Here is a 72089-nt window from a genome sequence, read left to right on the forward strand (position 1 = left end):
TCATATGTTTCACTTGCTCTTCAGGACATAGTTAGAGGATCTTTTTTTCAAAAGCTCTTGATTCCTCACGCAAGGGTCACCTTTTTTAGGTTTCCAGATGGTTTATGTCACTATCTTTGTCTCTATCAGACAAGGGACAATTTGATTTGGGTTCCGTCTGTCGGTACCTTTAGTCTCTATTATTTCCTTCAGTTGCTATATATGCATAGAAGTTTTAACAGCATTGGATTCAATTCCCTTTGCTCATTTTCAATGGAAAGATCCTTTCCAGCTTTTTATGAGTGTTGTTTCTTCAAGAACATGGTTGGAGGATCAATTAACCAAAAAGTTTGTTGATTCCTCAGACAAGAGTAACCTTTTTTAGATTTCCGGATAGATTCAGTGTCCATGTCTCTGTTTCTGTTGGATTAGAGACGTCTGAAATTGGTTTCAGCTTATAGAAACCTTCAGTCTCAATCATTCCCTTCGGTAGCCTTATGCATGGAAATGCTAGGTTCTTATGACTGCTGCATTGGACGTGTTCCCCTTTGCTCATTTTCACATGCGACCTCTTCAGCTCTGTATGCTGAACCGGTGGTGCCGGGATTATACAAAGATATCTCATTTAATATCTTTAAAACCGATTGTTCGACACCCTCTGACGTGGTACAGACCACCATCGTTTAGTTCAGGGGGCTTCTTTTTTTCTTCTTTTTTCCTTCCAACCTGGACTGTGATCTCAACAGATGCAAGTCTGACAGGTTGGGGGGCTGTATGGGGGTTTCTGACAGCACAAGGGGTTTGGGAAATCTCAGGAGGTGAGATTTCCAATCAATATTTTGGAACTCCGTGCAATTTTCAGAGCTCTTCAGTCATGGCCTCTTCTAAAGAGAGAATCGTTCATTTGTTTTCAGACAGACAATGTCACAACTGTGGCATATATCAATCATCAAGAAGGGACTCACAGTCCTCTGGCTATGAAAGAAGTATCTCGAATTCTGGTATGGGCGGAATCCAGCTCCTGTCTAATCTCTGCGGTTCATATCCCAGGTATAGACAATTGGGAAGCGGATTATCTCAGTCGCCAAGCGTTACATCCGGGCGAGTGGTCTCTTCACACAGAGGTGTTTCTTCAGATTGTTCAAATGTGGGGACTTCCAGAAATAGATCTGATGGTTTCTCATCTACACAAGAAACTTCCCAGGTATCTGTCCAGATCCAGGGATCCTCAGGCGGAAGCAGTGGATGCATTGTCACTTCCTTGGAAGTATCATCCTGCCTATATCTTTCCGCCTCTAGTTCTTCTTCCAAGAGTAATCTCCAAGATTCTGAAGGAATGCTCGTTTTTTCTGCTGGTGGCTCCAGCATGGCCTCACAGGTTTTGGTATGCGGATCTTGTCCGCATGGCTTCTTGTCATCCGTGGACTCTTCCGTTAAGACCAGACCTTCTGTCATAAGGTCCTTTTTTACCATCAGGATCTCAAATCCTTAAATTTAAAGGTATGGAGATTGAACGTTTGATTCTTAGTCAAAGAGGTTTCTCTGACTCTGTGATTAATACTATGTTACAGGCTCGTAGATCTGTATCTAGGATGATATATTATCGAGTCTGGAAGACTTACATTTCTTGGTGTCTTTCTCATCATTTTTCCTGGCATTCTTTTAGAATTCCGAGAATTTTACAGTTTCTTCAGGATGGTTTGGATAAGGTTTGTCTGCAAGTTCCTTGAAAGGACAAATCTCTGCTCTTTCTGTTCTTTTTCACGGAAGGATTGCTATTCTTCCTGATATTCATTGTTTTATACAAGCTTTGGTTCGTATAAAATCTGTTATTAAGTCAATTTTCTCCTCCTTGGAGTTTGAATTTGGTTCTGGGGGCTCTTCAAACTCCTCCGTTTGAACCTATGCATTTACTGGACATTAAATTACTTTCTTGGAAAGTTTTGTTTCTTTTGGCCATCTCTTCTGCTAGAAGAGTTTCTGAATTATCTGCTCTTTTCTTGTGAGTCTCCTTTTCTGATTTTTCATCAGGATGAGGCGGTGTTGCGAACTTCTTTTTAATTTTTTTCCTAAGGTTGTGAATTCTAACAACATTAGTAGAGAAATTGTGGTTCCTTCATTATGTCCTAATCCTAAGAATTCTAAGGAGAGATCATTGCATTCTTTGGATGTTGTTAGAGCTTTGAAATATTATGTTGAAGCTACTAAGAATTTCCGAAAGACTTCTAGTCTATTTGTTATCTTTTCCGGTTCTAGGAAAGGTCAGAAGGCCTCTGCCATTTCTTTGGCATCTTGGTTGAAATCTTTAATTCATCATGCTTATGTCGAGTCGGGTAAATCTCCGCCTCAAAGGATTACAGCTCATTCTACTAGGTCAGTTTCTACTTCCTGGGCGTTTAGGAATGAAGCTTTGATTGTTCAGATTTGCAAAGCGGCAACTTGGTCTTCTTTGCATATTTTTACTAAATTCTACCATTTTGATGTGTATTCTTCTTCTGAAGCAGTTTTTGGTAGAAAAAATACTTCAGGCAGCTGTTTCAGTTTGATTCTTCTGCTTATAATTTCAGTTTTCTTCATTATAAGATTTAAACTTTATTTTGGGTGTGGATTATTTTTCAGCGGAATTGGCTGTCTTTATTTTATCCCTCCCTCTCTAGTGACTCTTGCGTGGAAGATCCACATCTTGGGTAGTCATTATCCCATACGTCACTAGCTCATGGACTCTTGCTAATTACATGAAAGAAAACATAATTTATGTAAGAACTTACCTGATAAATTCATTTCTTTCATATTAGCAAGAGTCCATGAGGCCCACCCTTTTTTTGTGGTGGTTATGATTTTTTTGTATAAAGCACAATTATTCCAATTCCTTGTTTTTTATGCTTTCACACTTTTTTCTTATCACCCCACTTCTTGGCTATTCGTTAAACTGATTTGTGGGTGTGGTGAGGGGTGTATTTAAAGGCATTTTGAGGTTTGGGAAACTTTGCCCCTCCTGGTAGGAATGTATATCCCATACGTCACTAGCTCATGGACTCTTGCTAATATGAAAGAAATGAATTTATCAGGTAAGTTCTTACATAAATTATGTTTTTTTAGAAGACATCCCAAAGTATTGATCTAGGCCTATTTTGGTATATTTCATGCCACCATTTCACCGCCAAATGCGATAAAAAAAAAAAAATTGTTCACTTTTTCACAATTTTTTTTTCACAAACTTTAGGTTTCTGACAGAAATTATTTACAAACAACTTATGCAATTATGGCATAAATGGTTGTAAATGCTTCTCTGGGATCCCCTTTGTTCAGAAATCACAGACTTATATGGCTTTGGCGTTGCTTTTTGGTAATTTGAAGGCTGCTAAATGCCACTGCGCACCACACGTGTTTTATGCCCAGCAGTGAAGGGGTTAATTAGGGAGCATGTAGGGAGCTTGTAGAGATAATTTTAGCTTTAGTGTAGTGTAGTAGACAACCCAAAGTATAGATCTAGGCCCATTTTGGTATATTTAATGCCACCATTTCACCGCCAAATGCCATCAAATTAAAAAAAAAACTTAATTTTTTTCGCAACTTTAAGTTTCTCACTGAAATTATTTACAAACAGCATGTGCAATTATGGCACAAATGGTTGTAAATGCTTCTCTGGGATCCCCTTTGTTCAGAAATAGCAGACATATATGGCGTTGGTGATGCTTTTTGGTAATTAGAAGGCTGCTAAATGCACTGCACATCACACATGTATTATGTCTAGCAGTGAAAGGGTTAATTTGGGATCTTGTAGGGAGCTTGCAGGGTTAATTTTAGCTTTAGTTTTGAGATCAGCCTCCCACCTGACACATTAGACACCCTGATCCCTCCCAAACAGCTCTCTTCCCTCCCCCACCCCACAATTGTCCCCGCCATCTTAAGTACTGGCAGAAAGTCTGCCAGTACTAAAATAAAAGGTATCTTTTTTTTTTTATTATTATTATTTTTCTAGCATATTTACATATGCTGCTGTGTAGGATCCCCCTTAGCCCCAAACCTCTCTGATCCCCCCCAAAACAGCTCTCTAACCCTCCCCCTCTACATTATTGGGAGCCATCTTGGGTACTGGCAGCTGTCTGCCAGTACCCAGTTTACAAAAAAAAATATATTTTTTATTTTTCTCCCCAAAGACTAAACCCCCACCCCCTCCCAGATCACTTTGATTATTTATAATATAATTTTTATTTCCTCTCTCTCCCTCTAATATTTCACAAACCGTTCCATAGTGTAATGGTTCCCACCCGCTCCCTCCCTCGTGCACGCGCTCGCCCGCCTCCCCCATGCACACACGCACGTCCGTGCGTGCCCCCCAGCTTCCCCGCCCACGATCCCGCCCACCTCTGTACTCCGCAAGTCATCGATGGCTGCCCACCCGCCTCCCACGTCGGCTCCCACCCACCAACAATTGCGGCCATCGATGTCCGGTGCAGAGAGGGCCACAGAGTGGCTCTCTCTGCATTGGATGGGGAAAAATGTTATTGCAGTGATGCCTCGACATGGAGGCATCACTGCAATAACCGGAAAGCAGCTGGAAGCGATCAGGATCGCTTCCAGCTGCTTTCAACCCAAACATCGTACAGGGTACGTCGCTGGTCTTTAAAGACCAGTTTGTGCAAGACGTACCCTGTACGACGTATGTTTTTAAGGTGTTAAGTGACGTCATTCAAGATGGCGTCCCTTAGATTCCGATTAGAATCAGCCAATCGGAATTAAGGTAGAAAAAATCCTATTGGCTGTTCCAATCAGCCAATAGAATGCAAGCATCAGCCAATAGGATTTGTTCTACCTTAATTCCGATTGGCTGATAGAATTCTATCAGCCAATCGGAATCAAAGGGACGTCATCTTGGATGACGTCACTTAAAGTGATATTCATTCCGAAGAAGGAGTCGTTTGAAGAGGATGCTCCGCGCCGGACGTCTTGAAGATGGAGCCGCTCCACGTCGGAAGGATGAAGATAGAAGAGACCGTCTGGATGAAGACTTCTGCCCGTCTGTAGGATCACTTCTGCCTGTCTGTAGGACCACTTCTGCCCGTCTGGAGGACCCCTTCTGCTGGCTTCCTTGAGGACTTCTTGCCGCTTGGATGAAGACTTCTCCCGGTAAGTGAATCTTGGGGGGGTTAGTGTTAGGTTTGTTTAAGGGTATAATTGGTGGGTTTATTTTTTAGGTTAGGGCTTTGGGCAGCAATAGAGCTAAATGCCCTTTTAAGGGCAAGGCCCATCCAAATGCCCTTTTCAGGGCAATGGGGAGCTTAGTTTTTTTTTTAGTTAGGCTTTTATTTGGGGGGTTGTTTGTGTGGGTGGTGGGTTTTACTGTTGGGGGGTGTTTGTATTTTTTTTTACAGGAAAAAGAGCTGATTTCTTTGGGGCAATGCCCCACAAAAGGCCCTTTTAAGGGCTATTGGCAGTTTAGTTTAGGCTAGGTTTTTTTTTATTTTGGTGGGCTTTTTTTATTTCAATAGGGCTATTAAATTAGGTGTAATTAGTTTAAAGATCTGTAATTTGTTTTTTATTTTCTGTAATTTAGTGTTTTTTTTGTGATTTAGCTAATTTAATTTATTTAATTGTATTTAATGTAGGGAATTTATTTAATTATAGTGTAAGGTTAGGTGTTAGTGTAACTTAGGTTAGGTTTTATTTTACAAGTACATTTGTATTTATTTTAGCTAGGTAGTTATTAAATAGTTAATAACTATCTAATAACTATTCTACCTAGTTAAAATAAATACAAACCTGCTGTAAAATAAAAATAAACCCTAAGCTAGATACAATGTAACTATTAGTTATATTGTAGCTAGCTTAGGGTTTATTTTATAAGTAAGTAATTAGTTGTAAATAGGAATAATTTAGGTAATGATAGTAATTTTATGTAGATTTTTTAAATTATATTTAAGTTAGGGGGTGTTAGGGTTAGGGTTAGACTTAGATTTAGGGGTTAATAGATTTAATATAGTGGCGGCGACGTTGGGGGCGGCAGGTTAGGGGTTAATAAGTGTAGGTAGGTTGCGGCGACATTGGGGGCGGGAGATTAGGGGTTAATAAATATAATGTAGGTGTCGGCGATGTTGGGGGCAGCAGATTAGGGGTCAATAAGTATAATGTAGGTGGCGGCGGTGTCCGGAGCGGCAGATTAGGGGTAAATAAGAATAATGTAGGTGTCGGCGATGTCAGGGGCAGCAGATTAGGGGTTAATAAGTGTAAGATTAGGGGTGTTTAGACTCGAGGTTCATGTAAGGGTGTTTGGTGTAAACACAAAATGTGTTTCCACATAGGAATCAATGGGGTTGCGTTACTGAGTTTTACGCTGCTTTTTGGCAGGTGTTAGACTTTTTCTCAGCCAGCACTCCCCATTGATGTCTATGGGGAAATCGTGCACGAGTACGTATAACCAGCTCACCGCTGACTTAAGCGGTGCTGGTATTGGAGTGCAGTATGGAGCTCAATTTTGCTCTGCACTCACTTCATTCCTTTTAACGCCGGGTTTGTAAAAACCCATAATACCAGTGCTGTAGGTAAGTGAGCGGTGAGAAAAAACTGCTCGTTAGCACCGCACGGCTCATAACGAAAAACTCGTAATCTGGCCGTTAGTGTTTAATGTTCCTGAAAAAGCATTTGATTGTCTAGATTGTACTTAAAATATTGTGAATGCACTGTAACAAACATATTTTTAAAATAGAACACATTCGTTACTTTGCAGTTGCAATATCATAACGTTCATAAAAGTGAGAATTTATATCGGTAATAAAACACATAAAAATAGAAAGTCCTGGTTACTGTCTTCTATAAAACATTAAAGGGACATGAAACCCACATTTTTTCTTTCATGATTTAGAAAGAGCATGCAATTTTTAACAACTTTCTAATTTACTTATATTATCTAATTTGCTTCATTAAACACCAAAAACAAAATACACAATTTTTAAAATCACAATTATTATTAAAATACCTATTATAGCATAAAACAGTAATATATATATATATATATATATATATATATATATATATATATATATATATATATATATATATATATATATATATATATATATATATATATATATATATATATATAACTAAATAAAACAGCTCCTATAAGTTTAATAGTATTTTTTTCTTTTTGATCTTTATTAACAATGGAGATCACAGACATAAGGAATATATGGGCGTTTTGTGGAAGTTTGATGGGTGCAACTCGTATTTTAATGGGGAAACATTGCTGTGAGTTTGTTATATTCAAAGCACTGTCCTCCATCTTAGATACACCTTTTCAGCCATATCAGTCTCGCCAGCTTTTCAGTGGTGAAAATTTCCATTGTGAGAAATCTAGTGAATGTACAGTGACACTTCCTTTACATATGCATTTTTTTTAATGTGTTACTACACAGAAATAATTTTTTGGTTTAGCAAAGGCAAAGTCTATGTTGTATAAACATACTTTAAATAAAGCCCCCCCCCCCCCCCACCCGTGAGAGAGGAGATAAGTGTCGTGCTAAAACTACGATCCCTACAGGGATCAAGTCCAGCGGGAACGCATGGGAATGGAGTTCCTGCACTATTTTTGCAGGAGGATCTTAGTTCCCCCTGGAAAGAAAACATAAATGCTCCAGTTAACACTGCTGTTGCTGGTGGGAGTAGCTGGATCACAGTCTGGTTATAGGGGTAGTAAGATCTTCTAGTAATGGGCAGTAACACTCTGGAAAGGAGAGGAAGGAGGGTGTGATGAACTGAAGCTAAGCTGGCTATGCACAAGGTGGGTTAGAAACTAACGCCTAGATTTAGAGTTTTGTCGGAAAGATCCGCGGTGCTAACGCTCCTTTTTTTTCCAGCGCACCCTTAAGAAAATGCTGGTATCTAGAGTTGTCTGAATGGCTTCGTTAGCCTCAGAAAAGGGAGCGTTGAGCATAATTTAGCTCCCCTTCAACTCTCAATACCAGCGTTGCCTACGGTAGCGGTAAGTTGGAAAAACGTGCTTGTGCACGATATCCCCAAGGGATACAATGGGGCTGAGCTGGCTGAAAAAAAGCCTAACACCTGCAAAAAAGCAGCATTCAGCTCCTAACGCAGCCCCATTGTTTCCTAGGAGAAACACTCTCTAAGTCTACAGCTAACACCCTAACATGAACACCCCTAATCTTACACTTATTAACCCCTAATCTGCCGCCCACGCTAACGCTGACACCTGCATTATATTATTAACCCCTAATCTGCCGATCCGGACACCGCCGCAACCTACATTATAGCTATGAACCCCTAATCTGCTGCCCCTAACATCACCGACACCTATATTATATTTATTAACCCCTAATTTGTCCCCCCCAATGTCGCCGCCACCTATCTACACTTATTAACCCCTAATCTGCCAACCGGACCTCGCCGCCACTATAATAAATGTATTAACCCCTAAACCGCCGCACTCCTGCCTCGCAAACACTGTAATAAATTTTATTAACCCTTAATCTGCCCTCCCTAACATCGCCACCACCTACCTACAATTATTAACCCCTAATCTCCCACCCCCAACGTTGCCGCTACTATAATAAAGTTATTAACCCCTAAACCTAAGTCTAACCCTAACAACCCCATAACTTAAATATAATTTAAAGAAATCTAAATAAATTTACTATCATTAAATAAATTATTCCTATTTAAATCTAAATACTTACCTATAAAATAAACCCTAATATAGCTACAATATAACTAATAGTTACATTTGAGCTATTTTAGGATTTATATTTATTTTACAGGCAACTTTGTATTTATTTTAACTAGGTACAATAGCTATTAAATAGTTATTAACTATTTAATAGCTGTGGAGGATAAATAGGAGCGCCTAGGGCTTAGGTATAAACAGGAATCACACTATGATTAAAAATACATTCATTTATTATACCATCTCAATATAAACAAAAATATAAAATATTAAAATGAATACGACCATTGATTGGAACAAGTTATTTGGACCCTTGTTAGAGGATCTTAGCTTAATTGGATCAGTTTCTCTTCTGGTTGTAACAGATATAGAAATTAAAACAGGTGCTGTGCTTAATCGCAATAAGAAATTAAAACAATACTGTGCTTGATCACAATAATAAATAAACTTAGCTTAGTTACACAACATATAGTACATATAATTGTGACAAGATAGTTAAAATCGGTGATCAAAATGCTAATGTGGAAAACTGTGATCAAAAATATAGTACCAAACAGAAAAGGGGTAGAAAAATTCAAAGATATTCAAATAGTCAAAAAATCGAAAAAAAAAAAGGTGAAAAAATAAAAGACAAAACCGGTTTGTCAAAAAGGTGAATTATAAATATGTATATGTGCTTAAAAAGTTATGTGAAAAATTGTGTCACAATAGTAATGGTGATTCTAATCAATTCTACAATCAACCATAATACAGACTCCTATTAGGAAAAAGATTCTCATATAATATGCTATAATATTGGCCCAAACAACAAATCAAAAACAATATGGTAACAATATTCTCGTTACTAATATAGGCTAAACGGATTGCAATGATGCTAGCAAAAACTTACAGATATGTCAATAAATTATTAAAAAATACAAAATATTAAATATAAAATATACAAAATATAAAAAAAAAATACAGATTCTATAAAATGTCCAACTGATAGGTCCAATTGGAAATAATCCAAACTGTGGGAAACTGTTGGAAGGGAATAAAAACAATATCCTTAGAGGCTGTCCTGATCCAGAATCCTAGTCTTTACAACATGGACCTGAAAACAAAAACAGAAAAAATCCTCACATAAAGGGCCTATAGGATAAAGTCTAATGGTAATCAAACTTACCCCAAAAGTCAAAAGTCCTATTACTGATGAAGCCTCACAAATCTCTACACGTTTCGGCCCTGCAGCGGAGCCTTTCTCAAGATATAATGAGGCTATGATATGACTAAACTTATATACTCCATGTTTGGGGAGTTTCTAAATCAAATTGCGCCAAATTCCAAATTCCGGCGGTAAAAATTGCCGCCAAATGCTTACCGCGTCATTTCCCCGCTAAACCGGATATCCGTTTGCCTGATATTTCCGGTTGCGTAATTTCCGGTAGCTGCGGCCGACTTCCGGTTTATTGTACTTCCGGCGGACGCACTACCATTTTGGATATTGGCAAAAAATTATTGGCAAAAACTTATGTTATCTGTTAACCGGCTGGATATTATATTCTATAGAGGAAAAAAGGGGGGTTTGAAGATTGTTTCTATACTTAAATTTGAGCTAGATTTTAGGCTCATGGATACCAGGATACACAGGTTTCGGACACAATATTAATTACATCGATACACGGTATAGTGAAGGGCTTATAAAATACTATGCTTAAATGGATTACCAAATACGAATATATGTAGGTATCTGGGATCATAATAAATTAATTGAGGTAGGATAAATATAAAAACCTCAATTATAACTTAATCAGTATCAACCTCTCAATTATTCACACTAGTGGTTATTCAAGGGAGGTAAGAGAACAATTTAACAAATATTCTAGACAGTTGGATAGAACACAACCAATATCATTAGGATATGGATTATCATACTTGTGGGGTATCTAACACCATGATCGACCTTTGTATACAGATTAAAATATATATATATATATATCTGATGATAAAAACATTAGGTTCAATTCATATTTTATAGAAGACTCGGGATTTGATAGCTTCATGATGATATGTGTGGCACTTTTGACTAAAAAACATGCGGTACTGGGTTCATATAACAAACCAATTTAAAGGGAATGTCAGTTTAAGGGGATAACTTTGGGATACCAGTGCGGGGGGATGCCGTTTGTGCTATTGGAATAGATGTACTATTTCAAAACTGGCATTATGTCCTTTTGGATAGATGCAGTCTAAGTTGAATATCCACTTCGATTCTATCTTCAACATTTTACTTTCCATATTCCCACCCCTCCAATCCTTATTTAGTTTACAAATCCCCATGTATCTGAAACTTTTGTTATTTCCCCCATGTATTTCTTTAAAATGTTTGTAGAGAGGCAAGTCTATTTTACCCCATTTTATCTGTAGTAAATGTTCACGGATTCTATCCTTCAATTTTCTGGTGGTCTGTCCGACAAAGGTCGATCATGGTGTTAGATACCCCACAAGTATGATAATCCACATCCTAATGATATTGGTTGTGTTCTATCCAACTGTCTAGAATATTTGTTAAATTGTTCTCTTACCTCCCTTGAATAACCACTAGTGTGAATAATTGAGAGGTTGATACTGATTAAGTTATAATTGAGGTTTTTATATTTATCCTACCTTCATCAATTAATTTATTATGATCCCAGATACCTACATACAGGGAGTGCAGAATTATTAGGCAAATGAGTAATTTGACCACATCATCCTCTTTATGCATGTTGTCTTACTCCAAGCTGTATAGGCTCGAAAGCCTACTACCAATTAAGCATATTAGGTGATGTGCATCTCTGTAATGAGAAGGGGTCTGGTCTAATGACATCAACACCCTATATCAGGTGTGCATAATTATTAGGCAACTTCCTTTCCTTTGGCAAAATGGGTCAAAAGAAGGACTTGACAGGCTCAGAAAAGTAAAAAATAGTGAGATATCTTGCAGAGGGATGCAGCACTCTTAAAATTGCAAAGCTTCTGAAGCGTGATCATCGAACAATCAAGTGTTTCATTCAAAATAGTCAACAGGGTCGCAAGAATCGTGTGGAAAAACCAAGGCGCAAAATAACTGCCCATGAACTGATAAAAGTCAAGCGTGCAGCTGCCAAGATGCCACTTGCCACCAGTTTGGCCATATTTCAGAGCTGCAACATCACTGGAGTGCCCAAAAGCACAACGTGTGCAATACTCAGAGACATGGCCAAGGTAAGAAAGGCTGAAAGACGACCACCACTGAACAAGACACACAAGCTGAAACGTCAAGACTGGGCCAAGAAATATCTCAAGACTGATTTTTCTAAGGTTTTATGGACTGATGAAATGAGAGTGAGTCTTGATGGGCCAGATGGATGGGCCCGTGGCTGGATTGGTAAAGGGCAGAGAGCTCCAGTCTGACTCAGACGCCAGCAAGGTGGAGGTGGAGTACTGGTTTGGGCTGGTATCATCAAAGATGAGCTTGTGGGGCCTTTTCGGGTTGAGGATGGAGTCAAGCTCAACTCCCAGTCCTACTGCCAGTTTCTGGAAGACACCTTCTTCAAGCAGTGGTACAGGAAGAAGTCTGCATCCTTCAAGAAAAACATGATTTTCATGCAGGACAATGCTCCATCACACGCGTCCAAGTACTCCACAGCGTGGCTGGCAAGAAAGGCTATAAAAGAAGAAAATCTAATGACATGGCCTCCTTGTTCACCTGATCTGAACCCCATTGAGAACCTGTGGTCCATCATCAAATGTGAGATTTACAAGGAGGGAAAACAGTACACCTCTCTGAACAGTGTCTGGGAGGCTGTGGTTGCTGCTGCACACAATGTTGATGGTGAACAGATCAAAACACTGACAGAATCCATGGATGGCAGGCTTTTGAGTGTCCTTGCAAAGAAATGTGGCTATATTGGTCACTGATTTGTTTTTGTTTTGTTTTTGAATGTCAGAAATGTATATTTGTGAATGTTGAGATGTTATATTGGTTTCACTGGTAAAAATAAATAATTGAAAAGGGTATATATTTGTTTTTTGTTAAGTTGCCTAATAATTATGCACAGTAATAGTCACCTGCACACACAGATATCGCCCTAAAATAGCTATAACTAAAAACAAACTAAAAACTACTTCCAAAACTATTCAGCTTTGATATTAATTAGTTTTTTGGGTTCATTGAGAACATGGTTGTTGTTCAATAATAAAATTAATCCTCAAAAATACAACTTGCCTAATAATTCTGCACTCCCTGTATATTCGTATTTGGTAATCCATTTAAGCATAGTATTTTATAAGCCCTTCACTATACCGTGTATCGATGTAATTAATATTGTGTCCGAAACCTGTGTATCCTGGTATCCATGAGCCTAAAATCTAGCTCAAATTTAAGTATAGAAACAATCTTCAAACCCCCCTTTTTTCCTCTATAGAATATAATATCCAGCTGGTTAACAGATAACATAAGTTTTTGCCAATAATTTTTTGCCAATATCCAAAATGGTAGCGCGTCCGCCGGAAGCTACCGCCGGAAGTTACGCAACCGGAAGTATCTGGCAAACGGATATCCGGTTTAGCGGGGAAATGACGCGGTAAGCGTTTGGCAGCAATTTTTACCGCCGGAATTCGGAATTTGGCGCAGTTTGATTTAGAAACTCCCCAAACATGGGGTATATAAGTTTAGTCATATCATAGCCTCATTATATCTTGAGAAAGGCTCCGCTGCAGGGCCGAAACGCGTAGAGATTTGTGACGCTTCATCAGTACCAGGACTTTTGGCTTTTGGGGTAAGTTTGATTACCATTAGACTTTATCCTATAGGCCCTTTATGTGAGGATTTTTTCTGTTTTTGTTTTCAGGTCCATGTTGTAAAGACTAGGATTCTGGATCAGGACAGCCTCTAAGGATATTGTTTTTATTCCCTTCCAACAGTTTCCCACAGTTTGGATTATTTCCAATTGGACCTATGAGCACATATACATATTTATAATTCACCTTTTTACAAACCGGTTTTGTCTTTTATTTTTTCATTTTTTTCACCTTTTGATTTTTTTTTTTTTATTTTATTTTTTTTTTTTTTTGATTTTTTGACTATTTGAATATCTTTGAATTTTTCTACCCCTTTTCTGTTTGGTACTATATTTTTGATCACAGTTTTCCACATTAGCATTTTGATCACCGATTTTCACTATCTTGTCACAATTATATGTACTATATGTTGTGTAACTAAGCTAAGTTTATTTATTATTGTGATCAAGCACAGTATTGTTTTAATTTCTTATTGCGATTAAGCACAGCACCTGTTTTAATTTCTATATCTGTTACAACCAGAAGAGAAACTGATCCAATTAAGCTAAGATCCTCTAACAAGGGTCCAAATAACTTGTTCCAATCAATGGTCGTATTCATTTTAATATTTTATATTTTTGTTTATATTGAGATGGTATAATAAATGAATGTATTTTTAATCATAGTGTGATTCCTGTTTATACCTAAGCCCTAGGCGCTCCTATTTATCCTCCACTGCTATTACTCCTAGACCTAATAGGGGGTCTTCCAAATAGTGTAGCCGGTATTTAGTCTTAGGCGCTGTCCGCCCTCCCATCCATATCCAACTATTTAATAGCTACCTAGTTAAAATAATAAAAAAATACCTATAAAATAAATCCAAACCTAAGTTACAAATACACCTAACACTACACTATCAATAAATTATTTAAATAAATTAATTACAATTAGCTAAACTAAAATTCAATTAAATAAACTAATCTATAATACAAATAAAAAACAAACACTAAATTACAGAAAATAATAAAAAATTACAAGAAGTTTAAACTAATTGCACCTAATCAAAGCCCCCTAATAAAATAAAAAATCCCCCCAAAATAATAAAATGCCCTACCCTATTCTAAATTACAAAGTAATCAGCTCTTTTACAAGCCCTTAAAAGGGCTTTTTGCGGGGCATTGCCCCAAAGTAATCAGCTCTTTTACCTGTAAAAAAAATACAACCGCCCCAACATTACAACCCACCACCCACACACCCCTACTCTAAAACCCACCCAAACCCCCCTTAAATAAACCTAACACTAACCCGCTGAAGATCTCCCTACCTTGAGTCGTCTTCACCCAGCCGAGCCGAATTCTTCATCAAAGCGGAGCAAGAAGAGGTCCTCCATCCAGAAGAAGTCTTCATCCAAGCGGGGCAGAAGAGGTCTTCCATCCGATTGAAGTGTTCATCCAAGCGGCATCTTCTATCTTCATCCATCCGGAGCGGAGCGGCAGCATCCTGAAGACCTCCGACGCGGAACATCCATCCTGGCCGATGACTGAACGACGAATGACGGTTCCTTTAAATGACGTCATCCAAGATGGCGTCCCTCGAATTCCGATTGGCTGATAGGATTCTATCAGCCAATCGGAATTAAGGTAGGAAAATTCTGATTGGCTGATTCAATCAGTTTAGGGGTTAATAACTTTATTATAGTAGCGGCGACATTGGGGGTGGGAGATTAGGGGTTAATAATTGTAGGTAGGTGGCGGCGATGTTAGGGAGGGCAGATTAGGGGTTAATACACATTATTATAGTATTTGCGAGGCGTGAGTGAGGCGGTTTAGGGGTTAATAAATTTATTATAGTGGCGACGAGGTCCAGTCGGCAGATTAGGGGTTAATAAGTGTAGGTAGGTGGCAGCGACATTGGGGGGGCAGATTAGGGGGTAATAAATATAATATAGTTGTCGGCGATGTTAGGGGCAGCAGATTAGGGGTTCATAGGGATAATGTAGGTGGTGGCGGCGGCGGTGTCCGGAGCGGCAGTTAAAAAAATGTATTATAGGATTTGCAATGTGGGGGGGCCTCGGTTTAGGGGTTCATAGGTAGTTTATGGGTGTTAATGTACTTTATAGCACAGTAGTTAAGAGCTTTATGTTCCCACGTTAGCCCATAAAGCTCTTAACTACAGACTTTTTTTTTGCGGTTGCAGTCTTGTCGGTAGAGGCTCTACCGCTCACTTCTTCCAAAACTCGTAATACCAGCATTAGGCAAATCCCATAGAAAAGATAGGATACGCAATTGACGTAAGGGGATCTGTGGTAGCCTCGAGTCGTGGAAAGAAAGTTAGTGGTAGACCCTTTCCAGGCTGACTCTAAATACCAGCGGGCGTTAAAAAGCAGCGTTAGGACCCCTTAATGCTGCTTTTTAACCCTAACGCAGAACTCTAAATCTAGGCGAAAGTATGGTCACCCTGTATCTTGACATTAAAAAGGTGCTCCTGCTTTCTCTCTGAATTCCTTTTAGTTTAGTTCTTCCAGAGATAGCTGGGATGAAGTTTGTAAGGGAAATACATGTGTTCACACTCAGGAAAATAGTCTTTGCAATTAACAGTGTTTGTGAAAAATCTTGAAGTAGAATAAGCTTAATTACTTTATCTTACACACTAATAGTATGTGCAATCTGTTTATCTATGTTGGTGTCTGTATGTCTATCAATTTATGGTCTGCAGACCAGGTTCGCTGCAGAATGCTGACCGGTGCAAGATAATGTATGTGCTGCAGATTCAAGCTTACCAGTTTAATCCCAAAGTAAAAGGTGACCTGTTTGCTTTCAATGGCTCCTGCTTCCTCTGCCAATGTTACTTGCTTTACATTTATTTGCTATACATGTTGATTGTTAAAGAAAACGATACTCAGATACCTTGTTACCATAATTTTACTTTAAATCCCAGTATCATTGTTTTTTTTACTGCAGAGTGAGTGCACACACAAACCTTATCAAGATCATGATTCTTTACATTACAGAGCCTTACACTTCCTGAGGGCCAAGGAGCAACATCTGCAAAGGCTCTTAGCTATTTGGATTATTCAACATCATCTTCATGTGTTCTAAAAAGTTTGTGTCTGGCTTCTCAGTATTCAGTATCAGTTGAATTCTAAATTAAAAATAAAATTTTCCCCTTGCTATGTAAAAATGTAACCATGGGTGTCAATCCTAAGGCCCAAAGGCAACCATTCAGACTTTCATTAGTTTTAATTTGCTTTCATTAACCAGAGTGTATAGATTATATACATATCAATGCAGTGTGTGTGTGTGTGTGTGAAACAATATTAATTATGAGGGGGTGGCAGTCTTGGTGAGTTCCCACACTTTATTTTGTAGGACTTAACCCCTGAATCCCTATTTTCTTCTGTGGGAAACACTTTGACCCTCGTCAGAATAGAGAATAGAGAGGGTCAGCCCACTTTCTTTTAAATTATTGCTGGACCCATGGATTGTGAGACTGGAGAGGTAAAAAAAAGCAATTTCTTGAGGGTCTGACAATGCTTTGATCATCAGGGCCTTAGTGAGGTGTCCTGGGAAGGCCATGGTCATGTGATTTGCTTAGATGGTTCAAGGATGCTGTTGGATCAATCTGCATACATATTGTATCTATAGACTTTGGGGAAATAGACACTTTGGGGGCTATCTATCAAGCTCCGAAACAGCAGTTATGAAGCAGCGGTCACAAAGACCGCTGCTCTATAACCTGTCCGTCTGCTCTGAGTAGGCGGACAGACATCACCGGAAATCAACCTGATCGAGCACAATCGGGTTGATTGACACCTCCCTGCTGGCAGCCCATTGGCCGCGAGTCTGAAGGGGGCGGCATTACACCAGCAGCTCTTGTGAGCTGCTGGTGCAATGCTGAATACGGAGAGCGTATTGCTTTCCGTATTCAGCGAGGTCTGGCGGACCTGATCCGCACTGTCGGATCAGGTCCGCCAGACTTTGTTAAATAGGGGCCTTTATATCAACCTAATTATAGTTGATATTTTTCATTGCCCAGAGTGACATTTATGTGAACAAATTATTGCATTATTTTTTGTAGATCTGGTATTTTCAAATTATATTATGATGATGCGTGCTGTACAACACAGAAACAGAGAGGCGCAAGATAGAGCAGTATCGTCTGGAAAAGAGGCAGAAGGACAACAACGGACACAAATCTTGTGGAGATATACTCACAATTAAAGCGGCATCAACAATGTGCCAACAGAGCATATCGGGTCTGTTTAAGCGTCGCCCGACAGACACTCTCCACGATGTACACGACCAGGAAATCCACAATCCAAACGAACTACTCCGATATGGACGGCCAGCCAATTCAGGGGGTGTGAAGGCAAGCCAATTCCGGATAGGTTACCAGGAGGGTGTGGCAATCAGACAGTCACCAGATAGGTGGTATTGAGCAAGGTCCCATCTCAGGGCAAAAAGAGAACAGATGGGAGCCAAAGGAGGAGTCGGCAAGTAAAAAAGACTGTTTATTAGTCAGAGTTAAAAACAGCAACGCCTTTCTCAGCTATAGACTAGCCGTTTCATCAGGCTGTATAAAAAACCTAACTCCTCTAGCTCAATATACCCAGTATGGCAACCAATCAGAACACAGTATTCACACACTCCCCCCTAAAGGTGCGGTTATGAATTTAACCAATTATATTGATATATCACAAACCAGGGAAAAGGGGGCGTGTGATAAACCGGCTCGTTGGTGTCCACCTATTACAAAATGAAATATAAGCCGTACTTCTGATACTAAGACATAAAAACAAGTGAGGGCAAATATAAACTTATATAACAATACATCTCAAGATCCCTAACAATATACAATTGATATATTGAAAAATACGTTCATACATGGTCAATGCATTTATACGTACATAATAAAATATAAAAATATATATATATATATATATATATATATATATATAAAACAACATTGGATCAATATTTGGCTCACGTGCTAATGTAGAGCTAAAAATTAATTTGATGCCGACAATAATCATAATATAATTGCATAAAAACGTAATAATTAATAAAATCAAATATAAAGTCTAATACATTGTCTCATCTATCTAAACACACTTAATAATTAATAAAATCAAATATAAAATCTAATACATTGTATCATCTATCTATACCAACAAAATACCACCAAACCAACACATATACTCATATACATATAGTGTACCAGTAATAGTGTTTATTGCAGGTCTAAAGAAAAACAATATTTATAGTCTTGATATATAATATATAAAAAAATTAGTTAACAAGTATAAATAAATACAAATCTGTAAAATAAACAAAATATCTTTAAAAAGCTGCTAAATCTATATTAAGATTTAGGCCCGCAGGATGTAAACTGTTTAGTGTGTGAATCCAGTAGGTCTCTCTCTGCCTAAGTCTAGATAATCTATTGTACAGATGAGACTTGGGCACAAACTCAATAGGGATAATAGAAAAACATATACGCCTAGATTTAGAGTTTTGCGGCCAAAGGGGTGCGTTAGCTACGCGTGTTTTTTTTCTAGCGCTGCTTCTAAACAACGCTGGTATTGAAAGTTCTCTGAAGGGCTGCGTTAGGCTCCAAAAAGGGAGCGTACAGGCATATTTACCACCACTTCAACTCTCAATACCAGCGTTGCTTACGGTAGCGGCTAGCTGTAAAAACGTGCTTGTGCACGATATCCCCATAGGAAACAATGGGGCAGTTTGGGTTGAATAAAAAACCTAACACCTGCAAAAAAGCAGCGTTCAGCTCCTAACGCAGCCCCATTGTTTCCTATGGGGAAACACTCTCTAAGTCTGCACCTAACACCCTAACATATAACCCGAGTCTAATGTATCCCTAATCTGCTGCCCCTAACATCGCCGACCCCTATATTATATTTATTAACCCCTAATCTGCCCCCTCCAACGTCGCCGCTACCTACCTACACTTATTAACCCCTAATCTGCCGACCGGACCTTGCCGCCACTATAATAAATGTATTAACCCCTAAACCGCCGCACTCCTGCCTCAAAAACCCTATAATAAATAGTATTAACCCCTAATCTGCCCTCCCTAACATCGCCGACACCTAACTTCAAGTATTAACCCCTAATCTGCCGACTGGACCTCGCCGCTACTCTAATAAATGTATTAACCCCTAAAGCTAAGTCTAACCCTAACCCTAACACCCCCCTAAATTAAATATAAATTTAATCTAACAAAATAAATTAAATATTATTAACTAAAGTCTTCCTATTTAAAGCTAAATACTTACCTGTAAAATAAACCCTAATATAGCTACAATATAACGAATAATTATATTGTAGCTATTTTAGGATTTATATTTATTTTACAGGCAACTTTGTATTTATTTTAACTAGGTATAATAGCTATTAAATAGTTATTTACTATTTAATAGCTACCTAGTTAAAATAATTACAAAATTACCTGTAAAATAAATCCTAACCTAAGTTACAATTAAACTTAACACTACACTATCAATAAATAAATTAAATCAATTAACTACAATTACCTAAAATTAAATAAACTAAACTAAACTAAACTAAAAAAAACAAACACTAAATTACAAAAAATAAAAAAAATTACAAGAATTTTAAGCTAATTACACCTACTCTAAGCCCCCTAATAAAATAACAAAGCCCCCCAAAATAAAAAAAAATTCCCTACCCTAATCTAAATTAAAAAAGTTAACAGCTCTATTACCTTACCAGCCCTTAAAAGGGCTTTTTGCGGGGCATGCCCCAAGGAAATCAGCTCTTTTGCCTGTAAAAAAACACAATACCACCCCCCAACATTACAACCTACCACCCACATACCCCTACACTAACCCAAACCCCCTTAAATAAACCTAACACTACCCCCCTGAAGATCTCCCTACCTTGAGTCGTCTTCACTCAGCCGAGCACTGATGGACCAAAAGAAGACATCCGGAGTGGCAGAAGTCTTCATCCTATCCGGGCAGAAGAGGACATCCGGACCGGCAGACATCTTCATCCAAGCGGCATCTTCTATCTTTATCCATCCGACGAGGAGCGGCTCCATCTTCAAGACCTCCGGCTCGGAACATCCTTCTTCAACGACGACTAGACGACGAATGAAGGTTCCTTTAAGTGACGTCATCCAAGATGGCGTCCCTCGAATTCCGATTGGCTAATAGGATTCTATCAGGCAATCGGAATTAAGGTAGGAAAAATCTGATTGGCTGATTGAATCAGCCAATCAGATTCAAGTTCAATCGGATTGGCTGATCCAATCAGCCAATCAGATTGAGCTTGCATTCTATTGGCTGTTCCAATATAGTAAATAACTATTTAATAATAGTTATTTAATAAATAACTATTTAATAGCTATAGTACCTAGTTAAAATAAATACAAAGTTGCCTGTAAAATAAATATAAATCCTAAAATAGCTACAATATAACGAATAATTATATTGTAGCTATTTTAGGATTTATAGCTAGGTAGGTAGCGGCGACATTGGGAGGGGCAGATTAGGGGTTAATAAATATTATGTAGGTGTCTGCGATGTTAGGGGCAGCAGATTAGGGGTTCATAGGGATAATGTAGGTGGTGGTGGTGTGCGGTCGGCAGATTAGGGGTTAAAAAAATTTCTTATAGTGGCGGCGATGTGGGGGGACCTCGGTTTAGGGGTACATAGGTAGTTTATGGGTGTTAGTGTACTTTAGAGCACAGTAGTTAAGAGCTTCATAAACCGGCGTTAGCCCAGAAAGCTCTTAACTACTGACTTTTTTCTGCGGCTGGAGTCTTGTCGGTAGAGGGTCTACCGCTCACTTCAGCCAAGACTCTAAATACCGGCGTTAGGAAGATCCCATTGAAAAGATAGGCTACGCAATTGGCATAAGGGCATCTGCGGTATGGAAAAGGCGTGGCTTGGAAGTGAGCATTAGACCCTTTCCTGACTGACTCTAAATACCAGCGGGCGGTAAAAAGCAGCGTTAGGAGCCCTTAACGCTGCTTTTGACGGCTAACACAGAACTCTAAATCTAGGTGTTAGTTTCTCCATTGTGTTGTATATTGCAGTGTCTGGGGACACTATGTTTTTTGTAATTATTGGTCATATTACGCACATGCTCGGACCATCTAGTACTCAGTCTCCTGCACGTGCGACTTACATATTGCATCCCACAGACACATGATAGCAAATATACAACAAAATGGGAAGCACAAGATATGTGACCAATGATGGAAAACAATTTTCCAGTCACATTGGATTTAAATGTATTTTGTTTGTGTGCTATACGAGCACCCAACTTACATCTACTGACCCCACAGCGATAGGACCCTGAGGATAACCCAGAGTTAATCCTACATGGACTTTTGATTCTTCTATGTTTCACTATTTTACTTGAGGCCAACATAGTTTTTAGATTAGGTGCTCTTTTGAAAACTATTTTAGGTTTAGTATCTATCAAATCACCTAAAATGGGGTCCTTCTTTAATATACACCAATGTTTAGTGAAAATTTGTTTGATGAGGTTATGATTACAATTAAATTGAGTAATAAATAGTATATTGTTTTCCTTAGTGGTTTCCAATCGTTTAATTTTTTTCAAATTTAAAAAATATTCATCCCTATTATCAAATTTGACTCTCCTATAGCTACTATCAATAATATGTGGGGGATAGTTTTTACCCAAAAACCTTTCTTTTAATATCAAGCTTTGGATCTCAAAATCAGCCAAAGTACTACAATTACGCAGTATACATTTAAATTGACCGTAAGGTACATTACGTTTCCACGGGTAGTAATGGTGGCTTGTAAAGTCTAAATAACTATTGCAATCCTCTGTCTTAAAATATGTAGTACTTGTTACCTTCCCATTATCAAATTTAAGTGAAAGGTCCAAAAATACAGTGGTAACATTATCTATAGCAGTGATTTTTCACCTTTTTTTGCAGTGGCACTCGTTTTTTCATTAAAAAATCCTGTGGCACACTACCATTCCAAAATTTAAAAAAAATCACACATTGTAGCATAATACAGCATATATATATATATATATATATATATATATATATATATATATATATATAAATCCTCCGTGTGTGTCTGCACTCCCAATGCTGTGTAGTCATCAATCAGGGTGCAAAGTCAATCAAGTATACAGTCTATATCCAATAAGAAACCAATAAGAAACCTTCAAATCTTTATTATGGTAACGTTTCGGGGTTCGCAGACCTCTTCCTCAGACCAGATAACAGTGCAAGTGAACAAAGTATGCAATATATAGCACTAGCCCCACCCATCACAAACATCAAATTTGCGCCAAAAATCCATCACCATGGTAACACATAAACAAGGCCTAATGACCATACCACCAGAAAACACAATAAAAAATAAAAAATAAAACAAACTGCATATGCAAGTATCTTGCATTACCTCATAGCTGAACACTAATATATACAAATATTGAGTAGTAGATATTAAGTAGTTGCAAAAGTATAACTGTAATCAGTTACTGATCCAGTCTAAGTAGGTTAAAGTATATTTAGACAAGCAATGATGGAAAACACACTAATCAAATAATAAAAGTAAACATCATGCAAGAAGAGGAATCTATCTATCAGTTGCACTGTGCAAAACCGTATTAACCTCCCTGTATCCAGTTGCAGGAATCAATCTTAAGGGAATATACACATAAGCCATAACCTCTTACATTTGAAATAGGTCAAAAAAATAAAAGTCAATCAAATATACATATGAGGTCTGTTACTGCTAGTTCAATGTCCCCCATATTCATCCCAAAGCTTGCTATGACCAATCCTATATAAAAGTATTTGAGCTATATGTACTAACCTGACATTCTGATAGATACAATTATACAAAATTGTCAAGCCCCCTGGGCGCGCAGAGCAATGTGTTGTGTCCCATGCGAGCTGTATATAAAAAAGGCCCGTGGTTCCCAGTGCTATGGTTCTATGCAAGGTGTCTAGCCAGTGTAATATTCCCTAGTGTTAGGAGCTTAGATAGATATATACATGGATGCATGTATTTACCTGTGTACCAAGTCTGTAGTGCATCAGTGAAACAGGCGCGGCTCAGCCCGGTATAGCGTGAGTGAGCTTACAGCACGACCGCATGGCTAATTAGCATAGCCTGTCAGTCACTCAATGGGCGTAGCTAGGTCACGGAGTGACAGCAGAGTCAGTAGTTAGGTTCATTAACAGCTCTGCATAACTCTATCTCAACTGAGCTTCTATGTAAACCCAAAAAGACCAAAGCTGGTATAAAAGGCTTATTTTAAATGACAACCTAAGGCTCCAATATGGTCTAGTGTGGATTAGGATATATAACTATATGTGTGCATAAACATCAAAGCATCTAGTGGGAGCTATCGAATACCGCTGTGTGCGAGATAATGGGAGGCAGGTAGAATTAAGATAGGGCGAAATTTTTTTTTATTTTTTTTTAAATTACCAAATTAACATTAAACGTTAATAAATAAATAATATCAATAGCCAGCCTGGACCAATGTTAGATAAGCCCTAGCAGGCCAAGTAGAAAATAGGGAGGTAGTTAAGTACTGCCATAATGGGTCGTACATGCTCATAAGAACCACTAGAGTGTAATTTATGTGAGTGTTAAATCATTAACCACAGATACTATTGCGGGGTAACTATATTTAGAATAGGCATCATAATAACTGTCTAACGAATTATATACAATAGTTCAATGGTCTAGTACCCCTACAGATCCTAACAAATGTAAAATGTATAGAACATACTTGTGCCCGAAAAGGTCACTCGTACAGTAGGATCTCAATACGGATATCATTGACCCCCTGTATACATATGGCAATCAAGTTCAGTTAAAGAGACACAATCAAAAGAGGGCACACCATAGGTAGACATATCAGCTGAGCCAAAAATGCAGAAAATATCAAAAAAATATCAAGGCAATATCAAGATGCTCAAAGCACAGCACCTGCGGGTCACCATATCAAAGGTACGGTAAAAGCACACCCTAACCGGCATATATAATACACTAAGTACTGTCAATACGAATACATTGTTGTACACAAGGGCATATATAACTGTGATAAGTCAAGGCTTCAGAGGAAACAGTGCCAATCATTAGACATGTTTAATCCTCTGGGGTAGATGGTATCTAGTCTATGGATCCATCTAGCCTCCATCTGCAAGAGTGTCCTGCCCCGGTCACCCCCACGCCTGAGGGGGGGACGTGGTCAATTAAAATGAAGCGTAAATCTGTTACCTTGTGGCCTGCTTGCAAGAAATGTCTTGCCACCGGTTGGTCCGAGGTCCCTTTGTCGATAGCGGTTCGTATCGCTGAGCGATGGTTTGCCATTCTTATGCGTGCATTGTCTGTTGTTTTGCCAACATAAAAACATCCACAACAACAGCTCAGTAGGTATACGACATGGCTTGTAGTACAGGTGATGAAGTGCTTTATAGTGAATTTCTGGTTAGTATGGGGGTGTCTGAATACTTTGCATGGGATCATACCGCTGCAAGTTGTGCAGCCCTTGCATCTGTAACAACCCATTTTGTTAATTTTAAGCCATTTCTTGGTGTAACTATGTTGAGGATCTGTTTGCATAAGTATGTCCCTCAGACTTCTATAGCCCATGATTGGTGGATCCATATGCCCAAAGGGTAGTGTCCGGTCTGTGCCCAGAATCTCCCACCTGTTACGAATTGAATCTGCCAATGGTTTCTTTCCTCTGTCAAAAGTGGTTGTAAAGACCATCCTTGGGGTCTCTTTCCTGGTGATTGCTGGAGTGTCTTGTGCCATGTTTGTTTCAATTTCATCTCTCACCTTCTTAATAAGGTTATCCTTATATCCCCTTTGTTGTAATTTCTCAGCCATCTGGTCCAGTTGGAGATCTCTATTTGTGTTTTCCGTGTTGTTTCGTACAACCCGTATCAGCTGTGATTTAATTATTGCCTTCCGAGTATGTGGGGGGGGGGTGTGATTGCTTGTGTCTTCCAGCAATGAGTTTCTGTCAGTAGGTTTAGAAAAAAGGGTTGTGAATAACCTATCAAGTGTCTTATAAATCCGTAAATCCAGGAAATCGATCTTCTCTGGATCATATTTCAACTCAAATTTGATTGGGTTTGGTAGTGCATTGAGTTTGGTTACCCATTCAGTAAGGAGTCCCACTGGTCCATGCCACACAAAGAAGACATCATCAATGTACCTTCTATAATGTCTTATCATTCCATGATTGAACACATCCATGACGTCTCTTTCAAATTGCTGCATGTAAAGGTTTGCATAAGACGGTGCCATATTAGATCCCATGGCAGTCCCTGTCAGTTGCTGGTAGAAAGTATTTTCAAAGCGAAAATAGTTCAATTTTAGACATTTCTCAAGAATATTTAGGATAAAAGTTGTGGGTGGTCCTATGTATGGGTACTGGTCCAATGCTGCTGCAATTGCATTTATTCCCCCGGCATGAGGGATCACTGTGTACAAACTCCTCACATCCATAGTTACCAGGATATCATCCTGGGTGATACCCTCCACAGTGTTAAGTATCTTAATAAGTTCACCTGAGTCTTTGATGTAGGAGTCCATGGATCTAACGATAGGTTGTAGAAATACATCAACGTATTGAGCCAATGGTTGTAGCAGAGAGCCCCTTGCGGAGACTATCGGTCTTCCAGGTGGGTTTATTTGGTCCTTGTGTATTTTTGGCAGGGTATAGAGTATCGGATGGATGGGATGTGTAGTGCAGAGGAAGTCAAACTCGTCCTGATCGATCCACTTAAGTTGTAGTGCTTCTGCCAGTGTGAGTTTTTTGTATGTCACTCAATCATTGAGTTGCCTCAGTATTTCTGTCTGGTACTGCATATAATTCATAATGACAATGGCCCCACCCTTGTCAGCCGGGCATATGACAATGTCAGGGTCAGAGGAGAGTGTCTTTATTGCCAATCTCTCTGTCTTGGTTAAGTTTGGTCGATGAAATTTACTGTTACATTGTCCTGAATCATTGGTAATTAGCCTTGTAAAAGTTTTGATACTAGTTCCACAGGTGTTAGGTTCAAATTTGCTTTTGGCTCTTAACCTCTTGCGCTCTGTGTCCGCATTTAGATCCTTAAAATGTTCTTTTAGTTTTAGATTCCTCTGGAATTTTTGTATATCCAGGTACGTATCAAAGTCACTATGTTTAAATGTGGGGATGAAGGTAAGGCCTTTGTTGAGAAGGCTATTCTCATCAGCCGTCAATGTCCTGTCACTAATGTTGATGACAATGTCCAGTTTCTCTACCTGGGTGGTAGGGGTGGTCTTCTTGCCACAGTAGTTCCCCCTCCTCGAGTGCGGCCTCGGCTTCTTGTGTTGGCTGATCTGGTTGTGACCCCTAAAAAATGTGAGTTTGAAGTAGATGGTACCTGATCTGTATTTCCTTGTTCCACATAGTTAGCCTCATTGTCTGATCCTGAGCTGCTGTCAACTGTGTTTAAAAATCTGGACCGGTATTGTCGCTGTCGTCTTGGTCTCTGTGTGTTTCTCTGTTGATTGCTACCATGTAGCCAATAGTAGACTTTTTTCTCCTTGTAGTCATTGTCCACAGTAGTGATCTTTTGATTCTTAAAGGCCATGAGTTCTTTCTTGTACTCATTTACTTGTTTGCCGATTTTTTCCATCCATGCATTGTCAGGATCATCCATGAGTACTTGCAATTTCTAGTTGTTAAATATAGTCAGTTCTTCTCTGACTGTAGCCAGAATGTTTGTACATTCCTCAATGACAAGTAGAATCAGGTCCATTGAACACTTGTTAAGAATCTGACACCAGCGTAGGCAAAAGTTTTTATTGTTCCTGCCTAAAGTTGGCTGGTTCCTGACCCTGAATCCCCTTGGTATCTTATTACTCTTATAGTATTTAGAGAGGTATACAGTGTGGAGTTCCAGGTCTGTCTCTCTCTTCCTCAGTCTCATTAGATTATTGAACACCGTTAGAGTAGTTTCAGTCTGTTCACTTTCAATCAGCTCTGAATCCACCAATATTCTTAGCGCATCCTCATTGGTAAATGCAAATGTTTTGGTGGTGAATTCCTCCTCTTGTGGATCCATGTCACCCAAGGCCTCAGCCATTGTAGTAGTGGTATGTGCTTCAGTTATTGCTTGTGCTTTACTTCACTCTATGAGGTAGCAGTGCAGAAATAAACACCAGTGTGTCCCAAAGTAAGGCCTCACCTAGACCACAGTCTTGTAGTAGTATCAAAAAAAGGAACCACCAAAGTGGAACCCACAGATGGAGTGAGGTTGTAGCAGATTAGTAGTAGTTGGGTGCTAGACACGTAGTATTACTCAAATCCTCCGTGTGTGTCTGCACTCCCAATTCTGTGTAGTCATCAACCAGGGTGCAAAGTCAATCAAGTATACAGTCTATATCCAATAAGGTACTGCACTCGCTGGATTTGGTTTAAGAAACCTTCAAATCTTTTTTATTATGGTAACGTTTCGGGGTTCGCAGACCCCTTCCTCAGACCAGATAACAGTGCAAGTGAACAAAGTGTGCAATATATAGCACTATCCCCACCCATCACAAACATAAAATTGCGCCAAAAATCCATCACCATGGTAACACATAAACAAGGCCTAATGACCATACCACCAGAAAACACAATCAAAAATAAAAAATAAAACAAACTGCATATGCAAGTATCTTGCATTACCTCATAGCTGAACACTAATATATACAAATATTGAGTAGTAGATATTAAGTAGTTGCAAAAGTATAACTGTAATCAGTTACTGATCCAGTCTAAGTAGGTTAAAGTATATTTAGACAAGCAATGATGGAAAACACACTAATCAAATAATAAAAGTAAACATCATGCAAGAAGAGGAATCTATCTATCAGTTGCACTGTGCAAAACCGTATTAACCTCCCTGTATCCAGTTGCAGGAATCAATCTTAAGGGAATATACACATAAGCCATAACCTCTTACATTTGAAATAGGTCAAAAAAATAAAAGTCAATCAAATATACATATGAGGTCTGTTACTGCTAGTTCAATGTCCCCCATATTCATTCACCTAAAATGGGGTCCTTCTTTAATATACACCAATGTTTAGTGAAAATTTGTTTGATGAGGTTATGATTACAATTAAATTGAGTAATAAATAGTATATTGTTTTCCTTAGTGGTTTCCAATCGTTTAATTTTTTTCAAATTTAAAAAATATTCATCCCTATTATCAAATTTGACTCTCCTATAGCTACTATCAATAATATGTGGGGGATAGTTTTTACCCAAAAACCTTTCTTTTAATATCAAGCTTTGGATCTCAAAATCTGCCAAAGTACTACAATTACGCAGTATACATTTAAATTGACCGTAAGGTACATTACGTTTCCACGGGTAGTAATGGTGGCTTGTAAAGTCTAAATAACTATTGCAATCCTCTGTCTTAAAATATGTAGTACTTGTTACCTTCCCATTATCAAATTTAAGTGAAAGGTCCAAAAATACAGTGGTAACATTATCTATAGCAGTGATTTTTCACCTTTTTTTGCAGTGGCACTCGTTTTTTCATTAAAAAATCCTGTGGCACACTACCATTCCAAAATTTAAAAAAAATCACACATTGTAGCATAATACAGCATATATATATATATATATATATATATATATATATATATATATATATATATATATATATATATATATATATATATATATATATATATATATATATATATATATATAAATCCTCCGTGTGTGTCTGCACTCCCAATGCTGTGTAGTCATCAATCAGGGTGCAAAGTCAATCAAGTATACAGTCTATATCCAATAAGAAACCAATAAGAAACCTTCAAATCTTTATTATGGTAACGTTTCGGGGTTCGCAGACCTCTTCCTCAGACCAGATAACAGTGCAAGTGAACAAAGTATGCAATATATAGCACTAGCCCCACCCATCACAAACATCAAATTTGCGCCAAAAATCCATCACCATGGTAACACATAAACAAGGCCTAATGACCATACCACCAGAAAACACAATAAAAAATAAAAAATAAAACAAACTGCATATGCAAGTATCTTGCATTACCTCATAGCTGAACACTAATATATACAAATATTGAGTAGTAGATATTAAGTAGTTGCAAAAGTATAACTGTAATCAGTTACTGATCCAGTCTAAGTAGGTTAAAGTATATTTAGACAAGCAATGATGGAAAACACACTAATCAAATAATAAAAGTAAACATCATGCAAGAAGAGGAATCTATCAGTTGCACTGTGCAAAACCGTATTAACCTCCCTGTATCCAGTTGCAGGAATCAATCTTAAGGGAATATACACAAAAGCCATAACATATAAACATTGCAAAACAGATTAGGCATTTAAACCTCTTACATTTGAAATAGGTAAAAAAATTAAAAGTCAATCAAATATACATATGAGGTCTGTTACTGCGAGTTCAATGTCCCCCATATTCATCCCAAAGCTTGCTATGACCAATCCTATATAAAAGTATTTGAGCTATATGTACTAACCTGACATTCTGATAGATACAATTATCCAAAATTGTCAAGCCCCCTGGGCGCGCAGAGCAATGTGTTGTGTCCCATATATATATATACACACACACATACTGTATGTATTGTGCTGTGATGCCATGCCTCCTACAAACTATATATGACATATTGACATTCATTCACAAACAATCATAATGATTGTCTGTGAATGAATGTCAATATGACATGGTTGTAAATGATGCCTGTAAATGATGCCTGTCACATACCTCCCAATATTTCAAAGACACCCCTGCACTGGGAGTAAAAAACAAGCACAAGTAAAATTTAAAAAATATGTCACACTGTCAGTCTGCCGTGGCACACCCAAGGATCTCTCAAGGCACACTAGTGTGCCACGGCACACTGGTTGAAAAACACTGATCTATAGCGCTAGTAAAAACAAGTCCCCTATCGTTATTATTTAAATGCTCTACAAAATTATTGGCAGATGTCACATCCCCTTTCCAAACATCCAAAAATCAAATCATCAATGTACCGCCCATAAAATACCAGTTTCGCCCCATATGTTGGGTCATAGATGTAAAATTGCTCAAATTACCCCATAAACAAATTGGCATAACTTGGGGTGAACCTGATAGTCTTGAGAAAGGCCTAATCCAGTCCGAAACGCGTTGACATACTGGTGAGCTTATTTTCAATTGTCTTTTACTGTGTACAAACAGTTTTGCACTATTGTTTCTCTTTCTTTTTTCCACAGGTTTTTTGCATTTTTATTTTTTATTTCTCATTTTTATTTTTATTATTATTTTTATTCTTAACTTTATTTTTATTTTTTCAAATTTTTGCTATATCTGCCATCATGGATACCTAACACATGGACACTCATCTGGATGATTATTGCATCCTTTTTCCTCTTTTTTTCTCTCCCATTTTTTCTACATTTTTATGTGATCACATTTATTACAATAATTTTTTCTACTTTTTGCATTTGATAAAATAGGCCAATTATTGTTCCACTTGGACACTTGATAATTGTTATTGGTTTTTGGATTTATATTTTACACCTAGCACTTCTTCACGACACCTTTGGAGGATTCATCACAATTTGACTTTGTATCAGAGACTCTTGATTATATTATATTTTATATTTTATATTTATTTTTTGCACTATTAACTATTTGGACCCCACATACCTTTTTGATCACGTTCTTTATACCACATCACAGGGTTTATCTTTGTTGTGAGCATTCTTACATTTTTAGATTTTTATTGTGACTCTATTGGATTTTATCATTCGCATTCATCACCATTATCAACCATAAGTTCTTTTAACACCTGGTTTGTTTTATAACTCAGCATTATTTTATACATTTTTATATATCTATATAATGTATGAATGTTTTTAAGCTACAGTCATGGATCCATGCACATAATCTCTTTTACATTGTTGCAGTATTGTTATATGTATTATATGTATTAAACTTTTTTAAACTAATTTTATAGTATTTAGCAATCGTCCAGTTCTGTGCCTTTTAAGCTTCCAACGCTTACTCTCACCTTTCATTGTAAAATAGGAAATCTAGTTTGCTCCTTCAATCTTTTTTCTGCAAAATATTTTTGCAGTGATAGTTTTTGGGTATATATATTTAGGTCCAAAAACAAAGAAAAATATCATGTTTGTTTGTCGGGCTAAATGACAAACCCCTGCCCAAAATCCTCACCTCATCCTCTGTTAGAGCATGTGATGACAGATTGTAAATCCCCTTACTTAGGGCCTGTAGTCTTGTCTTTTGACGGCTGTTCTACATCCTCTGCATCCCCGTGTCCGTAAGGTCTTTTTCCTTTTTGGGGTGTTGTCAGAGAGACTACAGGCTCTAAGTAACTGGATATGGTCTTCTGTTTCCAGGATGGTTGGCGCGGTCCCTGTTCTAAAAAAGGTTGTGCAGATGCTATCTCCCCAGTAGGGGGCCCTCAATTAGAATCAAAGGCCACATTGTTCTCATGATGTGATACAATAGTATCATTGAATCTATTGAATGTCCCATAGTTGGATACAAAATTACGTGTTTGGGAATTGTTATTTTCACGATGTTGTGCACTATTGTCATTAGATCTAATAGATGTTCCATAATTAGATACATAATTATGTGTATAGGAATGATGAGAGCCATGGTTCCCATGATTGCTAGTAGGAGGACCTCTAGATGAAGGATACCCTTCAGATGCTTTGTTTGGTACTCGTGGCCATTGTTTATTATTATCAGTTGACTGCCATCGTTGTCTAAAGACAGTGTTTATATGCGGCTGATACCCTCTATCAGAATCCCATCTATCAGAATAGCCATTTGACATGTGATATCCGGAAGGCTGGCCCCTAGAGTGATGCCGAAATCTTTCACCATCACTCATATGAGTCCTCTCATGATGATTATCATAATGGCTTTTCTGATGATGATAGTTAGAATTTGGGTTCTGATTGGAATTAGTGAATGTACCTTTAGCCTTCTTTTGATTATTCTTCCTATTTTTAGTTTTTTGGTAATTCACTGTAGTCCATTCACTAGAGGAATTAGAAGGTGTACCAAAATTGTCATGATGTACATTCTGATCATGACAATTGTTAGACTCTTCCTGACCAGCAGGGGGCGATATATAATACCCACTTGCTTTTTATTAAAGGTAAAAACAACACCTTTCTTATAATCTTCCTCATCTCTAATAATTTTACGATTTTTGATCTCCATTAAATCTTTTTGCTAAGTGTCAGTTTTTTGTAACACCATGTTATTTAAATCTTCATATCATTTTAAAGTTTTAAATTTATCTAAACTTAGTTGTATTGCATTTATCTCTTTTGAAGTTTTTTTGACTAAAGTTTTTCTATGAGTGATCAAGATTTTCATCAGAGTTTGTGAACAATCATTCAGTTTTCAGAATATCCTGGTCGTGTACATCGGGGAGAGTGTCTGTCGGGCGAAACCCAATATGCTCTGTTAGGCACATTGTTGGTGCCGCTTTACTTGTGAGTATATCTCCACAAGATTTGTGTCCGTTGTTGTCCTTCTGCCGCTTTTCCAGATGATACTGCTCTATCTTGCGCCTCTCTGTTTCTGTGTTTTACAGGACGCATCATCTTCATTACCTTTGCTGAGAGTGCTGCCTCCATCTGGGACTTGTTCTCTGACCTCACTAGCGCACCTCCTAGGGGGCCCCCTGGCTCCGGCTACTATCTGACTGTTATCTAGGCTTCGGCCTTGAGGTTTGCAGCTCTGTCATTTGTTGTCATATCTAGACCAATTTAGAATTATATGTAATAGTATGCTCACATTTTGTTAGATATTATTCACTGTATTGTATATGCACTGTATTTTTGGGAATTTTTATTAATGGTTATTTATATAATTAGGGAGGTATTGTTACCTTATTGTTGGATATTGTATCACACATTTCACACAATTATTTGTACATTTTGTGCTTTATTAGATTATTTTTAGCACATATACGACGTATTATATCAGTTTGGACACTTATTGAACTAGTCACAATTGATCACATCACATTAGTTTATTAATTCATTGTGATTTATATATATACTAGTCCTAAAGCCCGTTGACACGGGCCGTGTTGTGTTATATTTAAAATCTCTCTCTCTCTCTCTCTCTCTCTCTCTCTCTCTCTTTCTCTCTCTCTCTCTCTCTCTCTCTCTCTCCTTCCTTGCCGGGTCATCGCGCTGCGTTGTTTCACCCCCTGCGCATGCGTTCAGCTCTGCTGCCGGGTCCTCGCGCTGTGTTGTTTCACCCCCTGCGCGTGCGATCAGCTCTGCTGCCGGGTCCTCGCGCTGCTCTCGGGTGGGTGCGCGTGCGATCAGCGGCAAGAGTTTGTCTGAACTGCGCATGACGGCTTCAGACAAACTCTTGTCTTTTATAATATAGGATTTATATAGTTTACTTGGGACTATATATATTTTTCACATTCAGCAATTTTGGTTATAGGTTTAGTGCAATACTATATTATATAGGATGCTTTCAATTGGAGAAAGAACGAATAAGAGGCTATTATTGCTCTCTCATACTCCATCTTTAAGTTCTGCATCCACCGAGGGTCATTCTATTGATAATCTATCTACCCATGCCCTTTTTGCTAAATTAGAAGAGGCTATCAATATAGAATGTAGACATTGGTTGGATGCAGAAATGTTAGAGAAATATAATGAGAAAAAAAACAGGTCCCAAGGGGCCTTAGGATGTTTAAAAGCTGCTCCTTCAAGGAGGATCCCATTCTTATTTCTAAATGGGAGGAAGCACTGAATGATTGTTCACAAACTCTGATGAAAATCTTGATCACTCATAGAAAAACTTTAGTCGAAAAAACTTCAAAAGAGATAGATGCAATACAACTAAGTTTAGATAAATTTAAAACTTTAAAATTATATGAAGATTTAAAACACATGGTGTTACAAAAAACTGACACTTATCAAAAAGATTTAATGGAGATCAAAAATCGTAAAATTATTAGAGATGAGGAAGATTATAAGAAAGGTGTTGTTTTTACCTTTAATAAAAAGCAAGTGGGTATTATATCGCCCCCTGCTGGTCAGGAAAAGTCTAACAATTGTCATGATCAGAATGTACATCATGACAATTTTGGTACACCTTCTAATTCCTCTAGTGAATGGACTACAGTGAATTACCAAAAAACTAAAAATAGGAAGAATAATCAAAAGAAGGCTAAAGGTACATTCACTAATTCCAATCAGAACCCAAATTCTAACTATCATCATCAGAAAAGCCATTATGATAATCATCATGAGAGGACTCATATGAGTGATGGTGAAAGATTTCGGCATCACTCTAGGGGCAAGCCTTCCGGATATCACATGTCAAATGGCTATTCTGATAGATGGGATTATGATAGAGGGTATCAGCCGCATAAAAACACTGTCTTTAGACAATGATGGCAGTCAAATGACAATAATAAACAATGGCCATGAGTACCAAACAACGCATCTGAAGGGTATCCTTCATCTAGAGGTCCTCCTGCTAGCAATCATGGGAACCATGGCTCTCATCATTCCTATACACGTAATTATGTATCTAATTATGGAACATCTAATAGATCTAATGACAATAGTGCACTACATTGTGAAAATAACAATTCCCAAACATGTAATTTTGTATCCAACTATGGGACACCCAATAAATTCAATGATACTATTGTATCACATCATGGGAACAATGTGGCCTTTGATTCTAATCGAGGGCCCCCTACTGGGGATATAGCATTTGCACAACCTTTTTTAGAACAGGGACCGCGCCAACCATCCTGGAAATAGAAGACCATATCCAGTTACTTAGAGCCTGTAGTCTCTCTGACAACACCCCAAAAAGGAAAAAGACCTTACGGACACGGGACAGAGGATGTAGAACATCCTACAGGCACTAAGTAAGGGGATTTACAATCTGTCATCACATGCTCTAACAGAGGATGAGGTGAGGATTTTGGGCAGGGGTTTGTAATTTAGCCCGACAAACAAACATGATATTTTTTCTTTGTTTGTGGACCTAAATATATATACCCAAAAACTATCAATGCAAAAATATTTTGCAGAAAAAAGATTGAAGGATCAAACTAGAGTTCCTATTTTAGCCAATTCAATGGATACAAGATTGGATCAATCACAAATTCCTGTCTTTGAACTTGACTCTTTAGCAGAACAACTTTGTGAAGGGTTCATCCACACTAATTTTAAAAATAAATCAAACTTTATGCCCCAGTTAAATAATAATGCACACATAGAAATTTTCAAACAGCTGATATTTGATGATTTGAAACGTATTCCTAGGAATAATAAGAACATCAAAAATAATCTAATCGTAATGAAAGAAGAGCTTTGTATAGCCTAAGGAATGACAAATCCCTGGTCATCAGATAGGCCGATAAATGTGGTGGGGTGGTCCTGCAGAATTTGGACGATTACCTTGTAGAGGCTAGGAAAATTCTTTATGATACCAACTATTATACAAGATTAAATTTTGATCCCACTTCCCAATTTAAGATTATTCTTGTAGATTTGGTGGATCGTGCATTTAGAGATGGTATAATTTTCAAAAAAGAAAAAGATTATTTAGTGCCTACTGAACCTAATCATGCTTTTTATTACCATCTGCCAAAGATGCTAAAGATCCCTTATGTCCTCCAGGCCGCCCTATAATAGCAGGCATAGGAAGCCTTACCGATAATGTTTCTTCCTATGTAGATTTTTTCTTACAAAAATATGTGATAGGGTTAGATTCGTACATACGGGACTCATCAGATCTGATTAATAAATTAGAATCTCTAATTATAACTCCAGATCTATTATGGATCACTTGCGATGTACAGGCACTGTACTCCACCATTTCTCATCAATTAGGTATTATGGTAGTTTCAGATTATTTATTACAAGATCCATATCTTCCTGATAGCCAATGTGAGTTTATTATACAACTTACCTCATATATACTTAGACACAATTATTTTATGTTCCAGGACGAGTTTTTTCTGCAGGTCAAGGGTACCGCCATGGGTACCAGGTTCGCCCCAGTTATGCCAATTTGTTTATGGGGTCATTTGAGCAATTTTACATCTATGACCCAGCATGTGGGGCGAACCTGGTATTTTATGGGCGGTACATTGATGATTTGATTTTTGTTTGGAAAGCGGATGCGACATCTGCCAATAATTTTGTAGAGCATTTAAATAATAACGATAGGGGACTTGTTTTTACTAGCGCTATAGATAATGTTACCACTGTATTTTTGGACCTTTCACTTAAATTTGATAATGGGAAGGTAACAAGTACTACATATTTTAAGACAGTGGATTGCAATAGTTATTTAGACTTTACAAGCCACCATTACTACCCGTGGAAACGTAATGTACCTTACGGTCAATTTAACCGTATACGGCGTAATTGTAGTACTTTGGCAGATTTTGAGATCCAAAGCTTGATATTAAAAGAAAGGTTTTTGGGTAAAAACTATCCCCCACATATTATTGATAGTAGCTATAGGAGAGCCAAATTTGATAATAGGGACGAATATTTTTTAAATTTCAAAAAAATGAAACGATTGGAAACCACTAAGGAAAGCAATATACTATTTATTACTCAATTTAATTGTAATCATAACCTCATCAAACAAATTTTCACTAAACATTGGGGTATATTAAAGAAGGACCCCATTTTAGGTGATTTGATAGATACTAAACCTAAAATAGTTTTCAAAAGAGCACCTAATCTAAAAACTATGTTGGCCCCAAGTAAAATAGTGAAACATAGAAGAATCAAAAGTCCATGTAGGATTAACTCTGGGTTATCCTCAGGGTCCTATCGCTGTGAGGTCAGTATAGGTAAGTTGTGTGCTCGTATAGCACACAAACAAAATACATTTAAATCCAATGTGACTGGAAAATTGTTTTCCATCATTGGTCACATATCTTATGCTTCCCATTTGTTGTATATTTGGCATCATGTGTCTGTGGGATGCAATATGTAGGTCACACGTGCAGGAGACTGAGTACTAGATGGTCCGAGCATGTGCGTAATATGATATAATTACAAAAAACATAGTATCCCCAGAGACTGCAATATACAACACAATGGAGACACTAAATGTTTTTCTATTATCCCTATTGAGTTTGTGCCCAAGTCTCATCTGTACAATAGATTATCTAGATTTAGGCAGAGAGAGACCTACTGGATTCACACACTAAACAGTTTACATCCTGCGGGCCTAAATCTTAATATAGATTTAGCAGCTTTTTAAAGATATTTTGTTTATTTTACAGATTTGTATTTATTTATACTTGTTAACTAATTTTTTTATATATTATATATCAAGACTATAAATATTGTTTTTCTTTAGACCTGCAATAACCACTATTACTGGTATGGCTATTGGTAACAGTATATGTATATGGGTATATGTGTTGATTTGGTGGTATTTTGTTGGTATAGATAGATGATACAATGTATTAGATTTTATATTTGATTTTATTAATTATTAAGTGTGTTTAGATAGATGAGACAATGTATTTGACTTTATATTTGATTTTATTAATTATTAAGTTTTTATGCCATTATATTATGATTATTGTCGCCATCAAATACATTTTGAGCTCTTCATTAGCACATGAGCCAAATATTGATCCAATGTTGTTATATGTACGTATAAATGCATTGACCATGTATGAACGTGTTTTTTAATATATCAATTGTATATTGTTAGGGATCTTGAGATGTATTGTTATAAAAGTTTATATTTGCCCTCACTTGTTTTTATGTCTTAGTATCAGAAGTACGACTTATATTTAATTTTGTAATAGGTGGACAACAACGAGCCAGTTTATCACACGCCCCCTTCTCCCCGGTTTGTGATATATCAATATGATTGGTTAAATTCATAACCGCACCTTTAGGGGGGGAGTGTGTGAATGCTGTGTTTTGATTGGTCGCCATACCGGGTATATTGAGCTAGAGGAGTTAGGTTTTTTATACAGCCTGATGAAACAGCTAGTCTATAGCTGAGAAACGCGTTGCTGTTTTTAACTCTGACTAAAAACAGCTCAGAACGGAGCTTGATGCAGCTGTCTCCGTGAGAGCCTTCAGGCTCGCCGAAAACAGGAGTTAAGAAGCAGCGGTCTTAAGACCGCTGCTCCTTAACTCATCCGCCTGCTCTGAGAAGGCAGACAGCAATCCTCCCGATCGTATATGATTAGGTTGATTGACACCCCCTAGTGGCCGATTAGCTGCGAATCTGAAGAGAGCGGCATTGCACAAGAATTTCACCAGAACTGCTTGTGCAATGATAAATGCCGACAGCGTATGCACTTTAATAAATTGGCACAATACTGTGAACTCTTGCACATGCTCAGTAGTAGATTGTTCCTGCAATCTACTACTGTAGTGCATGTAAAAAGACTGTTCATGTAAGAAGACTGTGCATATAAAAAGACTGCGCAGTTTGGTAATGGAAGCAAATTGGAAAGACTCTTAGAACTGTGTGCTCTGTCTGAATCATGAAAGTTTAATCTTGACTTTAATGTTCTTAACCACACATTCAAATGTATGGAAATTCATAGCGTTCAAGAGGTGATTTAATGTCATTTCAGACAAGGTTCACTTACACTATTTATGCTAGGAGCGTGTCAGCTATGTAACATTCCTCTTGAAAAAGTCTGGTGGATACCAGAAGAAACGCGTTGAGGTTAACGTGTTTCTCCTCTTATGCAAGCTTGTAATCAGCTGTCCTGCTGGCGGTAAAATTTGAAAGTTCAAACGGCTTCTTGCAATCTGTAAAGACTTACCTTTGTCTGCCGGGGAGAAACATATGGTGATATTGTCACACACTGCTTGTTTGGTTTTAACTTTTGTATGTATATTACTGTATTTTGCGCTGAATTGAGTGCTTAGTAAAACTTTTACTCTTAGAGAGGCTCCTTTGCGCTCTTGTTTTTTTTCCATCTCCTCAGTATCGCATTGGGAGGGAGTTAACAGAGACCCTCCGTTCACAAAGAGCAGCAGCTTCACACGCCTTCACATACTACGGTGTTGGGGATACAAACACTCCTATCTGTAAAATTAATGAGCTCACCTTCAACTCTACACCTGTTTGTGGTTTGAATCAGGGACATACTCTCCATCTCAAGGTTGGTGATTAAATTTGATCTTAAGAGACTATTGGGACATTCCTGCCATTTCGGACGCAGGTGCTTAGTCTTCGGACTTTGTGTATTTTCCATTATAGGTGGACTAAGTGTGTCACTTTACCATATTGGGAATAACTATACATGCACAATTACATCAATTAGGATACCTTATTACTGTTATAGGGAAGCGCTTTTATTTTTTCAAATTTTTCGTTAATGTCATTTCAGTTTAGGTTTGCATTTCAAATTTAATTTAAGTGGAAATTTAAGCCAACATTTTTCTTTTATGTTTCAATTCACTTTATTAATTTACAATCGGCTAGATTACGAGTTTTGCGTTATGAGCGGCTCTGTGCTAACTTGCAAGTTATTGTCACCGCTCACCTCCCTATAGCGCTGCTATTACAGCTTTGCAAAAACCCGGTGTTAGCAGGCAATATGTGAGCACTGAGCAAATTTGAGATCCATACCGCACCCAAATACCAGCGCTGCTTTGAGCTGGTTTCACGTGCTCATGCACGATTTCCTCCATAGACATCAATGGGGAGAGCCAGCTAAAAAAAAGCCTAACACCTGCAATAAAGGAGCGTAAAGCTTTGTAGTGCAGCCCCATTGATTCCTATGGGGAAAGAAAAGTTATGTTTAAACCTAACACCCTAACATAAACCCCGAGTCTAAACACCCCTAATCTGCCGCCCCCGACATAGCCGACACCTACATTATACTTATTAACCCCTAATCTGCCGCCACCTGCATCGCCGCCACCTACCTACATTTATTAACCCCTTATCTGATACCCCCAATGTTGTTGCTACCTAATAATTCCTATTTAAAACTAAATACTTACCTATAAAATAAACCCTAAGCTAGCTACAATATAACTAATAGCTACATTGTATCTATTTATTTTAACTAGGTAGACTAGTTAGTAAATAGTTATTAACTATTTACTAGCTACCTAATTAAAATAAATACGAAGTTACCTGTAAAATAAAAATAAAACCTAACCTGAGTTACACTAACACCTAACCTTACACTACAATTAAATAAATTACATTAATTAAAAACAATTGACTAAATTACAAAAACAAACAAACACTAAATTGCACAAAATAAAAAAGAAATGATCAAATATTTAAACTAATTACACCTAATCTAATAGCCCTATCAAAATAAAAAAGCACCCCCAAAATAAAAAAACAACAACCCTAGCCTAAACTAAACTACCAATAGCCCTCAAGAGGGCCTATTGTGGAACATAGCCCCAAAGAAATCAGCTCTTTTACCTGTAAAAAAATAATACAAACAACCCCCCAACAGTAAAACCCACCACCCACACAACCAAACCCCCCAAACAAAATCCTATCTAAAAAACCTAAGCTCCCCATTGCCCTGAAAAGGGCATTTGGATGGGCATTGCCCTTAAAAGGGCATTTAGCTCTTTTTCAGCCCAAATCCTAAGTTAAAAATAAAACCCACCCAATAAATCCTTAAAAAACCCTAACACTAACCCCCGGAGATCCACTTACAGTTTTTGAAGACCGGACATCCATCCTCAATGAAGTTGCAGAAATCTTCATCCAAGCGGGCCAAAGTCTTCATCCAAGCCGGCAGAAGTCTTCATCCAGACAGCATCTTCTATCTTCATCCATCCAGCCTGGAGTGGCTCCATCTTCAAGACATCCGGCGTGGAGCATCCTCTTCTTTCCACAGCTCTTGAAGAATGAAGGTTCCTTTAAGGGACGTCATCCAAGATGACGTCCCTTGAATTCCGATTGGCTGATAGAATTCTATCAGCCAATAGGAATTAAAGGTGAAAAAATCCTATTGACTGATGCAATCAGCCAATAGGATTGAGCTTCAATCCTATTGACTGATGCAATCAGCCAATAGGTTTGAGCTCACATTCTATTGACTGTTCCAATCAGCCAATAGAATGCAAGCTCAATCCTATTGGCTGATTTTTTCACCTTTAATTCTGATTGGCTGATAAAATTCTATTAGCCAATCGGAATTCAAGGGATGTCATCTTGGATGATGTCTCTTAAAGGAACCTTCATTCTTCATTAGCCGTCAACAGAAGAGGATGTCTTGAAGATGGAGCTGCTCCTCACCAGATGGATGAAGATAGAAGATGCCGCCTGGATGAAGACTTCGGCCCACTTGGATGAAGAATTCTGCCGGCTTCGCTGAGGACTTCTGCCGCTTCGTTGAGAATGGATGTCCGGTCTTCAAAAACTGTAAGTGGATCTTCGGGGGTTAGTGTTAGTTTTTTTTAAGGGTTTATTGGGTGGGTTTTATTTTTATCTTAGGGTTTGGGCTGAAAAAGAGCTAAATGCCCTTTTAAGGGCAATGCTCATCCAAATGCTCTTTTCAGGGCAATGGGGAGCTTAGGCTTTTTAGATAGGATTTTATTTGGGGGGTTTGGTTGTGTGGGTGGTGTGTTTTACTGTTGGGGGGTTGTTTGTATTTTTTTTTACAGGTAAAAGAGCTGATATCTTTGGGGCAATGCCCCACAAAAGGCCCTTTTAAGAGCTATTGGTAGTTTAGTTTAGGCTAGGGTTTTTTTATTTTGGGGGGGCTTTTTTATTTTGATAGGGCTATTAGATTAGATGAAATTAGTTTAAATATTTGATCATTTCTTTTTTATTTTGTGTAATTTAGTTTTTTTTTACACTCTTTTACACTCTCAAGAGGCACCCGTCAAGGGTGTCCTCTCTCTCCATTGCTCTTTAATTTAGTATTGGAACCATTGGCCATCAGATTGAGAGACATACTTCCAGGAATTAACATAGGTAAAACGGTACTAAAAATCTCTTTATTTGCAGACAATCTTCTTCTCTTTATCTCTAATCCAAGAGACTCTATTGATGGGGTAACAAATCTTTTAAATGTATATAGTGCTATATCAGGATATAAGACCAACTTTTCTAAATCAAAAGTTATCTGGTTAAATAAGAAAAATTAACAAACCACTCAGAGGTGCTGGAGTATTTGGGATTGAGACTCTCTATGGATCCTGTTCATTGGTATCAAGATAATATTCTTTCAGCTCTGCAGGAATCTAAGGAAAAACTGAGGAGTCGGGCATTTTTTCCGGTTACACTTTCGGGTAAGATAAACCTGTTTAAAATGTTCATAATCCCAAAAATTTTATACCCATGTAGAATGCTTCCTTTATTAATTAAGAAGTTAGATCTGTGGAGATTTAATCAGGCCCTGAGATATTTTCTATGGAGTGGACGAAAACCAAGAATAAAACTAGATGTATTATATCAGAAATATTCAAAAGGAGGTCTAGACTTACCAAGTCTGGAACAATATAACTTAGTTACTATTCTTCGAACTCCAATTGACTGGTTATTTCAATCATTCAAACTGTCGGATAAAGAAATCGAGGAGCATATGTGTTTTCCTCATGCCCTAGAATTTATAGTCCATGCTCCAAATAAACTCTTAGGGAAAGGAATCTCCAACCATATTTTATATAAAGATATTTTAATATCTTGGAGGAAAGTGATGAAATCCTTAGGCCAATCAACTAGTTTTTCTAAGTGGTTACCTGTTCAAGGGAATCTTTTTTTTCCGCTAGGCAACTCAGTTAATATTTATAGAAATTGGTCTCCATTTAAAGATCTTACTCTTAATGTTTTTTTTGTCCCCAACTCAAAAAAATTATATAATTTCTTCGAACTTCAGCAAATGAATCCAGTGGTTCAAAATAAACATGGATTCTATTTTCTTCAAGTAAAAAAATATGCTTCTAAATCTCTAAAATTGGCTCCACAGAGCTTTTTGGAACATCCTTTATTAGATTTTATTAAACCAGAAAAACCTTCACTTTCTAATATTTATAAAATATTGAAAACAACAGAGAGAAAAGACAAAATATCTCAGGTAGTCCTTCACTGGAAGGAGATTCTAAATATTATGGATCCCTTTGACCAATTTTCTTGGAGCTTAAAAAGAGTGCAATCATTAACACAATCAATTTATCTAAGGGAAACCCAGTTTAGGTTATTTAATAAAGATTACTTAACACCACAACGGGTGGCCAAATGGAATCGCAAAGTGAAGAATCAGTGTGCTAAATGCTCTTATATTGATCCAAATCTAGCCCATTTATTATGGGAATGTCCTAAGGTGAACCAGTTCTGGCTAAAAGTAGCCCACTATTTGTCTCTTGTGGTTGGATTTAGAGTAACTTTTTCGATTAAATCTATAATTCTTTTACTAGGTAATAAGGAATGGGGAAATAAGGAAAAATCTATTCTAACGGCTATACTAGTGCTTAGGAAACTTCTGTTCAATAATTGGATTACTCCTAAAACACCTTCTATTAAGGAAGCAATAAACTTGCTAAAAAATGAGGTAACTCTAGCAGCCCATGACTATAGAATGGAAAATAAGAAGAACAATAACTTTATAAAAACGTGGAAAGACTTCATTCTTTATCAAGACATTAGTTTTATAGATTATATACAAAAAATTAGTGTAAAAATGTGAGGGGTGGAGGCGGAGAGGGGGGACTCCCTTTTTCCCTTTTTTTTTTTTTTCCTCCATCAAGTTGAATTGATCTTGGCACTTGTGCCTCTTTTAAATTAAATTAACCTTGGCTTTAAAGACTCAGAAAAAAAAATAGATCTTTAGTTATCTTAAGTGATAACACTTCTTGTAATGTTTTTCTTTTTCTTTTTTTTCTGTAACTTATTATTCTTTGTTGTATCATGTTTTTCTACATCAATAAAGTAAATAAAAAAAAAAAAATTTAGTTTTTTTTTTTGTAATTTAGTTAATTGTATTTAATTAATGTGTATTTATTTAGCTAGGTAGTTATTAAATAGTTAATAACTATTTACTAACTAGTCTACCTAGTTAAAATAAATACAAACTTGCCTGTGAAATAAAAATAAAACCTAACACCTAGATTACGAGTCTTGCGTTAGCCTTAAAAAGCAGCGTTGAGGGGTCCCAACGCTGCCTTTTAACGCCCGCTGGTATTACGAGTCTGACAGGTACAGGTGCACCACTCACTTTTTTTCCGCGATTTTCGCATACCGCAATCCCCTTACGTCAATTGTGTATCCTATCTTTTTAATGTGATTTTCCTAATGCCGGTATTACGATTGCTGGAAAAAGTGAGCGGTAGACCATCTCCGGTCCAGACTCCTACCACATTTAAAAGTCAGTAGTTAAGAGTTTTATGGGCTAACGCCGTAACATAAAACTCTTAACTAAAGTGCTAAAAGTACACTAACACCCATAAACTACCTATTAACCCCTAAACCAAGCCCCCCCCCCACATCGCAAGCACTTAACTAAAATGTTTAAACCCCTAATCTGCCGACCGGACATCGCCGCCACTTTAATAAATATATTAACCCCTAAACCGCCGCACTCCCGCCTCACAAACACTAGTTTAATTTTATTAACCCCTAATCTGCCATCCCTAACATCGCCGACACCTATCTACATTTATTAACCCCTAATCTGCTGCCACCAACCTCGCTGCTACTATATTAAATGTATTAACCCCTAAACCTAAGTCTAACCCTAAGTCTAACCCCCCTAACTTAAATATAATTTAAATAAAACAAAATAAAATAACTAAAATTAAATAAATGAATCCTATTTAAAACTAAATACTTACCGATAAAATAAACCCTAAGATAGCTACAATATAACTAATAGTTACATTGTATATAGCTTAGGGTTTATTTTTATTTTACAGGCAACTTTGTATTACCTGTAACTAGGTACAATAGTTTAAAATAGTTTTTAACTATTTAATAACTACCTAGTTAAAATAAGTACAAATTTACCTGTAAAATAAACCATAACCTAAGTTACAAATACACCTAACACTACACTATAATTAAATTAATTACCTAAACTAACTACAATTAATTACAATTAAATTAAACTAAATTACAAAAAAACCACTAAATTACAGAAAATAAAAAAGAAATTAAATATTTTTTAAACTAATTACACCTAATCTAATCCCCCTAATAAAATAAAAAGCCCCCCAAAATAATAAAATTCCCTACCCTATACTAAATTACAAATAGCCGTCGGATGGAAGAGGATGCTCTGCGTCGGATGTCTTCAAGATGGACCCGCTCCACTCCGGATGGAAGAAGATAGAAGATGCTGCCTGGATGAAGACTTCTGCCGGTCTGGATGTCCTCTTCTCACCGGATCGGATGAAGACTTCTGCCCCTCTGGAGGTCCACTTGTGCCCGGCTGGGTGAAGACGTCTCAAGGTAGGGTGATCTTTAAGGGGGTAGTGTTAGGTTTTTTTAAGGGGGGATTGGGTGTGTTTTAGAGTAGGGTTGGGTGTGTGGGTGGTGGGTTTTAATGTTGGGGGGTATTGTATTTTTTTTTTTACAGGTAAAAGAGCTGATTACTTTGGGGCAATGCCCCGCAAAAAGCCCTTTAAAGGGCTATTTGTAATTTAGTATAGGGTAGGGAATTTTATTATTTTGGGGGGCTTTTTTATTTTATTAGGGGGATTAGATTAGGTGTAATTAGTTTAAAAATTTGTAATTTCTTTTTTATTTTCTGTAATTTAGTGTGTTTTTTTGTAATTTAGTTTATTTAATTTAATTGTAATTAATTGTAGTTAGTTTAGGTAATTAATTTAATTATAGTGTAGTGTTAGGTGTAATTGTAAATTAGGTTATGGTTTATTTTACAGGTAAATTTGTACTTATTTTAACTAGGTAGTTATTTAATAGTTAAAAAATATTTTAAACTATTGTACCTAGTTACAGGTAATACAAAGTTGCCTGTAAAATAAAAATAAACCCTAAGCTAGCTACAATGTAACTATTAGTTATATTATAGCTAGCTTATGGTTTATTTTATAGGTAAGTATTTAGTTTTAAATAGGAATAATTTATTTAATTATAGTACATTTATTTAGATGTATTTAAATTCTATTTAAGTTAGGGGGGTGTTAGGGTTAGACTTAGGTTTAGGGGTTAATAAATTTATTATAGTGGCGGCGACATTGGCGGCAGCAGATTAGGGGTTAATAAATTTAATATAGTTGCTGCAACATTGGGGGGGCAGATTAGGGGTTCATAAGTATAATGTAGGTGGCGGCGGTGTCCGGAGCGGCAGATTAGGGGTTAATAATATAATGGGGAACTCATGCACAAGCAAGTTCAGCCAGCTCACCGCTCAATGCTCACTTTTCTGAGGCTAACGCCGGCTTGCAGAAAACTCATAATACCAGAGTTGTCTTAAGTGAGCGGTGAGAATAAAAGGCTTGTTAGCCCCGCACACCATTACCGACAAAAACTCGTAATCTAGCCGTAAGATAGCTACAATATAGTTATTAGTTATATTGTAGCTAGCTTAGGGTTTATTTTACAGGTATTTAGTTTTAAATGGGAATTATTTAGTCAATGATAGTAATTTTTATTTAGATTTATTTTAATTACATTAAAGTTAGGGGGAGTTAAGGTTACACTTAGGTTAGGTTTAGGGGTTTATAACTTTAGTATAGTGGCGGCGATTTTGTGGGCAACAGATTAGGGGTTAATAACAGTAATGTAGGTTGCAGCGATGTTAGCGACAGCAGATTAGGGGTTAATAATATTTAACTAGTGTTTGCGATGTGGGAGTACGGGGGGTACGGGGGTTAATATGTTTATTCTAGTTGCAGCAGATTAGGGGTTAATAATTTTATTTTAGTGGTTGCGATGCTGGAGGGCCTCGGTTTAGGGGTAAATAGGTAGTTTATGGGTGTTAGTGTACTTTTTAGCACTTTAGTTATGTGTTTTATGTTACAGCTTTGTAATGTAAAACCCATAATTACTGACTTTTAGTTTACAGTTTGGATCTTGTAGTTATGGGCTGTACCGCTCACCTTTTGGCCAGACAGGCAAACTCGTAATACCGGCGCTGTGGAAGTCCCATTTAAAAAGGACTTTTTGAAAGCTGCGGTAGTTACGTTGCGTTATTGCCAAAAAAGTGTGCGGTACAGCTATACCTGCAAAACTCGTAATACCAGCAGTAGTGAAAAAGAGCCATAAGGCTGCTTTTTCACCCATAACACAAAACTCGTAATCTAGCCGTTTATTTTTTTATCAATCCACTAATGTGAGCTAGTTGAACATATTGGGTGAGCCAATGACAAAAGGTCACCATTCAATCACTAGCTCCCAGTCGTGCATTGCTGCTCCTGAGCCTACCTCAGTATGCTTTTCAACAAAGGATACCAAGAGAATGAAACAAATTAGAATAGATGTAAATTGGAAAGTTATTTGAAATTGCATGCTCAGTCTGAATTATGAAAGAAAAATGTTGGGTCTCGTGTCCCTTTAACCTCATATAAGTGAGAGCGTAAAATCTGACATTAACTACATTTGACCCCAATCCATTTCTTCAGAATTCCATGCAAACTTCTTACATAGCTTTTAACAGGTTTTTAATTTTACGCCATTCCAATCCATAAAAGAACCTGCCATAAACAATTATCACAAGTTTATTAAAGGGATACTGAACCCAATTTTTTTCTTTCATGATTCAGATAGAGCATGCAATTTTAAGCAATTTTCTAATTTACTCCTATTAACAATTTTTCGGCCTTCTCTATGGCCTAGATTTAGAGTTTGGCGGTAGCCGTGAAAACCAGCGTTAGAGGCTCCTAACGCTGGTTTTAGGCTACCGCCGGTATTTGGAGTCAGTCAGGAAAGGGTCTAACGCCCCCTTTCTTTAGCCGCGACTTTTCCATACTGCAGATCCCCTTACGTCAATTGCGTATCCTATCTTTTCAATGGGATCTTTCTAACTCCGGTATTTAGAGTCGTGTCTGAAGTGAGCGTTAGAAATCTAACGACAAGACTCCAGCCGCAGTAAAAAGTCAGTAGTTAAGAGCTTTCTGGGCTATCGCCGGTTTATAAAGCTCTTAACTACTGTGCTCTAAAGTACACTAACACCCATAAACTACCTATGTACCCCTAAACCGAGGTCCCCCCCATCGCCGCCACTCTTTTAAATTTTTTTAACCCCTAATCTTGCCGACCGCCACCTACGTTATACTTATGTACCCCTAATCTGCTGCCCCTAACACCGCCGACCCCTATATTATATTTATTAACCCCTAACCTGCCCCCCACAACGTCGCCGCCAGCTACCTACAATAATTAACCCCTAATCTGCCGACCGCCACTTACGTTATACTTATGTACCCCTAATCTGCTGCCCCTAACACCGCCGACCCCTATATTATATTTATTAACCCCTAATCTGCCCCCCCTCAACGTCGCCTCCACTGCCTACACTTATTAACCCCTAATCTGCCGAGCGGACTGCACCGCTACTATAATAAAGTTATTAACCCCTAATCCGCCTCACTCCCGCCTCAATAACCCTATAATAAAATAGTATTAACCCCTAATCTGCCCTCCCTAACATCGCCGACACCTAACTTCATTATTAACCCCCTAATTCTGCCGACCGAATCTCGCCGCTTACTGTAATAAATGGATTAACCCCTAAAGCTAAGTCTAACCCTAACCCTAACACCCCCCCTAAATTAAATATAATTTAAATCTTAACGAAATAAATTAACTCTTATTAAATAAATTATTCCCTAATTTAAATCTAAATACTTACCTGTAAAATAAACCCTAATATAGCTACAATATAAATTATATTTATATTATAGCTATTTTAGGATTTATATTTATTTTACAGGTAACTTTGTATTTATTTTAACCAGGTACAATAGCTATTAAATAGTTAAGAACTATTTAATAGCTAAAATAGTTAAAATAATTACAAATTTACCTGTAAAATAAATCCTAACCTAAGTTACAATTAAACCTAACACTACATCGATCAATAAATAAATTAAATAAAATACCTACAATTACCTACAATTAAACCTAACACTACACTATCAAATAAATTAATTAAATACAACATCTACAAATAAATACAATTAATAAACTAACTAAAGTACAAAAAATAAAAAAAGAACTAAGTTACAAAAAATAAAAAAATATTTACAAACATTAGAAAAATATTACAACAATTTAAAACTAATTACACCTACTCTAAGCCCCCTAATAAAATAACAAAGCCCCCCCAAAAATAAAAAAATGCCCTACCCTATTCTAAATTAACAAAAGTTCAAAGCTCTTTTACCTTACCAGCTCTGAACAGTGGCCTTTGCGGGCATGCCCCAAGAAAATTCAGCTCTTTTGCCTGTAAAAAAACACATACAATACCCCCCCCAACATTACACCCACCACCCACATACCCCTAATCTAACCCAAACCCCCCTTAAAAAAAACTAACACTAAGCCCCTGAAGATCTTCCTACCTTGTCTTCACCTCACCGGGTATCACACCGATCCGTCCTGGCTCCGATATCTTCATCCAACCCAAGCGGGGGCTAGACATCCATCATCCGACGGCTGAAGAAGTCCAGAAGAGGGTCCAAAGTCTTCATCCTATCCGGGAAGAAGAGTAGATCTGGACTGGCAACCATCTTCTTCCAAGCGGCATCTTCTATCTTCATCCGATGAGGACCGGCTCCATCGTGAAGACCTCCAGCGCGGACCCATCTTCTTCCGACGACGTCCAACTGAAGAATGAAGGTTTCTTTAAGGGACGTCATCCAAGATGGCGTCCCTCGAATTCCGATTGGCTGATAGGATTCTATCAGCCAATCGGAATTAAGGTAGGAAAATTCTGATTGGCTGATGGAATCAGCCAATCAGAATCAAGTTCAATCCGATTGGCTGATCCGATCAGCCAATCAGATTGAGCTTGCATTCTATTGGCTGATCGGAACAGCCAATAGAATGCGAGCTCAATCTGATTGGCTGATCGGATCAGCCAATCGGATTGAACTTGATTCTGATTGGCTGATTCCATCAGCCAATCAGAATTTTCCTACTCTAATTCCGATTGGCTGATAGAATCCTATCAGCCAATCGGAATTCGAGGGACGCATCTTGGATGACGTCCCTTAAAGGAACCGTCATTCTTCAGTTGGACGTCTTCGGAAGAAGATTGGTCCACGCTGTAGGTCTTCACAATGGAGCCGGATCCTCATCGGATGAAGATGAAGATGCAGCTTGGAAGAAGATGGTTGCCGGTCCGGATCTACTCTTCTTCCCGGATAGGATGTAAGACTTTGACCCTCTTCTGGACTTCTTCAGCCTTCGTGATGATGGATGTCTAGCCCCCGCTTGGGTTGGATGAAGATATCGGAGCCAGGACGGATCGTGTGATACCGGTGAGGTGAAGACAAGGTAGGAAGATCTTCAGGGGCTTAGTGTTAGGTTTATTTTAAGGGGGTTTGGGTTAGATTAGGGGCATGTGGGTGGTGGGTTGTAATGTTGGGGGGGGGGTATTGTATGTGTTTTTTTACAGGCAAAAGAGCTGAATTTTCTTGGGGCATGCCCCGCAAAAGGGCCCTGTTCAGGGCCTGGTAAGGTAAAAAGAGCTTTGAAACTTTTGTAATTTTAGAATAGGGTAGGGCATTTTTTTATTTTGGGGGGGCTTGTTATATTTATTAGGGGCTAGAGTAGGTGTAATTAGTTTAAAATTGTTGTAATATTTTTCTAATGTTTGTAAAATATTTTTTTATTTTTTGTAACTTAGTTCTTTTTTATTTTTTGTACTTTAGTTAGTTTATTTAATTGTATTTATTTGTAGATATTATATTTAATTAATTTATTGATAGTGTAGTGTTTAGGTTTTAATTGTAGGTAATTGTAGGTATTTTATTTAATTTATTTATTGATAGTGTAGTGTTAGGTTTAATTGTAACTTAGGTTAGGATTTATTTTACAGGTAATTTTGTAATTATTTAACTATTTTAGCTATTAAAAAGTTTCTTAACTATTTAATAGCTATTGTACCTGGTTATAATAATACAAAGTTACCTGTAAAATAAATATAAATCCTAAAATAGCTATAATATAATTATAATTTATATTGGAGCTATATTAAGATTTATTTTACAGGTAAGTATTTAGCTTTAAATAGGAATAATTTATTTAATAAGAGTTAATTAATTTAGTTAGAATTTAAATGATATTTAATTTAGGGGGGTGTTAGTGTTAGGGTTAGACTTAGCTTTAGGGGTTAATACATTTATTAGAATAGCGGTGAGCTCCAGTCGGCAGATTAGGGTTAATTTTTGAAGTTAGGTGTCGGCGATGTTAGGGAGTGGCAGATTAGGGTTAATACTATTTATTATAGGGTTTAGTGAGGTGGATTAGGGGTTAATAACTTTATTATAATAGCGTGCGGTCCGCTCGGCAGATTAGGGGTTAATAAGTGTAGGCAGGTGGAGGCGACGTTTGTGGGGGGCAGATTATGGGTTAATAAATATAATATAGGGGGTCGGCGATGTTTAGGGGCAGCAGATTAGGGGTACATAGGGATAATGTAAGTAGTGGCTGTTTACGGAGCGGCAGATTAGGGGTTAATAATAATATGCAGGGGTCAGCGATAGCGGGGGGCGGCAGATTACGGGTTAATAAGTGTAAGGTTAGGGCAGTTTAGACTCGGGGTACATGTTAGAGTGTTAGGTTGCAGACGTAGGAAGTGTTTTCCCATAGGAAACAATGGGGCTGCGTTAGGAGCTGAACGCGGCTGTTTTGCAGGCGTTAGTTTATTTTTTCAGCTCAAACAGCCCCATTGTTTTCTATGGGGGAATCGTGCACGAGCACGTTTTTGAAGCTGTGCCGCGTCCGTAAGCAAACTCTGGGTATCGAGAGTTGAAGTTGTGTAAAGAGTTATTTAAAAGGTGCGGCCAGAAAAAAGCCAGCGTTAGCTACGCGGGGTCTTTACCGACAAAACTCTAAATCTAGCCGTAAGTATCTTTAATTTGAAAAAGCAGGAATGAAAGCTTACGAGTCAGCCCATCTTTGTTTAGCAACCTGGGTATTGCTCGCTGATTGGTGGTTAAATGTAACCACCAATCAGCAAGCGATACCCAGGGTGCTGAACCGAAAAGGGGGCAGCTCGTAAGCTTTACTTTGCTGATTTTTTCAAATTAAAGATACCAAGAGAACGACAACATTTTTATAATAGGAGTAAATTAGAAAGTTGCTTAAAATTACATGCTCTATCTGAATCATGAAAGAAAAAAACTGACAATAAGGTTTGTGTCTTTTGAGAGAAGGGGGTAATGGGGAAATATATGTGCTAACCTAAAGAGGGTGATATGCATATTATTATCGTTATTATTATTGTTTATTTATATAGCACCACAAAATTCTGTATGGCTGGGTACAGAGATAGAGTTATACAATGACATAGATTTGTGATTAGAAACAAATAGTACTTCAGTACTAGGCAGTTTCCTTTGGAAAGAATTTAAGAATGAGAAAATAATGAAGAATAGAGTAGATGAGGTATGAAGAGGTAGACTTGTATTTGAGACAGAATTTACAGATAGATGGCTTTTAAAATTGTTTGTTTTCATTAGAACAATGCCAGTATTGTGTCTTTCTTGCTGCACCCTCAAATGTTTCTGATACAGTCCAACCCCAGTGTCTCACTTTGAAGGGACATTAAACTCTAAGGGCAAGATTAGAAGTCTGCGCGCGATATGGGCTTTTCGCAATCAATTTCCATTGCACAGGTTTTACAATGCGCGCGCATTCAACTTTTATGCAACAATCCTTTCTAATTTTATATTGACATGCATACACTTACATAGAGAAACATGGATTTACAGTATATGTATAGAGATATGTTTAACTAAGGAGATAATGAAAATATTTTACATTACAATTTTATGCACATTAAACAATATCTCAGAGGGATTTTCAAAGAGATATTCACATATAGATCTCAAGATATATATATATATATATAATATATATATATATATATATATATTATATATATATATATATATATATAGTCATATACATATCTAGCTATAAATAGGTATATCAGTCCAAAAATCATCACATATATAGAGAAATATTTATTTAAAATAAATAGAACATATTCCGTTACAAAAACATTTTCGCAATATGAAATATTCCCATTTTCATGTACACTTTTCGAGGTTAATACTGGGCTTTGCACAACAGATTAGGGGTTTTAGTTGTTTTTTTCCTTCTATTTGACTGCTCCATTGACTGAGGAATACGTGAACGCAAACGTGATTTTGCTGGCTATTTTGCAACTTGTAATAGCTGCATACCCCAAATGCGAAAAACCAAGAAGCGCAGAGTTTTCGCAACTGATTTGCTGCGCGACTTGTAATCTTGCCCTAAATAAATGTTAGATAGAATGAAGCATTCAAAGAAAAGATTAGCCTGATAATAACATGTAGATGTATCTTTTAAAGTTTTACTAGCTGTTTAAATATTGACAAAATAAGTGTAAAGTTTTAGTGCCTATAAAACAATGGGAGCTGCCATGTTGTAACTTAAGACACCTTCTCTGCTGTGGCCAATTAAAGACCGTTATAAGTAGTTCACTAGAGTGTGCAGCCAATGGCTGTGTGGAATATAACAATGTTCTGCACCACTTCCATTTCTAACAGGAACTGAAATGCTCACAATTTCAGAATGGATTTACAGGAAAAGGGGACAAAATAAATAATGAAAGTACAATGCAGATTTTTTTATTGATACGATTTATCATTTTATATTACCATCTCAAATTGTTTAATGTCCCTTTAAAGTAGACCTAAAGCATTTTAATATAAAAAAATATACATTTCGTCTGTTTGTAATTTTATAGAGCTTATCTGATCTCTATTAAAATTTTCCACAACGAGAGCTACAACATATAGTTAAATTGCTTTGGGTCTAACATTGAAAAATAGTGTTTATTATCCGGTTGGCTAAAGAACTCATGTTCATTTCTTTATTTTACTAAACATGTGCAAATTTGGAAAGCCAAAGAATAGAAATTGCTTCTAGGCCTATTCGTGTTGCAGCTGTGGAAACAAAACATTCTGTACCTCAAACTGTGCCTTTAAGTCACTCCACACTCTCACTGTCCAGATAAAATATTTGGCAGATATAATGTGTCAGGAAAGAAAATGTATGCCCTGCAGCTTGATCTTTTTATCGCCTATACAAAATGTCCAGTTCTAAACCTCAATATATTATCAGACGTATCACACCTCTTATAATGCATACTGATTAAAACTTGACTGTACAGTGCTACTCATAAATATAGCATTGTGATAAGCGTCTTTGCACTGAATGAAACAAACTAGAACTTAAACTTTTAAGACCAGATTACTAGTGGAGAGCTATTTAACACCCCCGCTGGAGCACTAACTATGGTTGCCACCTCAGCAATGTTTTACTGGTCACTTATGAGTTACACATGTGATGTCCAGAGGAGCAATACAAATTCCGCCCTGCTTACCCTGCAGCCCTGCTTACCCAATCAGCCAATAGAATGCAAGCTCAATCCTATTGGCTGATTGGATCAGCCAATATGATTTTTTCTACCTTAATTCCGATTGGCTGATAGAATTCTATCAGCCAATCAGAATCTAAGGGACGCCATCTTGGATGACGTCACTTAAAGTGATATTCATTCCGAAGAAGCTGTCGATTGAAGAGGATGCTCTGCGCTGGATGTCTTAAAGATGAAGCCGCTCCGCGTCGGAAGGATGAAGATAGAAGATGCCGTCTGGATGAAGACTTCTGCCCATCTGGAGGACCACTTCTGCCCATCTGGAGGACCACTTCTGCCGGCTTTATTGATAACATCTTGCTGCTTTGATGAAGACTTCTCCCGGTAAGTGAATCTTCGTGGGTTAGTGTTAGGATTTTGTAAGGGTGTATTGCGTGGGCTTATTTTTTAGGTTAGGGCTTTGGGCAGCAATAGAGCTAAATACCCTTTTAAGGGCAATGCCCATCCCAAATGCCCTTTTCAGGGCAATGGGTAGCCTTAGGTTTTTTTAGTTACCGGTTTTATTTGGGGGTTTGTTGTGTGGGTGGTGGGTTTTACTGTTCGGGGATTGTTTGTATTTTTTTTACAGGTCAAAGAGATGATTTCTTTTTGGGCAATGCCCTGAAAAAGCCCTTTTAAGGGCTATTGGTAGTTTAGTTTAGGCTAGGGTTTTTTTTTTATTTTGGGTGGGCTTTTTTATTTTGATAGGGCTATTAGATTAGGTGTAATTAGTTTAAAGATCTTTAATTTGTTTTTTATTTTCTGTAATTTAGTGTTTTTTTTGTGGTTTAGCTAATATAATTTAATTTATTTAATTGTATTTAATGTAGGGAATTTATTTAATTGTAGTGTAGTGTTAGGTGTTATTGTAACATAGGTTAGGTTTTATTTTACAGGTCAATTTGTATTTATTTTAGCTGGGTAGTTATTAAATAGTTAATAACTATTTAGTAACTATTCTACCTAGTTAAAATAAATACAAAATTGCCTGTAAAATAAAAATAAACCGTAAGTTAGATACAATGTAACTATTAGTTATATTGTAGCTAGTTAGGGTTTATTTTATAGGTAAGTATTTAGTTTTAAATCGGAATAATTTAGGTAATGATAGGAAATTTTATTAAGATTTATTTATAATTATATTTAAGTTAGGGGGTGTTAGGGTTAGACTTAGATTTAGGGGTTAATACATTTAATATAGTGTGACGACGTTGGGGCGGCAGATTAGGGGTAATAAATATAATATAGGTGTTGGCGATGTTGGGGGCAGCAGATTAGGGGTTAATAAGTATAATGTAGGTGACAGCGATGTCGGGGCGGCAGATTAGGGGTTAATAAGTGTAAGATTAGGGGTGTTTAGACTCTGGTTTCATGTAAGGGTGTTAGGTGTAAATATAAAATGTGTTTCCCCATAGGAATCAATGGGGCTGTGTTATTGAGTGCGGTATGGAGCACAATTTTGCTCTATGCTCACTTCTTGCATGATAACACCGGGTTTGTAAAAACACGTAATACCAATGCTGCAGGTAAGTGAGTGGTGAGAAAAAACTGCACGTTAGCACTGCACCTAGGGCTGCCACCTGTCCCTTAAAATACAGAACACTTATAAGTTACACATGCTGCAGGTTGTGCAGGGAGGAATATGAATAGTGCTGTCCAAAAAACAATACATGTTCCTCCCTGCACAACCTGCAGCATGTGTAACTCATAATTGTCCAAGAAAACATGGCTGAGGTGGCAACCCTAACTGCACCCCTCATAACGCAAGACTCGTAATCTTCCCGATTGTTAGAAAAAAAGCTGAAGATCTCTAGAGATAGAAGATGGCGATCATAGTGCCCTTATGACACTAACACGTTATCGATTTAATAATTCTACACCAATATATCTAATTATTAAATATTTAGGATTTAGCCAGAATTTCACTCTGATATTGGATCGTCTTTTGTAACACTGTCTTGTTTGGACCGCATTTTAGCTTAATTTATTCTTATTTATTTTCCCTTCCCCATAAATATGCCTTAACTAATGACTAATACCATTCATATCATATACCTCTGTAATTCCCCTTTTTGGTTATTTATCTGAAGCAAAATTGTCATCTCCCCTACTGGGACACACTTGAGAGAGTCACCCCCCTCTATTTTATCTTATTTGTGGCTGGCCTCGCAGGTCAGTTAGCCATACAACATACCCTTATCTTTAATATATATCATGTCTAATTACTATCCAATTCTCTACTTATTTTATTTCAGTTACAATATCTGACATAATACCATTATATCTATATCAATATTTTTCGCAACACTGGGTCGACTCCAGTACCCACATAACCTCTTAGTATACATTTTTGTCTTTTTTATCATGTGTTATTTGTATTAGATGTGAGCATTCTCACTCACTAAGTTGTTTTTAATCCAGTTTTTATTATACATCACATGCAGAAATGTATCCTGAGACTAAATGTAATTGTTGACTTTTCTAATAATATATATAGTTTTTTATTTTTATCTTTTATATGTAATTATCAAATGTTTGAATGTTCCTATCTCATTTAATTATTGTACATATTTCTGATTTCATGATAACCTACCTTTCACTGACTGACATTTTACTCCAACAGTATACCTAGTAGCGTGTAATTTGACACATGAGAAGGTGTGGTACTATGTCAATTTTTGATTGGTCAGTTAAAGTTACATATTTGGAGCAAGCTGTTGTGGGATTACACAGCCTGATGAAACAGCATGTTTTGCTGAGAAACGCGTTGCTATATATTCTGTATATTTTAATAAATATACATTTTTAAATCCACTCGCTTGTCCACCTACTCTTGCCTTTAAGAGTCATATCACCTTTTTTGGGCCAACTGTGCCCGTTTAATTGCTGACTGTAGCGCTCCACTTGCTGGTCACGCTCAACTCTCTCTGTCTGCATCTTTGAGCCTATGTGGCGTCAGCTGTCGGACGGTCGGCGCTCCTGGATTGGTTGCTGCTGGTCACCTGACCCAACGTTGCACGTTCCAGTTGATACCGTGAGTCTTACGGGCGACTCTGAGTGTCCCGTGCTGTTTTGCCTGGCACTCCGGTTGTGCCGCTCCCTCTGTGAGTTTCCATTGCTAAGGGTTTAGGGCAATCCCTCTCCTGTGGGGCCTTATCCGTCTGTACTACATCACCATGTGGCGCCTCTCTTCCTTTTTTTCTTTTTTAGGCAAACATCATCGAGAGCCAGAGTTCAATGCATTTACTTCCAAGAAGGGGAAGAATTTGACTTTGAAATAATTATGAACAAACTCAGTGCTCACTTTGTGCCCAAAAGAAATGTGATTCATGAGAGGGCTTGTTTTCACAAATGTGCTCAGTGTGTGGGAGAATCTGTGGAGTCATTTGTGCACATCCTGTATGAACTAGTTACATTTGTGAGTTTGGTGTTGTTAAAGAAGAGAAAATCTGAGAGAGACTAGTCATAGGAATTGCAGATGCTGAGGTCTCACTGGAGCTACAGTTGGAGACTGAATTAACATTAGATGGGGCTATTAGGATGGCCCACCAGAGTGAACTGGTGAAAAAGCAAAGTGCTGATCTGAGGTCTGAGAGTATTGTGGATGAAGTGCAGCAGCTCAGGAGAGCTGCAGGTGAAAGCACAGTTGTGAGTGGTAGACCAAGGGCAACAGATAGGCCCAGAAGCGGATGGGTGCAGCAGGCTTGCTGCACGTGGTGTAACCTTACACATAATCAGAATGTCATATTCCCCGCTAAAGAAAGATGTAGAAAGTGTAAATGAATGGGTCATTTTGAAGTGGCGTTTAAAAACTGAATACATTAAGGAGATGCAGGTGAATAGTGACCAGGAGGGTCAAGAAGTGTCCTTTGTAAGGTCTGTTGTTGAACGGTCTGATTCAGATGAAGATTGGCAGGTTACTCTTACTGTAATGGGAGCCAAGGTTGCCTTCAAGATTGACACGGGAGCAGACACCACTGTTATGTCTCTTGCAGCATTCATAAAACTGCCTCGACAGCCTCAGTTGGCAAAAGTTACACGAAAGTTCATAGTCCTGGTGGCACCATCGATTGTGCTGCAAAATGTTTTGCCAGCTCTGAGGAAATTCACCATGTGGGTACATGTAATTAGAGGTCAGTGTGTTAACAACCTATTGAGCAGGAAAGCAGCCTGTGGTTTGGGCCTTGTTGCCATAGTGAATGAGATTTCGGGAAGACATTTTTGATGAATTGGACCCTCTGAATTGCAACCCTATCCGTATAGCACTTAAAAGTGATGCAGTCCCATATAGCATTACCACTCCTAGTAGAATTGCATTCCTGCTCATGCCTCAAGTGGAGAAGGAACTTCTGTGTATGAAGAATATGGGAGTTATTGAAGAGGTTGTTGAAGCAACTGACTGGTGTGCCCCCATTGTGCCTGTTGCAAAGAAAAACAGGAAGTTACGCAGACTTGAAAAGGCTGAATAAGTCGGTGAAGAGAGAGATATGTGCTGCCAACGTTTGAAGACATAGCTCCGAAACTGGCTTGGACGAAGTTCTTCTCTAAACTGGATGCTTCCAGTGGCTTCTGGCAGATACCTCTTGATCCTAAGTGCCGCAAACTGACTACCTTCATTACACCGGTAGGTCGGTTTTGCTTCTGCAGACTCCCCTTCAGGATATCCTCTGCTCCTCAAATCTTTCAAAGAGAGAAGAGTTTTCTCCTAAGGGACCACGAGGGCATGGCAGTCATCATGGACGGCATTTTAGTGTATGGGTCTACATCGGAAGAACATGATCAGTGATTGAGCTGTGTGCTGCAGACCATTAGAGAGTCCGGGCTGAAATTAAATAAAGAGAAATGCCATTTTAGAAAATCTGAGTTATGTTACTTTGGGCATATCATCAATGGAGATGGCATTGAGCCAGACACTGATAAAATCCTTGCTATTGAACAGATGAAAAGTCCTTCTGATGAATACAAGCTGAAACAAATATTGGGCCTTGTGAATTGTGTGGGCAGGTTCCTTTCAGATTTATCCACAGTACTACACCCTATCACAGAGTTGTTGAAGAAAGATGTTGCCTGGGTCTGGGGTCCTTCACAGGAAGAAGCTTTTGTACAGGTCAAGTCCTTGCTGGGGTCTGCCCCAGTGTTAGGGTTCTACAAACCTTCTAAAAAGACTGTGGTTAGTGCTGATGCGAGCAGTTATGGGCTAGGGGCCGCCCTCCTGCTGCTGAATGAGAACAAACTACAGCCTATCGCCTACTGTTCCTGTACACTGACGGCTGCTGAGTCGAAATATGCCCATATTGAAAAAGAGTGCCTGGCTGCAGTTTGGGCCTGTGAGCACTTCCAGCGTTACTTAGTGGGATTTAGAGAAATTTAGTCTGGAGACTAACCATAAATCGCTAGTCCCTTTAATCAACTCCTATGATATTGAAAAAACACCCCTAAGATGCCAGAGACTTCTGATGAGGCTGCTCAGGTTCAACGAACAGGCAGTGCATGTGCCGGGGAAACAACTGGTAGTGGCAGATACTCTTTCCAGTCTCCCGCTGGCTGCTGCTGAAGAATCTTCAACAGAATTCAGATCTAAAAGTGTATGTGGATTCAGTTATGGCATCCAAATCCCCTTAGTCAGGGAAACTAGAACAAATAAGAAAGGAGACGTTTAGATACAGACCTTCAAGAAGTTATTACGTACATAAAAGAAGGTTGGCCCAAGAGCTGGACAACCTAGATATCTTTAAGTTCTTACCAGTCAGAGAGGATGCAGTTCACGGAGCAGGATGGGTTCGTGCTGTTCCAGGACCGCATTGTTATTCCTGTTAGCATGCGGCAGGAGATGTTAATCAGGATTCATGATGGCCACTTGGGCATTACAAAGTGCAGAGAAAATTAAGCTACGGCAGTATGGTGGCCTGGGATCAGTTCCAACATTGCAAGCCACGTGTCAAAATGTGCCTTTTGCCGGGAACGCCGGCCTACTCAGAGAAGGGAGCCCTTGATTTCAACTCAGCTGCCTGCAGGCCCATGGCAGAAAATAGCTGCTGACTTGTGTGAACTGCATGGGAAAAAGTACCTAGTTGTGATTCACTACTATTCCAGGTATTTAGAGATTGCACCCTTGAATGAGATCACCAGTCAAGCCGTTATCATTTGTCTCAAGAGCTTGTTCGCCCGGTGGGGCATACCAATGGAGTTAGTGAGTGATAACGGAATGCAGTTTGCTTCCATGGAGTTCAGTTCTTTCAGCAGTGAATATGATTTCATCCATTCTACATCAAGTCCACATTACCCGCAGGCCAATGGAATGATTGAAAGGGCAGTTCAAACAGCAAAGTTAATTTTGAAGCAATCTGAGCTGTACCTAGCTCTCTTGGCCTATAGGGCAACACCCATCCAAGTAACGGGTTTTAGCCCAGCACAGCTGATGCTAGGACATCAGATTCGCACCACTTTACCCTCTGTGGGTGCCTTCCAGCAGACCAGCTCTGTTCCTCAGGACAAGGTCCTTAGGAGGGATAAAGAGGCTAAAAGGGGTTATCGATTCTTCTACGACAGAAAACACTCTGTGCAGTGGCGGCTGATTAATTTTTAGGATGGGGTGCCCAAGACCCGCCCCTATTAGAAAGCCACGCCCCTTTGAAAAAACACACCCCTTTTAAAAACACGCCCCTTTTAGAAAGCCACACCCATTTAAAAAGCCACACCCCTTTGTGTTTTAATAGTATACAGCCGTGACAGCCGTCAACGGACTGCTGGCCCAGGCCTGCTGTTCACGCAGCCTCTCTTTTGTTAAATTGTTAAAGAACTCCCTAAAAGTCCAGTATACTCCTAAGCTAATCTCAGACTCAGACTGTATCTGTTGTCTAAAGTTACTCTATATAAAAAGCAATCTCAGACTCAGACTGTATCTGTTGTTTAAATTACAAGTAGAAAAATAAAAATGCTTTTTTTTTTTAAACACTAGTAGTTCAAGTTCAATACTCAACTCAAGTTACTCTATATAAAAAGCAATCTCAGACTCAGACTGTATCTGTTTAAAAATAAAAATGCTTTTTTTTTAAACACTAGTAGTTCAAGTTCAAGACTCAATTCAAGTTACTCTATATAATAAGCTGCAGGCCTGCCCAAAACTGAACTAATATATATACTATCTTCTATAGATAAGATAATAGAATACTAGTACTAATCTAAAGTTCTAAACTATATTGCTAATAATGCAATTTGCACACTGCAGTCTGCAGCAGCAAATATTGAGACTGTTGATGTTGTCAGTCTCACTGATATATCCGATTTCAAATACAGCAGGCAAACAAAGTAGTTTAAGATGTTTTCTGACGTTATAACAACTTTTTCCACAGAGCTATCTGCAAAAGGCTCCTTTCAGCTCAACAGCTATCTCTACAAAGATTTTCGCGCCATTGAGCCGGGAGGAGCCTCGTGGGGGCCATCACGTGACACGTGTGCAGGCAGGGAGCCTATCACTGAAAGGATCAAGAGGCTGGGGGAGGAGACAGAGCACAGGCTAAAACGACTCGCACAGTTCAGCCTGTGCGATTATGCCTCTATAGGCATGAGGCTGGGGAGGAGCTACGCCTGCACAGTGAATACATTGAGATCACTGTGCAGGCATATAGGGCTCTTTACCGCATGTGCGAGTGGGGGGTGGAGACTGGAGTCACTAGACAGACTCAGCCTCTCAGGCAGCAGCAGGCAGTGCGACGAGCGCCGTGGTTGTGGTGTGTGACGTCACGTCAGCACACTGAGTCGTCCACCCGGTCCTAGCTCCTGCCTCCTGCCTGTTAATGTTAATGTAACAGTAATTTTTGTAAATACATATACACAGCTCAGGTGCTCAGCATGCCAGCAGACAGTCACAGGACAGGGAGAGGGTACAGTCCATACACACACACTTTTTTTTGGCTCATTTTTTTTTTTCCTCTGCCCCCTGGGGGTTCACGTGCGACAGTGCACAAATGGAGGAACCTCCACTGACTCTGTGAGGCCCTTGCAGAAGCTGAATGTGGGGCAAAGTGTCAGAGTTAAACTGGATGATGAGAAGAAATGGAAGATGCTTGCTACAGTATTTGGATGCTCTCCAGAACCAAGGTCTTATGTAGTCCTTACTGATGGAGGGACAGTCACAAGTCGAAATAGAAGACATCTTCAGCCAGTACCTGAGAGTTTGGGACTGGATGCCTCAGACCCACCACCGGTAGGATCCCCTGTTTTAAAAGGGGTGCCTTCCCCTCTGCAAGATCACAGCGGGGATACCTCTTTGCTTCTAGGAGACTCTCAATCACCTTCTTCTGTATCAGAGGACAGTTCATGTAAAATGACATCAAGTGGAAGAGTGGTGAAACTTCCAGCCCGATATCAGGATTAGCATTAGTTAGAGCGGTGACCGGAAGAATGGACAGAATAATCCCATGGTCAATGTAGACTAGGATAGTCTACTCTGATGTTCGAGTCAGGATTGTGTTTTCTTGCTGATCATATATAGGGGCCTATGTATCAAGCTCTGTATGGAGATTGAAGCCCAGTGTTTATGGCGAGTCTTCATCCTCGCCAGAAACACCAGTTAAGAAGCAGCTGTCTAAAGACCGCTGCTCCATAACCTGTCCGTCTGCTCTGAGGAGGCGGACAGACATCACCACAATTCAACCCGATCGAATACGATTGGGTTGATTGACAACCCCCTGCTAGTGGCCAGGAATCTGCAGGAGGCAGCATTGCACCAGCAGTTCACAAAATCTGCTGGTGCAATGCTGAATGCGGAGAGCGTATTGCTCTCCGCATTCAGCGAGATCTGTCGGACATGATCCGCAATGTCAGATCATGTCTGACAGGCCTTTATGAATAGGCCCCATATTCTCTTTAACTTGTTATTTGTTATACACTAAACAAAACTATTTTATACTTCTTGTATACCTTGTTATTTGTATACCTTTGTCCTTTAAAAAAGGGGAAGATGTGATGAGAGTGGGAGGTGACGTCACATGATGGGGGCGTGGCTTATAGACATTATTGTCTATGTCAGTTACCAAGTTAGATGTGTTGCACAATCTGTATACTTCTATGTTCTGCAATAAAATAGCGTTGTACCTTCTATGCTGTGTCCTGCATCTCATCTCATGAATATTTTCCATTACAATGTTCTTCACATAGAATAATATGTTTTATTTATTCATAAATACATATTTCTACATATATCTGATATTGTTTTGGTAAAATATATATCTTTACAGACATATATAGGAATATCTATTTAAAAATACATCAACCATATTCTATTATATGAAGAATATTGGAATGTAAATGCACAGTATAATACTTTATTAAAAATGAATATTGCATAAATATGCTTTTACATGTTTTTATCTACTTAAAGGGATACTAAACCCAATTTTTTTCTTTCATTATTCAAAATGGAGCATGCAATTTTAAGCAACTTCTAATTTACTCCTATTATCATTTTTTCTTCGTTCTCTAGGAGCTGGCCCATTTTAGGTTCAGAACCCTGGAAAGCGCTTGCTTATTGGTGGCTACATTTAGCCACCAATAAGCAAGCATAGCCCAGGATCTAAACCAAAAATGGGCTGGCTCCTAGACTTTACATTCCTACTTTTAAATAAAGATAGCAAGAGAACGAAGAAAAACTGATAATAGGAGTAAATTAGAAAGTTGCTTAAAATCGCATGCTCTATCTGAATCTTGAAAGGAAAAACTTAGGTTTAGTATCCCTTTAACTGCAAAGCATTTAACACCTGACATCTTATATCTTTGAGCCTTTATAACTTTTTTGTTCAATAATCTTTTTGAATAATTTTTTTAGATTGTTTTATTATGAATGTAACTGTACTTTGTAATGTATTTTTTATCTGTTTTGTGCAACTTTTTATCTTCACAAAACAGGTAACTAGAGTTCTGAAGTCATGGTCATCATTCTAGTGTAAATTGTGATTGCGCTCACGCATTTGTATTTACTTTCAACTTGTAATGCAAGTGCAATTTAACTTGCACACAAACAAACGCGAAAACCTGATATCGCTCACGTGCAAACAATTATGCTCCACTTGTAATCTGGCCCTAAGACTTTAAAGTTATCATGCAAATCTTTATAACTGCCATATGTTTTATACTGCAGTTATATTGAGCATTTGCATTTGTTCAGGAAAAGGACTGTACAAGTAAAGTCAGCATGAACACCCAATACTATGTTAATTGAGTAAGGTGTCTACTAGTGCATAACTGTCATCTCACACTTGTTTTCTGCAGTGACTTGATAAATGGATGTTGCAGGTGTATCATTCTACTGGCTGCATCTTTATGGAGTAAAGGCATCTGCTCATGTCTAGTGGACTGCAAGTCTGAGAGATATTTACGCCACTAAGCTCCATAACTGTCAACTTTCAACTGAGCCTCTGCAGTATAGGTCCACCACAGAGCTGTATTATCCCAGTCCACTAGACATGAACAGATGCACAGATGCCTTTACTCCATAAAGATTCAGGCTGGTTGTGTTGATTTACAGATGCAGCCAGTAGGATGATACACCTGCAACATCTTTTAATCAAGACCACCTGTTCAGCTGTTTGCAGTACCAGAGCTAATCCTATCTGGAAAGTCACTACACCCAATAAGATGCACAAAACTGGTAAAGTCCCTCCATTCAAACCTGATAGTACAGGTCCCTAGGCTTTCCTTATCCTTCCTTCAGCTTTAGACACTTTTGTAACCTGAGTCTTCTCCACTCCATCAGCGCAGATCTCCTCTGTGAACAGAACCTCAGACCCTTCAGGCAAGCATTGCCAGGGAGAATAGTTTCTAGGTAAGTACAGGGGTGATGGTTCCTGGACCTTCTGCATCTTACCCATGCTTGCTCTCTCTGAGCAGGTGAAAATGATCTGTCAGTACCTTATTTACTGCTTCAAATAAAGAATATATGCCGGTCGCCATCTTAGAGCCAATCTGTGTACTTATAACTAATATTTATAGACAGTTCAATTCCAAAACTTGGAAGTTACTCCTGTAGAAAATGCTGAGCTTATACACAAACTGTGAATTGGCAAAAATCTATAAATGCGGTTGCAGTATTTCTTCCAGCTGCTGCAAGGATTAAAAGGTAAGTTTTTGAAGTAAACAGTGAAATGTCAATTTTGATGAATTAAAGTGCCCTTGTTTTTAATAGGTTTATTAAAAACCGGGCACTAATTCATCAAAATGGACCTTCACTTTAAGGGCTAGATTTATCAACGCTGTTGCGGGGCGAAATTACCCGCAGGTAATTAACATTGCACACGAGCGCAATTTTGCGCTCACGTGCAATCCCGCCCCCTGCTCGCGCACAGCCAATCACGCGCGGGCAGGAGCTGTCAATCTCCTCGGTCGGACTTGACCGAGGAGATTGAATTTCGCCACAATAGAGGTGGCGTAGATGTTAGGGAAGCAGCGGTCTGGTGACCGCTGTTTGATAAATCATGGCGAGCAAGAACTTGCTGCCGTAGGGGCTTAATAAATCTAGCCCTAAGGCTTGGAAGGGAAGTGTACCTGGTATATGGCAGAGTGTTTGCAACTATGTTGCAGTGTGAGGAAGGGCACTAACTTACCTCTTTATAAGCATATTGCAGAGGAATTCTGACATTTTCAGATTGAAGATCAACGTGCTCCTTGAGGCTTTTGATTAAGTGATAACTTTTTACTTTCAACTTATGAGTGCAAGAATAGGTGGTCTATTCTTAATAGTGCATTATGGCTCCCAAGCCTACATTGGTATGCTTTCAACAAAGGATACAAAGAGAGCAAATCAAAATAGATAATAGAAGTAAATTTGCATGCATATCAGAATCATGGAAGAATAATGTTGGTTTCATGTCTCTATAATGTCCATTAAAATGTTTCTATTCAGTTTGGTTTTAGGCCATTTTTGCTTTGCATATGCATGTAAGAGGATTAGAGATAATTGCTACTACAGCATAAGCCCATCTAAAAAGGCTAATGGGCCGATTTTGGAAAGTGCGAGCGGACATGATATGATGCACGCTGTCGGCATTTATCATTGCAGAAGCAGTTCTTGTGAACTGCTTGTGCAATGCCGCCCCCTGCAGATTCGCGGCCATTTGGCCGCTAGCAGGGGTGTCAATCAGCCCGATCGTATAGGATTAGGCGGATTGATGTCCACGCCCTCAGTGTAGGCAGACAAGTTATGGAGCAGCGGCATCATAACTGCTGTTTCTGGCGAGCCTGAAGGGGCATCAAGCTTCATTCGGAGCTTGATAATTCGGCCCCTAATTGTTTATTTAAAGGAATAGTAAACACCAAAGATGTTATTGTTTAAAAATATAGATAATCACTTTATTTACCATTCCCCAGTTTTGCATAACCAACATTGTTATATAAATATACTTTTTACCTCTGTAATTACCTAGTATCTAAGCTTCTGCTGACTGTCTCCTTATCTCAGATCTTATGACAGACTGGCATTTCAGGCAATTAGTGCTGATTCTTAAATAACTCCACGTGCATGAGCACAAAGTTATTTATATGAAACACATGAGCCCACATGAGTATTCAGATAAGAAGTGGCCTTCAAGGGCTTAGAAATTAGCATATGAGCCTACCTAGGTTTAGCTTTCAACTAAGAATACCAAGAGAATAAAGCAAATTTGCTAATAAAAGTAAATAAGAAAGTTGTTTAAAATTACATGCCCTATCGGAATCATGAAAGTTTAATTTGGACTTTACTATCCCTTTAACACTATTTATTTTGCCATTTGTCATTTCTTTAGTAACTTCCTACCCTTATGAGAGGTATTTAGATCAATCACATTTTGTAGTATTATAGCGTATTCCTGGCAAGACAATTATCCCAAAGCTTGCAGGTGCATAAATACACTACCATGTGTTTAAGTTATATCAGATTTAAAATAGTTCCTGGAAACATCTAGCAAATGTTAAATTGTCTTTTTTTTTTTTTTTTTTTTACAGTTGATATTTTTTGGGCCATTGAAGCAAAATCAGTTTCAAAATGTTTTATTTGCTATCGGAATTTGCTTTGGCTAGTCATGTTTTTTTTAAGATCTGGTGGTTCAGTTGAAGGTCAAGGAACATTTATGCAAAGAACTGAATAACATTCCTTGACATTTGGCGCGTCACGTCGCTTTTACACCAGCTTTTCTCGTCTTTTGTGTGCTAGTTTATTTTCATCATCCATTTGACTTTTAACCTAGCATTGGAAACATTTTGAAAAACGTGAGATATCATTTTGAAAGCTAGAGAGAAACATGAAGTTTATAAATTGCAGGTTTTCTTCTGACACGGAACAGGCAAAATGGAAAGATCATACGCATGCAAATAAGATTAACTCATGATTTGGTAATATTTAAAAAAAATCCAGGTGTAGACACATAATAATACTAGAGATGTTTTTAATATGACAAATAATAAAAGGCACCAATAAAGACATATTATTGGAATGTCATATTACTGACAGTGTTAATGTGACATAAAAGTGTGACAATAAAAAGAGCATTTTATTATTGCTCTATTGCACACATACAACTAGGTTAAAGGGATAATCTAGTCAAAATTAAACTTTCATGATACAGATAGAGCATTAAATGTTATACAACTTTCTAATTTATTCTTATTATCAATTTTTCTTTGTTCTCTTGCTATTTTTATTTGAATGTAAACTTAGAAGCCGGACCATTTTTGGTTCAGAACCTGGGTAGCGCTTTCTGATTGGTGGCTACATTTAGCCACCAATCAGCAAGGATTACCCAGGTGCTAAACCAAAAATGGGCAAGCTCTTAAGCTTATATTCTTGCTTTTTCAAATAAAGATAGCAAGAGAACAAAGATAAATTGATCATGGGAGTAAATTAGAAAGTTGCTTAAAATTGCCTGCTCTATTTGAATCATGAAAGTTTTATTTTGACTAGACTATGCCTTTAAAAAGGACACACAACACCTTGTAATTACAATAGGTTTCTGTTGCCTTACTATAGAAAAACATATCAGCAAACTCTTAAAACAATTTTATTATTATCGGTTATTTTTAGAGCGCCAACAGATTCCGCAGCGCTATAAACAAAACAAATATAGGGATCAAATGGGTAGAGGGCCCTGCCAAGAGTTGCACTGTTGTAGTCAGCTCTTAAGAAGGTGATCTACAAACAGCTGGACTCTTAGGCTTACATTCTAAGGGGGTTCAGGGGATAGCAATGGAGGAGTGGAACTGGTATAAAGTAAGGTTAGCATAGGTTGTAAGCATCCTTGAACAGTAGAGTCTTTAGGGAGCGCGTGAAGCTTTCAAAACTAGGGGAGACTCTTGTGGAGCGAGGCAGAGAGTTCCACAAGATGGGAGCCAGTCGGGAGAAGTCCTGTAAACGGGAGTGCAATATGGTAACCAGAGAGGAGGAGAGTAGGAGGTCATGTGCAGAGCGAAGGGGACCGGAGGGAGAGTATCTGGAGACAAGGTCTGAGATATAGCGGGGAGCAGTGCAGTTGAGGGCTTTGTATGTCAGAGTGAGAATTTTGTGTTTGATCCTAGAGGCAAGAGGAAGCCAGTTAAGGGATTGGCAGAGTGGTGAAGCAGATGAAGTGTAAGGAAGATGAGTCTGGCAGAGGCATTAATTATGGATTGTAAAGGAGCTAGGCAGCAGGTGGGGGGACCAGAGAGGACAGAGTTGCAGTAATCAAGGCGGGAAAGATTGAGAGAGTGGATTAAAATCTTCTGAGTCATATGTGACCCTGAGACATCGGGCATGCGGGGTAGGGGTAATGATGGAGTTGTCGACAGTTATAGAGAGATTGGGTGTGGAGATTTTGGAAGAAGGGGGGAAAATAAGGAGCTCAGTTTTGGAGAGATGTAGCCTGAGGTAGTGAGAGGGCATCCAGGAAGAGACGTGAGAAAGACAGTTAGTGACATGGGGTTAGCAAGGAAGGAGATAGGTCTGGTGCAGAGAAGTAGATTTGGGTGTCGTCGGCATACAAATGATATTGGAAACCGTGGGACTTTATTAGGGAACCTAGTGATGACGTGTAGATTGAAAAGAGAAGGGGACCGAGGACAGAGCCTTGCGGTACTCCGACAGAAAGTGGTGACGGGCAGAGGAGGCCCCAGAGAAGGCTACACTAAAGGTACGGTTTGACAGGTAGGAAGAGAGCCACGAAAGGGCTGTGTCACAGATGTCGAAAGATTGGAGGGTTTGGAGCAAGAGAGGGTGGCTAACAGTGTCAAAGGCTGCGGACAGATCAAGGAGGATAAGCAGAGATTTTACTGTAAGTAGGTCATTGGTAGCCTTAACAATAGCTGTCTCTGTGGAGTGATGGGGATGAAATCCAGATTGCAATGGGTCAAGAAGGGAGTTTAAAGTAAGGAAATGGGATAGGCGTGCATATACTAGTATTTATAGAAGCTTTGAGGCAAGAGGGAGGAGGGAAATAGGGAGGTAGTTGGATGGGGAGGTAGGATCAAGGGAAGGTTTTTTGATGATAGGTGTGACCAGTGCATGTTTCAGCGATGAGGGAAATATACCGGTGCTGAGGGACAGGTTGAAAATGTGTGTAAGTATAGGGGTAAGGGTAGCAGAGAGGGAGGGGAGTAGCTGTGAAGGGATAGGGTAAAGGGGACAGGTAGTGAGGTGAGAGCGCAGTATAAGTGCCGAAACTTCTTCCTCAGTAACAGGGGAGAATGAGCTAAGTTTAAGGTTATGTGGGTTGTGGTTGAGTGAGAGCATTTGAGGGGGTGAGAGAATGGAATTATGTTGAGAGCAGATTTAATTTCTGATGAAGTCAATTTTGTTATTGAAGTGACTGGCAAAGTCCTGAGCTGACAGAGAAGTTGTATTAGGAAGTGGGGGAGGGCGGAGGAGAATATTGAAAGTGGAGAACAGACGTTTTGGGTTTGAAGAAAGATTAGAGATAAGAGTAGAGAAGTAGTGTTGCTTATGGAGATTAAGGGCAGAATAGAAGGAGTTCAAGATGAATTTGTAATGAAGAAAATCAGCTGAACTCTGAGATTTTCTCCAGTGCCGCTCAGCAGTACGGGAACATCTGCGTAGGTACCGTGTCAGAGGAGTATGCCAGGGCTGAGGATGAGTGTGTGATTTCCGAGCTATGGTAAGAGGGGCGAGATTGTCAAGGACGGATATAAGGGTGGAATTATAGTGGCAGATAGATTGTTCAGGGCAGGAAAAGGAGGAGAAGGATGAGAGGAGAGGTTTGAGGGAATTAGCAAGCTGTTGCTGATCTAATGACATAATGCTTCTGTGAAGTTTGGTGAGTTGTAGGGAGGGATGATATATTACAAGTAAGGAGATGGTGGTTAGAAAGAGGAAAGGGGGAGTTTGTGAAGTTTAAGAGAGTGCATCGATAGCTAAAGATCAGGTCAAGAGAGTGACCGTCTTTGTGAGTGGAAGAATAAGTCCATTGTGACAGACCGAAAGAGGAAGTGAGTTGCAGAAGTTGTTTTGCAGATTAGGCAGTGGGATTGTCAAGAGGGATGTTGAAGTTGCCAAGAATGAGGGCAGGGGTGTCTGAGGAAAGGAAATAAGGTTGCCAGGCAGCCAAGTGATCTAGAAATTGAGATGAGGAGCCAGGGGGTCGGTATATGACTGCAACACGTACAGAGAGAGGGGAGAATAAGCGAATCATGTGGGTTTCGAATGAGGGAAATGTGAGTGAAGAGATGGGATGTATTTGTTGAAAGGTGCAAAGAGAGGAAAGCAAAATACCTATACCACCTCCTTGTCTATTACCAGACCTTGGAGTGTGGCTGAAGTGGAGACCCCCATGTGACAGAGCAGCAGTGGATGCTGTGTCTAGGGGAAAGAGCCAGGTTTCTGTTAGAGCCAGAAGGTTGAGGGAGTGGGAGATGAAGAGGCCATGTATAGAAGTGAGCTTGTTGCAAACAGAGCGAGAGTTCCAGAGTGCACAAGTGAAAGGGGTAGTGGCTTTTAATGCAAGAAGAATGTGAGTAAGGTTTTCAGAGTTTTGTTTTCTGAGTCTATGGAACGGTACACATGGATGT

This window comes from Bombina bombina, chromosome 2, assembly GCF_027579735.1.
Source record: "Bombina bombina isolate aBomBom1 chromosome 2, aBomBom1.pri, whole genome shotgun sequence".
Classification (NCBI taxonomy): domain Eukaryota; kingdom Metazoa; phylum Chordata; class Amphibia; order Anura; family Bombinatoridae; genus Bombina; species Bombina bombina.